This window comes from Malus sylvestris, chromosome 1 (genome assembly GCF_916048215.2).
Source record: "Malus sylvestris chromosome 1, drMalSylv7.2, whole genome shotgun sequence".
Classification (NCBI taxonomy): domain Eukaryota; kingdom Viridiplantae; phylum Streptophyta; class Magnoliopsida; order Rosales; family Rosaceae; genus Malus; species Malus sylvestris.
The window spans coordinates 22,120,955-22,193,043 of NC_062260.1; the positions used below are offsets into that span (position 1 = coordinate 22,120,955).

Consider the following 72,089-nt stretch of genomic DNA (forward strand, 5'->3'; position numbering starts at 1 on the left):
AGCAACGTCGAGAGAATTCCATCCATATAAGCTCAAAGATTAATGACCCAAGGATTTCTGAGAGACTCGGTCCCCTGCCACGGCCCAAGCCGGCCACCAATTTGGGGAAGGGGCAACAAGTCCCAGAGAGACATGAGGGTACAGGGGACTCAGAGGTGTTCCGACAGACATACCCTGGAAGCCAGTACAGCGAGTCCAGGGAAAAATCACATGCCCTTGATCAAACCTTCCTAATTCCAAGAGGAGATGGAGATTTACGAAAGAAAGCTCCAGTGACACATAACTCCGCTCAGGACCCCCTTGTCCTACAACTTCTTGAGGAAGTAAACAAGTTGAAGGCTGAACGTCAAGCTGAAATACCTGACTGGAACCAACCCAGGCCTGGCCCTCTTACAAGGAGGATCCTCAACACCCCCCTTCAAGCAAAGACAAAGCAAAAGCTTGGCTTGCAACTTTATACTGGAAAAGAGGACCCGATTGAGCACCTTAACCTCTTTGAGTCCACCATGGCATATCGGATGCACACCGACGAAGAGCGATGTCTTCTCTTCCCCTCCACCCTCTCTGGTGGAGCTCTAAATTGGTATTGTCGTCTTACACCTGAGACGGTAGACTCATTTGAGGAATTGAGGAAACTATTTGTTTCCCAACACATTTTCCAAACCGATCGCTTGCACTCTGCAGATGACTTGTACACTATCCGCCAGAAGCCAGACGAGTCATTACGTATGTATGCTGGCCGCTTCAGCCATGAATACTCCCGGTGTGCCGAGGCAGATGACAAGACTGCCCTCAAAGCCTTCACGGCAGGCCTACGTGATTGTTTCTTTAAATACATGATCAATGCCAATACTTGGAAGACTTACTCTGAGGTGATGGCGCAGGCTTATAACCATGCCTCCGCCGAGGCAAAGACATATCAGGAGAAACCCCCTACAACCATCCTTTATCAACAAGTGGGAGGTGGAAGCCAGACTCACCTAAATGAGAAGACCTCGACTTCCCAAACAGCAGTGGCACCTCCCCATGCCTTGCATAATGCTTCACCGAATCAACAGACATATCAATTTCAAGGCAAGAGGAAGGATTTCCATCCTCACCACTCTCATTTCAGTAAAAAGAGTAAGGGACACTATCCCGATAACCAAGGGTATCGCCACAATAACGCTCGCCCCCAGGCAGTCAATGCAGTGGGTCAAACCCGCGTCAAGATACCCCCTACCCCAAGGTATGAGACATACACGCCCTTGAATGCCACATGCGCGGCCATTTACCCCAGCATAGCTCACCTGATACCAAAACCAAAGCCGAGGCACCCAGATTACACGCCCCCGAATAACGCGGGCACGTTTTGTTGCTACCATGAGCATAACGGCCATGATAGCGAGAAATGTATCATCCTCCGTGATCGTATTGAAGCTTTGGCATGAGAAGGAAAAATTGATCAATTCCTTCTTCACCCTCAAAGGGATAACCGTAACCAACGCCAGGTGAATGTCATATATTCCATAAGCGGCGGCACACCCATATCTGAATCTTCCAATAGGGCCATGAAAAACAGTGAACGAAGTCTGAGGCCTGGTCACCAAGTGTTTCACGTGGAAGACATCAGGGGAGGGAAGTATAAAAAACCTAACTGGGATCCGATATGTTTCTACCCTGAGGAAGAAAGAGGCATCATCTACCCTCATAACGACCCATTGATCGTGGAGGCTCACATAGCCAACTTTGATGTTCGACGAATCCTCGTAGACACAGGGGCTTCGGTCAATATCATGTTTGCCGAAGCTTTCAGGGCGCTCAGTGTAGCTGAACACTTGCTCGATCGCTCGATTTCTCCTCTGATAAGCTTCTCCGGTGATATCGTGCAACCCTTAGGGAGCATACATTTACCCTTTACTATTGGTACAGGCCCTTACACGGCTACCATTACCACTAACTTCCTAGTGGTTGACTGCCCAACGACATACAATGTCATCTTTGGGCGCACAGGCATCAATGATCTCAAGGCTATGGTATCCACGCATATGCTGTTGATGAAATTTCCAACCCCCCATGGCAACGGCTACATCAGAGGAGATCAGCTTAGTGCACGATCATGTTACAACACTTCAGTTAAGCAACAACACTTGCCCGGACCCAAGGAAACCCTGTCTGTACATGACCAAGTCACAAAGACCAGCCTAGATGAAGCGAACTTGGATCTTCCTGATAGCAACAATCAACCCGATGATCCTCGAGATGACTCTTTCACCCAGCAAGCCCAACCTGCTGAAGAGTTGGAGAAGGTACCTATCTCAAGAGATTATCCAGATCGCATGGTGAAGATTGGCACCACATTGTCACCACCCCTTCGGTTAGCATTGATATCTTTTTTGAAAGAGAACACTGAAGTCTTCGCCTGGTCATACGAGGACATGCCAGGCATCTCTCCCGATGTCATCTGTCATCGTTTGAGTATTGACCCCAAGATCAAGCCGGTGAGACAGAAGCGAAGATCTTATGACGCTGAACGATACGAGGCAATGAAAGCAGAAGTTGAAAAACTCAAAGGCATAGGCTTTGTCCGCAAAGTCAATTACCTGACATGGGTAGCAAATGTGGTCCTTGTTAAGAAAAATCCGACCAAAGAAAGTCTTTTGCTTCAAAAGGTCTTGTGGAGAATGTGTGTTGACTACACCGACCTAAACAAAGGGTGTCCGAAAGATAGCTTCCCTCTTCCTCTTATTGACAGACTTATAGACTCTACGGCCGGGTGTGAACTCCTGAGCTTCATGGATGCTTACTCAGGATACAACCAAATCCTCATGAACCCTTCGGATCAAGAACACACAGCCTTCACTACCGACAGAGGACTATACTGCTATAAAGTCATGCCTTTCGGCCTAAAGAATGCAGGAGCGACTTATCAGAGACTAGTCAACTCAATGTTCGCCGAGCAGATTGGGAAGAGCATGGAAGTTTACGTTGATGATATGTTAGTCAAGAGCAAACATGCTGACCAACACATCACCAACCTATCTGAAACTTTCACTATTTTGAAGAGGTATCGAATGAGGTTAAACCCCAACAAATGTGCCTTCGGCGTAGGCTCTGGCAAATTCTTAGGTTTCATGATTAGCCAACGAGGCATTGAAGCTAATCCCGAGAAGATCAAAGCAATCATCGACATGAAGGAACCGGTAACTTCAAAGGACATCCAGAGCCTTACTGGCAAGGTGGCAGCCTTAACCAGGTTCATTTCTAAGGCCACAGACAAATGTGCTCCCTTTTTTAAAGCACTTAAGGGAAGTAGGAAGTACATTACATGGACTGATGAATGTGCCGAGGCATTCAAAAACCTCAAGGAGTACATGAGTAAAGCCCCTCTACTCTCCAAGCCCGAGGTAGGAGACATTCTCATTATCTACCTATCGGTATCAGCTTCAGCCGTAAGTTCCGTTCTCATTCGAAAGGATGGGAATATTGAGCGACCTGTCTACTACGCTAGCAAAGCCCTACAAGATGCGGAGACACGATACTCCAACATTGAGAAATTAGCTCTAGCATTGGTCATGTCTGCTCAGAAACTTCGCCCTTATTTCCAAGCACACGCCATCATTGTGCTTACCAATCACCCTCTTCGACAGATACTCCAGAGTCCTGACACGTCTGGGCGAATGATCAAATGGGCGATAGCATTGGGTGAGTTTGACATCTCCTACCAACCAAAACCAGCCGAAAAAGGTCAAGCAGTAGCAGATTTCATTGCCGACTTCACATATCCGGTTGACATTGCTTCTACACCTGAAGCAGTGGCTTCATTACCCCCGGAAGCTCAGAAGGTAGAATCAACGACCTCAGCATGGAGTCTGTATGTTGATGGCTCATCCAACCAACAGGGCTGTGGAGCGGGACTAGTCTTGACTACGCCCGACAAAGTAGCAATGGAGTATGCTCTTCGTTTCAAATTCAAGGCATCAAACAATGAGGCCGAGTATGAAGCCCTTCTGGCAGGATTACGTTTGGCCAAACACCTCGGGGTTAAACAAATTGATATTTTCAGTGACTCCCAATTAGTGGTCAACCAGGTTACCAACAACTTTGATGCTAAGGACAGCTCCATGGCAGCATATCTTGCGCAAACACAACTTTTGCTCAAGCACTTCCACTACCAGATCACCCAAGTTCCTCGAGCGGCAAACAGTCATGCAGACGCCCTGGCTCGCCTCGCCTCAGCTGTGGAAGACAAGATTGGAAGAAAAATTCATGTCGAACTGTTGGCAACACCAAGCACCATGGCCGCAGAAGTATGCAACTTACAACAGGGGGATAGTTGGATCACCCCGATCTATAATTTCCTTGCTCATGGCACCCTCCCAAATGATAAAGTCCAGGCTAAGCAAATTCGATACAAGTCTACCCGCTACCTGATCATCAATGATCAACTCTATAAGCGAGGTTTTAGCCTGCCATACTTAAGGTGTCTTACGCCTGCCGAGGCGGAAATCGTCCTTCGGGAAATACATGAGGGAGTCTGTGGAGATCATGCTGGATCTCGGTCCCTAGCACACAAGACTTTTCGCCAAGGATATTACTGGCCAACACTCCACCAGGATGCCATCAAAGTATCCCGCTCATGTGACAAATGTCAACGATATGCAACTATTCCTCATTCCCCTCCAGAGCCTCTTACTCCTATGATCAGCCCTTGGCCCTTCGCCCAGTGGGGACTTGATTTGATCGGCCCAATGCCGGCAGGGAAGGGCAAAGTCTGTTACGCAGTCGTTGCAGTGGACTACTTCACAAAGTGGGCCGAAGTAGAACCCTTGGCAACCATTACTGAGGCAAAGATAGAAGACTTCGTGTGGAAGAACATCCTTTGTAGATTCGGCATTCCCAATGCGATAGTCACTGACAATGGGCGACAGTTTGACAACAAGAAGTTCAGGTTGTTCTGCTCTAAGTTCAACATCAGCTTATGCTTTGCCTCTCCAGCTCATCCCCAGTCTAATGGACAAGTTGAGGCCATCAACAAAATAATCAAGCGCATTTTGAAAACCAGCTTGGACAAAGCTAAAGGCTGTTGGCCAGAATTTGTACCCCAAGTTCTTTGGTCATATCGCACTTCATATCGGACTTCAACAGGAGAAACTCCATTCTCACTTGCCTTTGGCACAGAGGCGGTTGTCCCTGTTGAGCTCGAGCAAGCAACATTCCGAGTCCAGAACTACATTCAAAGTGAAAATGACAAACAACTCACCCTCAACTTGGATTTAGTTGAGGAACACAGAAACCAAGCTCACTTGAGGAATGTCGCCTACAAGCAGCGCATCTCCAACTATTATGACTCTAGGGTCAAGCTTCGTTCTTTCAAAATAGGAGACTGGGTCTTAAAGAAAAGATTACTCTGCGACAGAGTCCCGAGTGAAGGCACACTTAGTCCAAACTGGGATGGACCGTATGAAGTCATTGGCATCAGTCGCCCTGGCTCTTACACACTTAGAAGCTCCGATGGCAAGACCCTTGGCCATCCATGGAACGCTGATCACTTGAAGTACTACTACAAATAGACTCACGATGTACAAGTGTTGAGCTATAGCCGTTCGGCATCCTATGTAATGAAGGCCATTTGGCAATGAATTCAATAAAGAGGTAATTTAGCCAACTCAGCCCTCACTCTTTTACATTCCTAGCAAGGGAACACTCAAGTGTTGAAACCTCAAAGCAGATATATCCAACACGAAACAAAATCTAAGTATGTGTCGACAAGACTATACAAAGAAAGGAACAACCAAACAATGGCTTATATCCAAACAATAGATCTATTCATACATAGCCAAACATGCATTAATAATAGTGCAAACACTCATAAACACCTAAAATCCAAAACTCTCAAGCTTATAACATGGGCACATGTTATACACACATCAGACTACTACATCCAGAATACATGCAGATAGTAAAGACACTGCTATTCATTCTCATCTGAAGCCGAACCCCTGGCAGTATCACTCCGCGTCCTACCATCATCCTCTGCATCCCCAAGATCCTCTTCACCATGCTGAGTCTGTGCATCAGCACTACCTTCATTATCAGACTCATCTTCGCTGCTAGGATCAACAGCAAGGACAAATGTCTCGCCCTTTCGATGATGCTCATCTATATCTTCGTGGTATTTTCGAAGAATGCTCCCATCATCATAACGATCAAGGACGGCCATCCATTTCCTTTTTTCAAAGCGAGCTTCTTGAGCACAGTAGGGTTTAATAGCAAGATGAAAGGTCGAAGAACTTAAGTATTCTTGCACAGTAGCCTCCCTTTCATTTGGAATGCTCTTCTCCAGTTCAGAAATCTCAACTAAGGCACCATCCAATTCTCCCCTAACCTTGGATACTTCCAAGGTAGCCACCTCCAACTGTTTTTTAGTTGCCTCAAACAATTTCTTAAGCCTTAGGTTCTCACCATTTCGCCTTTTCAAGCTCTCCATGGTTTCGTCCTTCAGTTGGAGAGCCTGAGTCAAAAGTCCCTTATTCCTTCGGGCCTCGTCCACAAGCTGCTTATTCTCCTTCAGTTTTGCCTTGTACCGCTCAACCTCTTGCAGTCTGTCGTGATACTCGGCCATGACCTGCATGGCAAGACGATCATCACTACCTAAATAATGATAATAAAGAGGAAAAAGTAAGGAAATGACAAAGTAACACTCACATATGAAGACAGCTTCAACATTCGGTCGCAATCCGATTCATCCTTAGCTAAGGGCTCTCCGAGCTCATCGAAGGCGAATCGACGCCCTGCCAAGCAATTGTTGATATCCCCAAAATCCTTTGGCCGCGTGGCAACCCTCAAGTCCTTCCACGGGACACTGCCAGCTCTTTCCTTGCCTTTCCCCTCATGGCGGGAACCAGGATCACTTTCCTGGACAGTGTGCTCCATAGTAAGAGGATGAGGCAACAGTCGGCTCCCTTCTCCTGCAACTACGGCAGCAGCATTATCAACGGCCTCGACTCCAGTCTTCCTAAAGGCAGGCCCCTTAAGGACCCCATCTTGGGACTTAGGTCTAACGGATGGTTCCCCTCGGAACTTATGAATTTTCTTATGCGGTAGGATGTCTTCCGAAGGAACTAACACTGGTGCTTTCCTTTTATGGGTGCTAGTCCCTGTTTTCTTGCTTACCTTCTCCACTGCATAAGGAAAATCAAAATAAGAAATACAACTTTCCAAATAAAGTAAGGAATTGAGCTAAGTTTACATGAAGGATACAACTTACTCGATCGTCCCTGGCTCTCGGAAACTAAGGGTTGGAAACCGTACCGACGAAATAAGGGTCGTAGCTTGCTTAAGTGTCTATCCTCTTTGGGCACCCTCAACACCTTCTCTATGTCAGATAGCTCATGCCCAAACAGTTGGATGGTGCCCCGCGTCACTACATGAAGCAAAGTGTTAGAAGCAAGAAAAGACCACAACAAATAGCAAATAGTACGAACGGTTGATAAGTTACAACCTACAGTCTGGAAGTGAGTAAGCACACGTCGCTCAGGCGTGACACCCTTATCATACTCCCAATCATTATACAGAAAGCACCAACGGTTTTTCCATGTGTAGTATGCCTTTTTCTTACCATACACAATACGCTCTCTCTCACTCCGACATGCACACTCGGCATAACCAGTGCATGATTTTGCTGGGCGCATCTTGTAACAGTAACGCCACTGATGGAAGGAAGGCTCACACAACCCACACTCCATCCAAATGATATAAAATCCAATCAAAGTATCCCAGAAACCAGGATTGAGTTGCCCAGGTGCATATCCGATCAAAGATAACATCTTTTGCAACCACGGATGTAAAGGTAGTCTCACCCCTAAAGTCAGTAATATCTGGGTGTAGAACATAACATGACCCTGGGGAGGCTCAGAAGGCCATTCTTCATCATGTACCAAACGTATCCCTACACTACGAGGGATATTACATGACTGCCTTAGCGCCTCAACCTGCTTCTCATTATCTAACAAGTTATTCTTTAGATGGTCTGCTGTGAACTCAGAGCGAACTATGGGTATGGCATCAAAAACAACCCCCTCACCCAACGCCATGGAGGAAGAACTAGCAATAGCTAAAGTTTGACGGTTGGGAAGATCATCCAATGTTTCTCTAGTACCGGACTCTAACAAAGACCCTGAAGACTCCGACATTGCAGACTCAGACTTAGAGCTAAATCTAGAAGAGCCCTCATCACTAGAACTTCCAGGCTCTGACATCTACAATAAGAAGAAACAAATTCTATCACTACATGCATGATCAAAACATAAGGAAGTTCCTATATTACCCACATGAAGATGGTGCAAAGCGATGCCGGAACCCTTCTCAATCAGAAAGCAATCCGTCTTCCACAGTCACTACAAAACAAGCAAATGAAGACCGTGTCAAGCGCCAAAAAAAAAAAAAAAAAAAAAAAAAAAAAAAAAAACAGCTTCATCCAAAAAGCTTCACCCGAAAAGCTTCACCTCCAAAGCTTCACCCACAAAGCTTCACCCAAAAAAGCTTCACCCGAAAAGCTTCACCTCCAAAGCTTCACCCACAAAGCTTCACCTCAAAAGCTTCACCCACAAAGCTTCACCCAAAAAAGCTTCACCCGAAAAGCTTCACCTCCAAAGCTTCACAAGGGCCCAAAGCTTCACTTAAAAAAGCTTCACCTACAAAGCTTCACCTAAAAAAGCTTCACCTAGAAAGCTTCATCTACATACTTTCACCATCAAAGCTTCACCATCAAAGCTTCACCTAGAAAACTTCATCTACAAAGCTTCATCTACAAAGCTTCACCATCAAAGCTTCACCTAGAAAGCTTCAACACCAAAGCTTCACCTACAAAGCTTCAACACAAAACCTTGCTCCAAATAAACAAATTTTGTTCACAAAACCTAAACATTTTTTGTTTTACACCCACAAGGGCCCAAAATCTTCCTTCTTATTTATTCACTTATATATGTTCCCAAACATATTATGATAGATCAAATAATAATTCAAAGTCCAAAATTTAGTTATGGACAAAAATACAAGCAATTCACCAGTACTGAAGTTGCTACAAAAACTGGAATCTTCCCCAGCCTAGAAATCCAACAAAGCTTCGCCTCCTTTTCTCTATCAAATTTTTGCAGCTGCTGCTTCTCTCCAATGGAGCTGAATTTTGGACACCCTCTAGTTCTTGAGCAGATGAACAACTTTCAAGAAGGAACCATTTCTGTTTGAGCCACGGAAATTAAAGTGTTGAAGCTCCAAGCATGACAGTCGGATTCTTGCAGATTTCGAAGCTGCTGTGATGTTTCGAAGATCTGGAAATATTTAACCATTAGTTCATTCTGAATTTTTGATATGTTATGAAAGAGACGATGAGGAACAACTTCAATGAAGAAAGCATGCTGATCTGAACAATAGAAAATGGAGTTTCGAAGCTCACAACAAATCTGACGGGTTGACAGAAAAATAATAACCAGTCATTCATCATACCTGAATTTCTTGAGTTATACAGCTCCGAGGGATCTCAATTTTGGATATGTTGTAGTTCACAAGTTAAGGAACAACTTCGCTGAAGAAAGTTTGTTGATCTAAGCAAGAGAAAATGGAGTTTTTGAAGCTCACAACAGGTCTGACGTGTTGACAGACAAATGATGAACAATCACTCGTCGTACCTGAATTTCTAGAGTTGTACTGATCTGATGGCTCTCAAATTTGGATATGTTGTAGTTAAGGAATTAAAGAACAACTTTCATGAAGCCAACTTTGTGATTCGAGCTACAGATGATGGTCTTATATTGAAAACCAATTCAGGGTGTTAGGGGAAATGAAAAACAATTCCACCAAAGAAACATCATTATGATGTTTCATCATTATGGTGTTTTCATCATTATGATGCTTTCATCATTATGATGCTTTCATCATTGTGATGCTTCCATCATTGTGATGCTTCCATTATGATTGTAATGCACCAACGGTTACACCCTTTATCATAGCAGTATGTGTGTGTATCTCCCTATAGTCATCATGTGCAAGACTATCGTAGTCAGATGGCTTTCCATAAAACAGCTACCAACCGTTACACCTTCTGCAATTCCACTTATTCGGGCCTAGCAACCTTCATAAACAAAATATATGAAGAAAAAGTCCGGGGCTACCACTTAGAAAACAAAAGAATGAAGTTTTGGTACTTACGACATGGACTATTAGCAAGACACCTCATTCGTCAACTCCCTCGACTAGAGACTTGGGGGACTCCCACCATATGCTACTACGCCTTGGTACTCAAAAGTTCGTGACTACTCAGTGACTTGGATTTTTCAAGTCTCCAACCGAGAAGTTTTCCTCACTCGGGAAATTAAGGGAACACTACCTCAAACTACATGCTTCACTCACAAAGCTTCAACAATACAGGTTTCAACAAAAGCAAAAATTCAAAGAACTTTATGAAGAAGGCTTTGGTGTATTTAACACAATATGTTGAAATGAAGCAAAGCTTATTTATTAATATTTTCGATAAGCCACAAATATGTACATATACATGAGTCAAAATAAACAAACAAAAGGGAGCCTTCACAAAGGTTGCTTAGGGGAAGTCTCAGCAGTCGGTAGAGCCCCAGAAAGAGAAAGCACCGGAGGGTGGTTATCCGGAGCCTCAGTACTTGACAAAACCCCAGAAGGAGGAGGCATTGGAGGTTCATCATTTGAAGCTTCATTACCAGGTACAACCCTAGAGGACGAAGGCAATAAATGCCTTTGGAACAAACCCACAAACCGCTGATGATCAAGTAAAACCTTACCATCAGATTCCTTCATCTGGTCAAGTTTCCTCTTCATGTTTGTAGCATAGTCATGGGCGAGCCGGTGCAACTGCTTATTCTCATGCTTGAGCCCTCTAATCTCCTGTTTGAGACTCATCACTTCAGCAGCTAATGATTCAACTTGGCGGGTTCTAGCAAATAGGCGTTGGGCCATATTAGACACAGAACCTGCACACTGAACACTAAGAGCCAGAGAGTCCTTAACAGCCAACTCATCAGACCGTTTGGAAAGTAGTCTGTTATCTTTGGGAGTGAGAAGGTTCCTGGCCACCACTGCAGCGGTCATATCATTCTTCATCACAGAATCCCCAACGGTAAGAGGACCAGTAGGGGATATGAAGGATGGGCGCCATATGTTGTCTGGAGAAGGCGTGGCTGTCTCTTCTCCAAGGTTCAAGTCAAAACGACGGTCGGAGGGTCCAGACATTTTCAAATGTGTTGAAGAAGGAAGAGGTCAGACAAATCAAGATCTTAGAAGTGCAAGAAATGAGCTTCTACTGGTAGAGATTCAAGTGTGCTGTGGAACTTAATGCCAGCCTCTATAAAAATCTGCACTCGACGGAGCTTCAGAAATCGAAGAGGCGTTTGCTTTCTCAAAAGCTGGGCTGCTCAGAGACCACGAGGGCCGATCTCAGAAATCGAAGAGGCGTTTGCTTTCTCAAAAGCTGGGCTGCTCAGAGACCACGAGGGCCGATCTCAGAAATCGAAGAAGCACCTGCTTTTTCAGCCTCGTCAGCATCTGTCACATGCACACTCAGCTTTGCGGAAATTACGGGCAATCTGTCGAAGATTTCTGGTGAAGTAGAAAGCACGTGAATCTTACTGTTCAATCACCGCTCTCCATATGCACCATCAACTCCTCGGGTACCACATATAACTTTGTCAAAGATCTCTGACAAAGTTTAGGCACGAGAATTTCGAAGTTCCAGCTACCCTACTATTACCCATAAGGGTAAAGGAACAGCACCACTGCTTGACAACTGGAAAGTCCCTATGTGTGTCGACCTCCGTGTTTTGCGGCAAGACAGGTTGGCAAGAACATCCAACCTTTACTCACATTCGAGAAAAGACTCCCAACATAATTACTTTCTCAAAAACCGGAGTAGCACCGCTTTCCGAATCTCGAGAGTCAGATCCTCGACGGGATTGTTCGAAAACCGAAGAGGCACAACTCTCAGAACTTCGAGAGCCAGATTTCCTTAGATAAAGCTTGTCTGTAATCTTCACACGTAATATCAGCTTTCCAGATACCACATACCACTTTTTCAAAGTGCTCTGACAAAATTAAAACACGTGAAGCTGGCAGCTCCCACTACATTGCTGTGACCAAGAAGGGTAAAGGAATAGCATTACTACTTGTTATTGGGAAATCCCTATATACATTGACCTCCCTCCTCAACGGACAGGCAAACCTGCAAAAATGCTCAACCCTTTCTCGCATTCGAAAAGGCACCCTCAACATAACCTCTCGAAATACTCAGCTTTATTTCCCCCCGATAATACCTCAGCAAATAAGCCACACCAAGAACAAGAGTATCTCATATCATCAGGGTCGAAAGCAAGAGTATCCCATATCATGCTTTCTCCCTGTCTTTGTCTTTGTCCTTGTCCACACCTGCAGGACAAGGAGAAAGAGAGCAGTCAGTCGGAACCTGAAATCAAACTTCCAATTTGGAACTGACTGCCTGGAGCCTTTGCCTGGTCGCTTACTTAGCATTGCTCTCGAGTACTCATCCTCAACTGCTGTCAAGGTCATGAATTCCACCGGCAAATACCTCATGACAGTTGATCAGATATTGGCTCTTTACACTGAAGCTGCCAAGCGTGAATGAGTCACTATGAAGGAATGTTCTGAAGGACCATTTAAATGCAAAGGTTGCACACCACTTCTGCCTTGCAAAAGATTGAAGCAGAAGGTTCAACGGTGGGCTGAAACAGATCACTACAGCACGACACCTTTCCATACCACATTCATTATTCCGTCAACAGCAATAGTATCCCATATCATCAAGGTCGAACGTACTCTAGATTTGATGGACTTGTTTTGACCCTCAAATTTTTGAGTCGGCCTTATACTCTGAAGGGCACCAGAAAACCCTCCAGCACAGTTCAAGAATAAGCCTGTGGAAAGTTACTTCTTCAAAAGCAAAAGTATCTCATATCATCTCTTATCCATTTGCTTCTCCTTATCCTGGCAGTTGAATGAGAGACAAGGAGAATGAGAACAATCAACCGGAAGCCGAAGTCAAACCTCTGCTCCTGGGTTGCTTACTTGGAAGTTTGACTGCTTACCTTGTCTGTCACCTCTTTCGGCAGATCTCCTAGCTCGGCGACTTGGGGGACTCCTACTATAGGGTTTGTATCGCACTTGACCAAGCCCGAAACTACAAGTAAGCTTCAAGTGAAATTGATACATTACCTTGTGCGTCAACATCAGCTAAATACACCATTCCCGGATGGAGGAAAGGTACTTCCAGAGAAGGGCAGATGAAGATCAGACCACACTTCGGTACTTAGAAGTTTCGTGATTACTCAAGGGATTGGATCTTGCAAGTCCCCAACCGAGGAGTTTCCCTCACTCGGGAACTTAGGGGAGCACTGTTTGTACCATACTTGACCAATCCCGAAACTACCGAGCACCGGCCAACGCTATACTGTCAAGGACCTAGAAGAGTTCCCCTCCGACCAGGAGGCCAATCACTACTCGACACGTGTCAAGATTAGAAGCCAATCAGAACGCAGCACGTATCGACATCAAGAACCAATCACAACATGACACATGTCAATGTGACAAAGCTACAAGTTTTTCTATAAATAGGGGTCATTCCCCCACAATATTGCCTAATGCCATTTGTGTTAAATCATTCACAAGAACTCACTAAATTGAGAGCTTGATCCCTTGTACTTGTGTAAGCCCTTCACTACTAATAAGAACTCCTCTACTCCGTGGACGTAGCCAATCTGGGTGAACCACGTACATCCTGTGTTTGCTTCTCTGTCTCTATTCATTTACGTACTTATCCTCACTAGTGACCGAAGCAACCAAGCGAAGGTTACAAAACCTGACACTTTCTGTTGTTCCAAGACCTCCGGTTTTGTGCATCAACAATGTTAATGTAGGTGAAATGTTCTGTAAGAGGAGATCTTGGACCTGCCTGTAATTCGGCTAGGATGATTGATCGTTATATTCTGGGTTTTGATCATCTATATTTGAAACCTGTTTACAGGAACCTGAAGGTAGCTTAGCCTTGCGTACTTATTATATACTCTTCATGTGAGTGACTAGTGCCATATGAGAAATTATGATTTACAGGAATGCAATGTCTCTGCTGATGGTCGAGTTCCAGAGAGTTCACCTTCATGGTGTCATACTCCTTTTGATCCTGAAGGTATTTTAAGGTGGCCTATCTAACTCTATTCTACCATATTCACAGTTTTACTTAGTGGTTAGTGCTAACTTCAGAACAATTCAAAGGCGAAGCTTTTGTCAAGCCAAGGAAAATTATCCAATTCATCGTATACACATAAGTAGTGGGTCATGACTAAATGATCAGTATATATACCAGCCTTCAGGGACATCGTGAACATTTACTCAATAGAATGACTTGGCTGTGCAACCAATATACTTAAATAAGGTAGCATCACCAATATGTTCAGCTGGGAGGATGTTTTTGAATTCATGCAAGTAATAAAATTATACACTTGTCATATAGTGTTTTAGACCACTTACATTAATCTCTTCTAATCATTGCTTTCTATTTTGATTGAACCTGCAGTTGGTGCTACCTCCAAATTCTTAAAAACCCTTTGATATATTGTAACCTATAGTTTCACTCGTCCATGTCAACATCTTGTTTCATTTACGGCCACTCCATATACTGCTGGATAGAGTCCATGATAATAGTTCTCAATTCATATCAAAAGCATAACTGCAAATCTTCTTAAATGATTGAAATAACAAAGACAATGGTAGATGTGGGAAGTATGTCCCAATTATTGACTTTGTCACATGTATAATCAGTACCTATCTCATGGGAATGGTGCACTGGCCAATCAGAACTTGGATAAGCTGTGAAGCTTGGGTGAATGACAATAATACAAGTATGTGATATTAGATAAAAAGAAGGACCATCGACCACAGTTTATAAACCTCAAATATAAGTTTGTAATTATAAAAACATAGTCAAGTCTCTAAAAACTCCAAAGGAGTCACCCAGACATCCAACGACTTTTCCATTTCAAACCACAAAGATTCTCAAAAACCTTTGTTCATAAATACATTAAAAACTAGAGGGACGCCAGTTCGGCCGAAGCCTATATAAGTAACCAAACAGGAAGTGGCCCCCTATCGCGGATTAACCAAGCAGAGCCACCCCTGAGAAAGTAACCAATTAGGCAGTGACCCCCTAATGCGAATTAACCAAACAGAGTCACTCCCACAGCTATTAGGAAGTGATCACCCAACGCGAATTAACCAAGCATAAGCACTCTTAAGCATACATGGCCATAAGGATCGCCCAACGCGGATTAACCAAGCACGATCCATAAATAGTACGGTCCCCCAACGCGGATTAACCAAGCAAGACCACTAGTGACCCCCCAACGCGGATTAACCAAGTAGGGTCAAGATAACCAAGTAGGTAGTAACCCCCCAATGCGGATTAACCAAGCAGAGTCACACCTATAGAACTGTTAGGTAGTGATCACCCAATGTGGATTACCAAGCGTGATCACCCCTAAATATAAATGGCCATAAGGATCGCCCAACGCGGATTAACCAAGCGCGATCCATAAATAATATGGTCCCTCAAAGCGGATGAACCAAGCAGGACCATCCTTGTACCACTGCTACATGGTGCATTGTTATCACCACACATCATAAATCAACCCCCATGATTTGCATAGTAAACACATATGTTTCGTCCCACGTATCAACTAGCTTTGTTAACACACCCTCCAAAGTTTCTAGGAAATCCCGAACCTAATCTAATTTATAAAAGCATGAACAAATGATAACACACACCAATAATGGATATTACTAAGCAACAAGCAACTAATTACAAATTATAAACATGCCTAGCATAGACTTAATCTTGGTACAACTTATAATACAAATAACAACATTGATACAAGGCAATGGTAATTTAAAAGAAACTGGGCGATGAATAGAGTAAGGTAAAAACAACACTCATCTCTCCACAAAAGCTGCAGAAACAATTGCTTTCATCAACCAAGTTAACGCTCACTTTTGAATGCTCAAAACTGAACCAAAGGGTACAAAATTAAGGGAGTTTTGAAGCTCGTTTCGTGTACTTTAAAACCACTGAAGATTTGTAGGAAACAGAGCTCTAGATTGAAACTTATGCCAGGTATGAAATGGGGACCCAAAACTGGAAATGCAGAACTTGCTGCTATCTGGCAGCTCTGTGACTCAACTTTGGACATGATTTTTAACAATCAAAACTCAACGGAAATAAGTGAAATCAGATAGATTTAATCATGGGCATGCCTAGTCTCCAAATACATAATATTGGACCAAAAAGAATTCACAAGGACCGGGAAATCAAGAGCTATAGTAAGCTACTAGTAATAGTTTTTCCCTGCAGAAAAAAAAATAAGTTTTCTGCAATTTTAGAACCCAAACTCATTTTATTCAAATTACAATTTCAGAACACTTCCAAACAATCCATAAATCATGGTTCTAACCTCTAATCTATATTATACTCAACTATTAGAAAGAATTGACCTTTGAACCCAAACTCAAGGAAATGATATTTGATCAACACACTAAAAAAAAATTGAAAGTAACGAGAATTTCAATTACTGCTTTAGCCTTGAGATGTTCAAAACCTTGTACATGTACACATAACTAAAATCCAGGAAACAGCCAAAGTCTTACATATATTTTTCATCAAAGTAAATAATACAAATTAAAGCATATAAATACAGATATATGCACACATGTCAATTCGTCAAAAGCATATATGAATATTTATCCTTTCCAATATATATGAGAAGTTATAATATCAAATGGGTTTCAAACAACAACAGCAGTCAAGTATATCATTACAAGAAAGAATATTAATTGGCTAGCCACACATCATACTATAATTCAACGAAGACTGATTTATTTATAATGAAATCTAAATATTTGGCAACAGAAGAGGATTGAAAACTTACCTATGAAGATCGACATGAGTGGACACTAATCCAGAAAAATTCACTACACTGGGTGTTTATAAGAATCGATAATCGGGAGACCAACAGGACCAGTGATTCGAACAAAATTTAAGCGTAATTCCTACCGAGAGCCAATGAGCTAAACAGACGAGGATAAATAATTATATATATACTAGCAGTTGGAATATTCTATGCTTGAGAACAAAAGTGGTCAATCATCACCCATCACGCATCATAAGTTCATTGGCAGAAGTTCTAATAACTAAGCATTCATGCATTCATGCATTCATGCTTCATGGTATTTCTCCTAATCATAATCCTTGGTCCGCGTTATTAGCCTAAGCTCTGATAATATAGGAATTTATACATCTTCCATAAAGGAGCCGAATGAAACCAAAGTTTCACGTTCAGTTTTGAATTAGAGACGTTAAAAATGATGAATCAACGTCGACTATAACCCCTAGCCTTCCAAGCTAACGATGCGGGTTCGATTCCCGCTACCCGCTTTTACTTTATTTTTTTATTAAATTAATAAGAAATAAGAAAAAAATAATAAGAAATAAGAAAAAAATAGAATTAAATATTTTGAGATTTTTATTATTTTAGAAAAAATTTTATGAATATAATTAATGTAATGCATCATTGACTTGAATACGGAATTCCCGGAATTGGTTCAACTATTTTTCCGAACAAGAAATAGGAAAATTGGAATGAAAAGCGTTCATTGTCTAATGGATAGGACAGAGGTCTTCTAAACCTTTGGTATAGGTTCAATTCCTATTGGACGCAATTGATTTCCATATGTATACATATTTTTTCGACCGGAAGACCAAGAGCTAACTATCGAGACTTTGGGTTATCCGGACACATACTTCGTGAAATGGTTCATGCATGTTTGTTGCCGGGGGCAACAAGATCAAGTTGGTAAGGATTAAAATATCCATTTTCTATTAATTTCTCTGATACCATTAAAGTTGTCACGCCCCGATCCCGACATACGTGTAGGATCGACATGTAACGCCACCAAATACCCGTATCTCTAACTTACCTCGCCTCCGGGCTATGAACAAAGCACAACTCAAGTCCCAATTTCCTAGTAATTTTTCATATGCTTTATGGCTGCATCCAACTTCCTCGTTAGACTGCCCACGTATCCTGAATAGGGATCAAGCCATTCGTAGTTCACATTCGTTTAATTAGAAAATGAATTTTTAGAATAAAGCAAAAATCTGACTCTATGCAATTCAAATGACTAACCTTTAATCACACATACTTTACAGATTCTTACATCCACTGAATCAATTCACCTCTCCCAGACCCTGCGTAAAGCGGGAGCCTTGTGCACTGGGTACGACCTTTTATAAAAGGTTATACAAGTGCAGAGCTTAAAACACATCAAATTTATAACCAAAGCAATATATATTTATGTACGATGAGGTTTCTGTTTGATTGAAGCATGTATGTCAATCTTTAATATATTGTACAATTATACCCAGAAGTTTCTTGGGAAAAACTTACAACAATGGAAGAATCATCAACTGCTGTAAACAACCCCAATAAAAAGTGAGAACCCAGAGCTAGTTTTCATCTCACATCACCCAAATAACAAGGAGAAAGCATGGGAGACCAAGTGAGTAAAATTCTTGGAAGTATTGTTCTCTATCGTTGAAGTGCTAGATATCTATTTCTATATTTTGACACAGGTTAGTATTTTATAGAGATGAAACGATGCAACTCAAACCTGAAGCTTGGGGGCGTTCCCGCTGATCTCAACATCCACAACAACAAGAATTCCCCCTTCCCAATGTCTTCCTCCCCTCCCTGGCTCTTTTTTTTTTTTTTTTTTTTTTTTTTTTTTTTGCCCTTTCCTAGCCCGTCTCTCCCCCTTCTGCCTTCTCCTGATCTTTGTGCCCGCATATTTCTTTTCTTCCTCTCTCCTTCTGTGCCATCCGGCAGCTTCTAGAGTTCTTTTTTTTTTTGTCCTTCTTTTGGTCCCTCAGGCTTTTATCTAATTGGTTACCATTTCCACAGTGGAAGTTTTAAATAAATTTAAAAATCTATAGTTTAGTAACACAACTTCAAATGTCCGTAATTATACGGTTAAAATCCGAACTCGCAAAAGGCTTTCGCTTATCCGTTTGTGGTTTTGAGATCTATTCGAAAACATTAATTGTGACCCCAAATGGTCAACAAATTTAAAAATTAATTACGAAAATTCAAACCCGATAACTATTCGTTTTAATTCCACAAATTAACAGGATTAAAATTAACTAATAAAGATAACATGAACGTGAAATACAAATTTAAATTGCAAGATACGTAATGAATAGTGAAATTCCGATGACGGGATTTCACAATTTTTGGGTAGAAATGTTTGATTCCAGAAGGAGGCTTCCTCTGGGAATTCAATTACCACCTCCATGTAGGTAATTGAATTCCGGAAGATTAAGGAATTCGATTCCGGATTTTAAGTGTGACCCATTTACTTTTTCATTCCCTACATGTTAGTAAACGCCGAAATGCTTCGGGAGGAATGGGATTCTGTTTCTTTCCATTCCATTCCCATTTGGTATATACACCCTAAGTTCAATTAATTGACTCGACTCAAATTGAATATGGATCATTTTTGTGAGGATTCCGTAGATTTGTGAATCGTACATTATGTGATCAGAAATTATTTTAAATATTAACACAAATAGTACCTGACAAAAACTAACCGCACGATGTACGATAAATAGACACGATTTACGGATCTCTAGGATTCTCATTGTGATGACCCGTCTCTAATTTTCTATGTCATTTCCTTCCCGAGTATGTAAAATGACGATTATTCCCTTGTTGGCAAAGTGAAACTTGACGTAGACGTTGTTATTCAGCTTTTAATTGAATAGTTTGTTACTATTCATCCAAAGAAAAATCAGATGGATTACTATTCATATTCATATGAAGAAAAACGGATGGGTTACTATTCATGCATAGTATTTTCACTATTCATTTGAGGAAAATTTGTAAAATGAATAGTGTTGCTACAGTAATCTTTCCAACTTTAAAAATCATTCATTCTCACCCACCATGCCTATCGATTAATCATTCTCCTTATTTTATTTTACTCATTAAGACATTATCTCTCTCAGCTTCTCATTATCACTCTCTCTCTCGTCGTGTCTCCTTCTTCCCTCTGCAATACAGACACCATCAAAACACTCATAGCATCCTTAGAAACATGAATCCAACCTAGGGTTTTTGAAAATCAGAGTCCAACTGCAAGTCCTATATCCTCCATTGAAGCCGCGACTTTCCTGGCCAATTTCTCGTCTATTCCAGCCAAGGTGAGGTCTCTAACCACCATATTTGGATTTCTCTCGTTGAGTAGATGACTTTTCATATATAGATCGTCGATTTTGGTTAAGAATTGACAAAGTTATGGACGTCTAAAGTTTTCCATTTTATCGGCGAGTTCTTCAGTTTTCCCGCGGACTAGTCACATTTCAGGCCATTTTCCGACCATTTCCAGCAACCATTGGGCTTCCAAATAGGTGTAGTATTGTTCTACACTTTCCTAGCTTCATTTTGATATATTATGGGCAAAATTTGGTTAAGAAATGAACCCGTTATGACCATTTGATATATATTAATATGACTTATTTTTAGCTATGTCTTTCAGAACCTGTTTTTAATCTCACTTTACTCCTTATAACTCAAAAATTGTCACTTTACTCCTTAAAAATCAAAGTTCGCTTCACTTTGCCCTTTTGAACTCGATTTTGATCCCATTTACCTCTTGAAACTTGAAAGTCGTCTCTATAAAAATCAAAATTCACTCCACATTGCCTTAGATCTATTAATTTCTTATGTCAGTTTGATATGAGTGTGACAAGCTAATCAATTTCTTTTTAATTTTTTTCATCTCTTTAATTTCTTTCAAAATTAATATTATCTAATTGTTGAATGTTAATGCATAATGGAGATTTATAATCAAATTTATTGGACTTGTGGCATTGTCTTATTAGGTGTTGGGTCCCACATATATTTTTGGAGGCGACATATAAGTTTCAGGTAGAAGAGATAGTTCATAATTCAAAGTGAAAAGAATTTTGAGTTAAGGAGTAAAATAATAATTTTTGAGTTACAGAGGGCAAAATGAGATCAAAATAAAGTTTTAGGGGGCATAGCCAAAATAAGCCTCTTAATATTAACAATGGACAATTTCATGCTGCTCAAAGCCCTGCAGCTAGAGGTGGGCAAACGGGTACAGGAACCGTGGGTGGGGGTCGGTAATTCATGTTCGGGGCGAGTCTAAAATTTCTAAACACAAAACGGGACGAGTTGGGTATATGAAATTATCGGGGCAGGACATGTCTTAAAATAGGAAGGAACGGGCCCCCAGCCTGGCTCGTTTCTTTTCCTCATCACTAGTCTTCTCGATCTCTCCTCCCTAACTCATTTCATTTCACTCATACCTCGATACCTTCTCCTAACTTGCTCCTAGCCTCTCACTGTCCCAGCTCCGTACCTTGCCACCATCATCGTAAGAACTTCATCTCTCCTAATTCGCTCATATCTTTCTCGCTCTGTCCGTTGCCATCATCATATGCCTCGATCTCTCCTGACTCACTCTTTGGAAATCACTCTCTCTCTCTCTGACGAACTCAAAGGGACAAACGAAGTTGAACAACTCAAAACGACGTCTCCTCTATCTAACCCATATTTCCAGTGCACGACTATGCTCATAGTGCTCTTCAGTTTTAAGGTATTACGTTTTAGGGATTTAGGATTGAAAATTAAACTAGGGTTTTCTAGATTTAGGGATTTTGTTGGATTCTTGAACCTTGACCTCTGTTATGTTCCAATTTCAAATCTTTTATTGAATTGAATTTGAATCGACTGAGTTTGAAATTTTTGTTGAATTAAATTGAATTTGAGTAGGAGAAAAGGTAGATCTAAGTTGGGCAGCGTCGAATCTCATTGTGGGTGGCGATTTGGAATTGGGTTTGGTGGGTTTGGGTCTAATGGTGAGGTGGGCATGGGCGAAGACGACGTTGAGTGGCGGTGGTTCAGGCGGTGCTATTGAGTTGCAGAATAATACGAAGGAAGGGGTGTGGGCATGGGTGGATATCACAATCTCAATTGAATTTTTTCTGGTTTTGTTTGTGATTAATTGGTTGTTTGTGATAGTTAGTGATGGATCTTGACATGCCAATTTGATTGTATCAAATTCAAACCGATTGAATTGTATCCTAGAAAAAAAATAACACAAATGAACCGTGGACCTGGTCCATTTCAGCTGGGCTGGGTTAGGTCTGATTCCTATATTAGAAAATGTTGTCCCCGGCCCGGCCTGGCCCATTTCTTTTAAGCTCGGGTCCAGTCCAGTCCCTTCGAAATTGGGCCTAGCCCGGTCCGTGCCCACCCCTACCTGCAGCTGTACAACCAGTACCAACAATACAAATAATACAATTAGTACCTGCTAGGCTGCTACAAATCCATTTGGAACGCTCCCTCTAGTGCCCTAGATGTCAATTGGTTGTGGTGGAACAATTCCATATGGAATTTCGAGCATGGTTGTTGTTAGATTTGGCATTCATGTCGTGTTTTCTATGTTTATGTAGTTTTTATGTCATACTTGATATCTTAATGGGTTATATTGTGTAACACCTGTTAAAATAAACAGGTAATAAGACTCGACCCAAACTCGTCCCGTAAATATTAACGGGTAATATGACTTACTCGTTATCCGTTATAAAAAATATATTTGAAACCAACAATAATCAAATGAAAAACATAATACTAAATTAGTATATGCATACCATATTATCACATAAATATTATTTTCAAAACATAAAAACACATTTGTCTTTCAAGTATCACATATATATTAATTAATGTAGAAATGTGAAAAAAATTAAAAAAAATATATATAAACGCCCGTAATGACAAGTTTTACAACTTTTGTGAAGGGTTCAACTTCAAAATTGCCACTATAATCACAGAAACTATAGATCGAAATTTAACCGTTAAGTGTTGTTCACATTTACGCTCGATTATTCCCACCAAATTTTATTTTTTCAGATTTTCTGTTTGAAAACATGATCTTTTAGAGGATGCATGAAGATGCAGTTCAGATAGTTGATATGACGTTTAGAGTTTTAACATTAGTGAAAATATTGCTCGAAAGTATATAAAGTCTCTAGAAACTATATAACATCGATTTATTTTCAATTAACCGTAAATATCTGAATGTGATATCAATGATCCGAACCGTTCATTTTTTTACCTCTGCTAAAAGATAATTGTGGAGCTGGAAATAATCAAGAAAATTATATAGGTGACACGTGAACTTTTGGGTTAAAAGGATAAAATTACCCTCGAGGCATACTGGGATTCCCACGTGCATACAATGGATAATAACGGCTCAATCAAGGAAGAGTCAAAGATGATCAAAATGGTATTTATTCAAATCTCTCTCATCAATCCTCATCAAATCCTTATTCAAAAGGTAACTCATAAAACTTCCTATTTAATTTGGGATTAATTATCATGTTAATTGTAAAATATTATTTCACATAATATCTTGCAATTATTCTCCAATTACACCATATATGGTCGGCCACTATTCTCCAAATAGGGCTAGCCACTTCTGTATAAATATCTCTATAATACTAAAAAACTAAGTCATTTGCTATCCACAAACTCTAAAATCGTGAGAACCCGTTTTTGGTTAGGTTTCTGTGGAGTTTTAAGATCAGAAAATAAGATCCTTCTCCACTTCCATCAGCCGGCCTTTTTTTTTTTTTTTCTACAAACATCATTATGACCTTTTTATCTTTTCAATTGTTACCTTCCACTATTTTTAAACTTTCTCACACCTCCCTAACTCTCTATTTTTCCCCACTTTCTTCCCTCATGCCGTGTCCGTCTCTCTTTCTTCAGTGCTCAATGTTTATTTTTTTTTATTAAAAGTTTTGGACCACCTTACATCCACTCACAAATTTTAGTATATTTTACTCTATCTTCCCACCCCCCTCCCCTAACATTTTTTTTTTATTTTATATTTTCTGCTAACTCTCTCCCCCTCTATTTACATTTCTCTCACTTCTCTCCTTCCCTCAACTCTCTCCTTTCCTCGGCATGCAGAGAGCTCCGAGAGCCCCAAAAACAAGGAGCTGCTCCTCCATTTGGCTAGTAAGCATCCAGGAACATCCGTTAAAATTAGGGGTTTGATGACTTGGTTGTCTTGTCAAATTTCGGATTATCAAGGTGAGTGATTTATGTAATGTGTTGCAAATTATACTTAATTGCAAATATCTTTATTTCAAGTCAAGTATGTTGGATTTGTGGAAATGCTTTTAGAATTATTAATAGGGAATTTTAACGAAAAGCTTCCGGTACTGTTTACTTTAACGAAAAACCACATTTTTACACTAAAAAGTCAATCCGGTACTATTCACTTTACCCTTTATTTTGTCCTTATCATTAAAACTCAAAGTTTTCAAGCCATTTTCATTAGTTTTCCTTTATTAATATAGTGATATGTGGATATTTGGAATTGTTCATGGAGCATGAGAACTTTAGTGTTGCATTAATCCGAGAATAAATGTAAACTGCACACGGAGACATTAGGGCAGAATAGTCAATAGGAGTCATGTGGTGAGTTACTATTTATGAATGATATAATGAACACGAAAATGGATGATGTGATATGGCACTACGTGCATAATGATTTGATATTATTATTGTATTTTCTATAGTGACTAAAATGACATTGTTTGACTGTCATATTACATATTCTACTCACTTAGAGACTTGTTGCTCACCCTTCACCTTTTTATTTGGCAGATGAGTTATTTGACAAGACAGGTACTAGACGAGCTGAGATTGTGTTAGATAAGGAATTTAAGAGTTTTTCTTATTTTTGTACTTTGTAAGGATTTGTAATAATTACTTGTATAAGAGAACCTTTGTTTTACGTTTATGGTTTTAGTTTTACTTTTATTCGCGCGCCAGGCGTGGGGTTCCGTTGACTCTGGGTTCGGGACGTGACAAAAATACAATCTTTTCAGAATTTTAAGTTTGGCATAGGAGATTCTTCAGCCAAAGCCCCCCCATTCATCAAGGGCGCGTGAGACTTTAGGCCTTAATCTTAGGTTTTATTATTTTGCAAGTACATTTTTGTCAAAAGAGAAGATGACAAAAATTCGCATCCACAATAATGTTTAAAAAAAATCTAAAAAATGAATTTTGGTGAGAAGAATAAAGCGTAAATGACAATCGACGGTTAAAAATAAAAATCTAAGGTTTATGGATTATGGTGTCGAATTTCAGAGTTGATCCCTTCAAGAAAGTTATAAAACTTGTTATTACGAGTGATAGTACTTCTACAATAATTATTATTAATTTTGCACTCAAATAAAAAATACTATTCATGAGCGTTTCTAAATCTAAACTATGATGTAATGTAACCATCGTTGCGCGTGGAGGATGCAATTATGAATGTTTATATATTCTTTCACATTTTCACACTTATACATTAATTATTATGAATTTGTTAATGTGTTTGGTATTTTTCAATTACTTTGATATTTTTGTTTTTTAATGTGCTTTATAATGTTTTATTCTCAATTTTAAGAGACTAAAACATTAATGAGTATGACTGTATGAGAGAGTGAAAATCTTTGTTAAGTCGTTGACTTTAAAATTGAAAGTCTGTCTTTTTGCCTATACTAATACTATATTAGTCGATTTGAATTTTGGACAACTGTTCAAGTAAAATTTATCTCATTAATGATAATAAGAAACTATCATAATGAAAATAAATAAATAAATAAAACTTAATTTTTTTAAACTTATATAGAATAATAATAAATTAATAATACAATAAAACATATTTAATATACAATATATACATTATGGCTAGAGTTTTTATCATGAATAGCCAAAATTTAGACTCTAATTTCACAAATGTCAATTTTTATAGTATCTTTCAAATAAATCAGAAAACCACCTTGAACAAACCTAAGTACCCTGATAATAAAATCGAATTACAACCATAAGCTAAAACTTGTTTGATCTTACGTGTTTGTTAAAAAATGGAGACATTTCAAAAGAAGAAAAAAAAAGATGGAGACTTCAGATGTCACGCCCCGATTCCAATATTCATCTAGGATGGACGTGTGACGATCAAGTGCAGGGGGTGCGAGCAGATACAAACAAGATATACAAATGAATACTAGTATTGAAATGAACAATATTGACAACTTGGTAGGGTCTTTGTCATAAATATATAATTGTACAACAAAGGTAACGCCTGTAGGTTCCCAATTACGTTCAGCTTGCACTTACGCGTTTGTAAAGACACGTATTATCCGTGTAACGACCCATCCCAAAAAATTATGATTTTTATAATTTTAAAATGTGAAAGTACAAAAATGCCCTTCAAGGTAAATACGTTGACATTGTTTAACCGCCTTGTCGTGTCATGTAAGATTCGTTTTCTTGGGATATCCTCATAGTACTCGTCGCAACAAACATGTTGGCGCAAATGGAATCGAATTTGAAGTTATAATAAAAGAGTTATTAACGAACTAAGGGCAAAATGGTCATTTGACCATAAATTTGGAAGCCTCCAAATTTTGCTTGAGCAGTTAGATGATGCCACGTGCGTGGCTGTGATGGAAAGAAGATGAGAGAAAAGAGGGGGTGTTGCCCAATCAGGAATGAGGAGAGGAGAGAGTAACCAATCAAAAGAGAGAACAATGAGGGAAAGGAAGAAAGGGAGAACCGGCCGACCCGACGATTTCCATGGTTTTTGATGTCTTTCACAGCTGTTTCCCGTAGAATTAAAGCCACTCATCACTTAAGAAACACTCCACGACCATCCCTCTACCAATTCCACCCTAAAATTGAAAGAATTAGGCTCAGATTCTTGATGAACCACACTAGTGGGTGTGGTGGTTCCACGACGGCGATCCATCAATCCCGAAGCTAACTCCGTCAACCACCACGATTAATAGATTCCCTCAACCTTAGGAGCAAGGCCTAAGCATTGGTTGAGGCATCGGAGTTCGTTTAGGCATCGAATCGAGAACACCCATTTCTAGGGTTTCTAACGGATCGAGGCGTTTTTAGGCCACTTCTCGACTGAATTGGACTTCGGCCCAGGTATGGAAATTGTTCCTCTCATTGAGATTTTCATTCCTATAAAATTTGGTGATTTTTGAAGTTAGTCAGAATTTGTAGGTTCCGTTCGCCGAAAACCGCCGTGTGTGGCGGCGATGTGTGGGGGGAAACTCAAGGTCTCTTTAGGTCTTTCGACGTGCCGAATTCGAATTCGCCATCCATTTTCTCAAATTTTATCATTTAGGTATAGTTTTACTAAATGATCTCAAATTGTGGTTAGGTGCATCGGTGGGAAGTGACTTCATCCTCGCTAGTTCAAGCACTTCCCGGGCAACAAAATATTTGTGAGTGGACCCCTTCTTAACTTGCATGGTTTTATAAAATATTAGGTTTGCATGCATTGCATATTTCATGAAATGAGCTTGTTTTCTAATATGTTTTATGGATTTCTATATTCATGCTTTTTGAAGAACTTATGATTTATTTAAATGCTTTTACGAGATATTTAGAACTTATCGAAATTACGTTTTACAAAAGATTATGAATGATTGGATTTTCGAGGGATTTATGAATATGACTTATTTTATGGATTTATGAGTATGTGCTATCATGGATTGATGAGATAAGGTTTTGAGCTTAGAGCTCCGGATTTTGGTATGAGATTTTTGAGATATGTTTTCGGTACGTATCTAGCGAGTTATCATACAACACATCTACACAACACGGGTATGTAGATGTCTACGGCCATAGGACATAGTTGAGGATATGTGATGTATATTTCTTCTCCGACGTAACTCGGAGTTGTACAACTTCACCTTCGGGTGATGGGGCCTACCATGTTTCTTCACTAGTGTAACCCAGTGTTGTACAGCTTCACCTTTGGGTGATGGACATGTATTGCCTTTGGGTGGATGATGAGTTGATGATATTTATGCCATACCCCTAGCTTCACTGCCGAAAGTAGTGTCGGTGTGTGATGTATATATTTTCTTCTCCGGCGTAACCCGGAGTCGTACATCTTCACCTACAGATGATGGGGCCTACCATGTTTCCTCACTGGCGTAACTCAGTGTCATACAGCTTCACCTTTGGTGATGGACAGGTACTGCCTTCGGGTGACTATGATACCCTTAGAGAGTAAAATATTGATGAGATTTACGGATTTGCCTTCGGGCGGTGATAACACAATTACTGAGCATCGTTTTACATGTACATGTTTTACGAACGCATTTCATGGCATGCTCGAGTTTTTAGAAAGTCCTATTATGAGTATTATATGTGTTTTCAAAACAAAGGGTTAGTATGTTTAGAAAAAAATAGTTTTCGTATTATCAGTATTATTATAAACTTTGGTCCACTCACCTTTTCAGTTTTACGCCCGCTCAAGAGTTAGAATCGAGGCATACGATCCCTGTGTCAAGGCATTTCTGCTTAGGCATCTTCGAGCCTCCTCTGTGTAGGTTCCATTCCTCGGTTCGTACCTTTCCATAATAATTCTTTCGTATTATTCTTGATTAGTTGTATGCTTTGAACACGATTCTGCATTTGTGTATCTTTTTCTAATTACATGTTTTAGTTATATGCGTGTTTAAAATGGCTTCGTCACCCTCGGGTGTCAGCCAGCACATGCCTACCCTAATATTTGGGGATATCGGGGTTGGGGCGTGTCAATTCGAATATGCCAAGAAGTGTGGCAAAACATGGAAAGATCATATGCGTCCAAGTAAAACTCCGCGTAGCCCAACAAGAACATTTTCATCCTTTTTCAAATTTCAAAAAAAAAAATCTACACCGTAAATATAAACGCGTAGAAGTACTACAATACGGAATGCAGTATTTAAATAGTGAAATTAGAAGACGAGATTTCACAGCAAAGGCTCCGCCTCTACAAGTTCTCAACCGTAAATGCTTGAGTGAATTGGATAGCAATTAAAAATAGGATTAACGTCTATAATTTCTTTGATTTCATATTATTGGCGTCAGTTTTTTGCAATTAGGTTTTAACTTACTGTCACGCCCCAATCCAAACATACGTCTAGGATTGACATGTGACGTCACTAAGTATCCTTATATCTAACATGCCCCGCCTCCAGAATATGTACCAAGCATGCTCAAGCCTTAAATTGAGTAGTGATTTTTTGTATACTTTATGGTTGCATCTAACCTCCTCATTAGACTACCTATGTATCCTCAACATGGATCAAGTCATTTGTAGTTCACCATTCATTACACTTCGACGTTTATCACAGTACGTTCAAATCGAAAAACATAACATTCCTCAATCAATTATTAGACCTTAACAAGCATGAATTACTATATTCATGGCTACATAACAAACCCACATGACATTCAAGGTTTCCATTCCAACCATAATATAAATCACTATGTTTTCAACATGATACCTCCATACACATCATGTAACATATCCAATAACCAACGAAGCACAATATTGTTCTCAAGCCACATTGATCAACTAAAATAATCATAATATTAACAATGATATCCAACGTCATTCCAAAATCCCGTCAATTAATCCATTCATAAATCAAAGATGCATGATCTTAGCATTTAACTACGTTAATCAATCAATACGATAACATATCATTTCACGTATTTAATTAAAAAACTCTATATAATTCCCTACTTGGATTATGAGTAACAACATGGCAAATCTAATTTATATTCACAAGGTCTAATGTGGATAATTCTCATTCACTCGAATATAGGGTTCTAGACTAACATTTTGGAAATGTGCAAGAGTAAAGATTTCGGACCACTCAACGGAACCAAAATATCAATCGGTTTCTTGTAATCTACCCAGACCTGTCGAATGTAAAATCAGTGCCTACATCATGGAAATGCCGCACTGGGCAAATCAGAACTTGGATAAGCTGCGAAGCTCGGGTGAGTAACAATAATACAAGTATGGGGTATTCAATAAAAACAGACCATCAATCACAATCTATAAACATCAAGTATGGAATTATGCTTTATGAAATCATAATCAAGCCGCTGAAAACTCCGAATGAGTCACCCAGACATCCAATGACTTTTCTAATTCAAACCACAATATTCTTAAAAACCATTGTTCATACGTACATTAAAAACTAGGGCTAGAAGGATGCAGTTCGGCCGAAGCCTACATAAGTAACCAAACAGGAAGTGGCCCCCCAAAGCGGATTAACCAAGCAGAGCTACCCCTAAGAAAATAACCAAGTAAGCAGTGACCCCTCAATGCGAATTGACCAAGTAGAGTCACTCCTATAGCTGTTAGGAAGTAATCACCCAATGCGGATTAACCAAGCATGATCACTCCTAAGCATACATGGCCATAAGGATCACCCAACGTGGATTAACCAAGCGGGATCCATATATAGTATGGATTAACCAAGCATACATGGCCATAAGGATCACCCAACGCGGATTAACCAAGCAGAACCACTAATGACCCCCCAATGCGGATTAACCAAGCAAGGTCAAGATAATCAGGTAGGTAGTGACCCCCCAACGCGGATTAACCAAGCACAGTCACACCTATAGAACTGTTAGGCAGTGATCACCCAACGCAGATTAACCAAGCATGATCAACCCTAAGTATAAATGGCCATACAAATCGCCCAACGTGGATTAACCAAACGCAATCCATATATGGTATGGTCCCCCAATGCGGATTAACCAAGCAAGATCACTAGTGACCCCCCCCCCCCCCCCCAAAATATGGATTAACCAAGTAGGGTCATAATCCCCTACTAGCCCTCAAATTACAAAACATTTCAATATGCAATTTGAATCACTTTTTCACAAATATTACCAATTCATGAATCAAATCACATTTAATAAAAATAGATCGATGGCCAATTATAAAATAATCACATTTTAACAGAAAACACATTTATAAAACCATGTCATATCCACAAAGGATATAATATAAAGAATTGGGTAATCACCATATCACATATATTAAAGTTACTTACCGAGACAAGTCCGCAAAGCTTCACTGAGTCTCTAGTAATACTAATTTTAGTAATTCAAATGGTTCAAGACCTGTTGACCAAAAGTCGACGGTGGGGACCACACCCTAGCAATTTAATCCGAAAGATACGCACATCATAATCTAGATCCGTAACTTCCTAAGGTACACATTATGCTCAAAGAACAACATTCTAAAATCTCATCGCGATCCGACGGTCGAATCTCTGTCAATTGCTAGAATTAGGTGGCGGTTAACAATTAATTTTAATAACTTAGAAATCTAATTCGGGAAGATCCGTACGTTGGATTCCCTATCCGTCAATTCCAGTTATCCTCAAATATTATGTTCTATAATCTATTAGGGTTTGGTGATGATCCAACGGTCGAATTGGTGATTCATATTTTGATGAAGTAATGTATCGTAATGAAACTAACTTCAAACAATCAAATTACGTCATATGGTTATCAATTATGGAATCAGGGCATCTAATTCAACTTAGGAAGACATCATCGGCCCACTGGCTTCGCGCCGCTATGGGTGGCGGTCGACCGCCCCGGCTGGTCGGAAAATTTAACTATTTAAAAAAAATACCAAATTTTACAGACAATTAGATCTCAGTGAGGGAAGAAATTTTCATACCTGTGGTCAAGTCCAATTCGGCCGGGAAGTGTCCCAATTTCATCCAAACCCACCGGAAACCCTAGAAATGGGTGTTCCTCGACTCATCACTAAAACGAACTCCGACGCCTCATCCAATGCTTGGGCCTTGCTCCAGGGGTTGAGGGGAGTCTATTGGTGGTGTTGATAGACGGTAATCATTGTCAGAATTACCGTAAAATGAGAAAACTCGTCGGAAAACCGTGGACTTTGTGGCTTCGGTTTGTAAAATTGGGTTAGATATTGAGAAATATAATACCACAAAGATGTTGGGTTCGCCGAGGGCTTTCCATAGACACCAAAATCAACTCAATCGGATGTTAGACGGAAGAGATACAACCAGATCAAGGAACCGGGTTGGAGTTTGAAATCTGGTCAAGGTTGCTTGGGTGTTTCCTCCCCTCTCTCCTTTCCCTCATTCTTCCCCCTTCTGATTGGTTCCCTTAACTCACATAAATATGATTGACCTCTTTCTTGGGAGTTTAAAATAAATTTAAAATCTATAGTTTAGTAACACAATTTCAAAAGTTCGTATCTATACCGTTATAATCCGGACTCGCAAATGGCTTTCGCTTATGCGCTCGTAGTTTCAAGATCTATTTGAATAGCTTAGTTGTGACCTCGAAAGGTCAACGAATTTTAAATAATTACTTTCCAAATTTCAAACTTCGTAACTAATTTAATTAAAATCTTAATCCAAAATAATTAATATAATTTCTCGAAAAATAATATAAAATCTTAATAATACAAATAGGTAAATTATAATAGTGAAATCCAAGAACGAGATTTCACTTACGATCTTCAAATCGTCTCCAGATCTATTACTTCTAGATCCTCGGGGTCAAAACATCATGGTCGTCGATAATAAACAGTGTGGCCCCAGAAATCACCTGGGAGAGGGAGCGGTTGGAATCGCCTGAAATTGCCGAAGTTCGGCTTTAGATACAACTCGAATCAGGTAGGGAGTTCCATTCCACTGAGGGTTCCTCGTTTTCAAGTCGTAGTTTATATGGAGTTCCTAAACGAAAAGGACATGGGAAGCAAGGGCGTTTGCAGCAGAATGGGTGGGCTAATCTTATCGGGAAGCAAGGGTGTTTGCAGCAGCTTTCAAAGGAGAAAAGAGAGGGTTCATTTGATGGTAGATCCATTGATGATTGTAGAGGATTTCAAAACTGTAGGGTTCTTAATGATTGCAGAGGAAAAGGGAAGGAGAAAACATGTTGAAGTGAGAGATTGATTTTTACACTCGATTTATTACTGACGATCAGGATGTTTTGATCATGGGGATTCGATATAATTTATTCGGAGAGGATCCTTATCTAATGGGAGAATTAAGCTACAACCTCATATTAGTAAAGTAATCTTAGAAATGCCAGATAAATTAGAAGATAAAAAATTATTACAAACTTTTTTAAGAAAACTAAACTATGTAAGTCCTTTTACTCAAAATCTGTTAAGAGAAATATCAAATTCAATCATGAAGATATAGCCCTCGTTAAAAGAATCAAAGAAAAAAAAATATATAAAACCATACAAGATCTTTCCTTACCATGAGACAATGATTACTTAATAATTCAAACAGATGCCTCGGAAATGGGTTGGGGAGTTTTCTATTGGCAAAGGATGCTCCAAACTCACCAGTTAACATGGAAGGACTCTGTGGAGTAGGTTTGGTACAGTTACTGTATCAAAATCCTCGTACCAATTACTGTACCAAACTTTCGATTTGGTAACATCTATTACTATTACCTTACCAAACTTTCGGTATACCGAAGTTCGGTATTGCCAAAAATTCAGTTGGCATGATATGACAATGGTAATGTTGAGAGTTGTCCCACATCGATAAGGAACAAGATTTGTTATGTGCTTATATGGTTTTTGACTACTCCCCATATTGCCAATTGATTTTATGGTGGAATCTCAATTTCATCATGGTATCAGAGCGGGTTGTCCTTGTGTGAAGCCAAACGACCACACACGCTCCACGTCACCCAGTTGTTGTCCACGTGTAGGCTTGAAAATCCGCCACACGTGCGGGGGCGTGTTGAGAGTTGTCCTACATCGGTGAGGGACAAGGTTTGCTATGTCCTTATATGGTTTTTGACTACTCCCCATATTGCCCATTGGTTTTATGGTGGAATCTCAATTTCATCAGGTAATTGCCATTTTATTTTGGGACAAAATCTGTTTTTGTTTTTTTAACCCAATCAAGGGCAAAACTTTTTTTGGGTACCTTTATCTCATACATTGTAGCTTAAATTCATCTATTATTCATTGTTCACAATTCACACACACAATAATTCAAATGATGCATCAAGATTCATGATGAAAATTAAGCTTACAATCCAAATAGAAGTTATGAACCAAAACAAATAGAAGTTAACAATCCAAATAGAATTAAAGTTTCAAACAAAATGAAAATTGGAACTAAACTTCAAAAAGTAGAATTCATTGATCAGTTATTCAAGCTTGAGATGTCGAAACTTTTGGAGGAGGCATTGAACTTGTAGAAGATTGAGCTTGTGTCAAACCTACATTACAAACAAACAAAACATATTAATTAGTAGTAAGAAGAATTAAGGTTGAAAACCATTTAATAACAAATTTACTAAAAAAATCAAAGCATATCTTTCTTGTTTCCTCTTCTTCCATTTCCTTGTAAAATTGAAGCATATCTTCTATTGGTTTCTTATAGAAGTTGACTTCATCTGCTCTAAGCCAACCACTAGTACACACTAGTGCCTCTACTATTTTAGGAGTTAAGGATGCCCTAAAAGGGTCCCCAACCCTCCTCCCTAGGCTAAATGCATTTTCACTAGCAACGGTAGACGTGGGGGTTACAAAGATATTATACATATACTAAAACCCAATCTCGAGTGGCACTGTTTTTCACTGTTCATGAACAGTGAAAAGACAGTAATGCCCTTCGCTGCTGCTGGCTTTCTCAACTTTAATTTTCTGTATTGCACAGTGAAATGACAATTTTACCCGTGTTGTGCATGTGTTGATCATCGCATAATGGGAAGTAGGATGCAAAAGCATAAGACAGCATTCTCTCTCTCCCTGTTTCTCAAAGGTTCCTTAGTGCTCCATTTTTCGATAGCCTTCCTCAGCGTTTTTGTCCTCGCGCTCCACGCGTCTCTTCTCCTCTGCTTTCGCGTTGTTTGGATTGTTCTTCGCTATCGTGTTCTGCCATTTTTTAACCCTTGGTGGCTTTTCTTTTGTTAATCTTTGTGTTCGCAGGTGTGGAGCCATTTTGCAAGGGAAAAATTCATCGGTCGGTCAAGGTTATTTAGCTTGGTGGGTTGGGTTGTACGGATCTTCAGCTTGGTGAATGTAATTTCTCCTGGTGAGTTGTTTTGGTTTTTTTACTGTAGGTTTTTGGTTTTATTTTGTCTGATTTTAGATTTTACCAGTGGGTTTCTTATTGAGAGATGTGTTTTCAAAATTTTGGGCTTTTGTTGTTGTCGTCAGTTTTTGGGTATGAGATTTCGATTCTGTTTCGTGTGTGGTTTAGTCATCTAGGAAAAGAACCAGGTTTCATGTATGGGTGTTCGCCAATCAAACAGAATTCAAATATAGACCACACTCATCCAATGAAATTTGATTGGAGGTTGGTTGAGTGTGGTCTATATTGTATGGATCCTTTGTATTTGAAGCAAGATTTTGATAAAATTTGAGTATTTTTTGCAAGTGACTACTTTTGTGTGTTCCAGCACTCCATGCATATTTTTTAGTAACGTACCAACAATTAGGTTTCCATAATCTTAATGATTTGCAAAGATGTGTTCCAATTAGTCTGTGAACTTCACTATTGTATAATATTTCAATTAGTTTAATATATTTTTTAACTAATTTTAGTATCAGATTGTTTTGGGTATTTGAGTAAGATTGTGAAAGAAAAGGAGATTGTGGAACTTTCATGATTGAGGTTTGTGATTCTATGTATTAGTTAAATTCTAAATTTTTAATTAAGTTCACTCATATATTCACATTCCTTTGTGCTTTTGTTTTCCCCAATTTTCTCCCATGTAGCCTGTACTCATGCAGTTCCAACTTTTCTACAAGCTCGATACTGTGAAATGAACCTTTCTGATCAATAAAAATGTATAATTTTTTCCCACTTTTGTGTATAGTTTGTGCTTTTTGTTGCTTAAGTAACATGAGAATATGTTTCTATTACCAACTATGGATTACAATCGACTATCATTTTTACATGTTTGTGCCTATCCATGTGACTTTTTCAGTTGATTTAACATGTTGTTATATATTATCTTCTTTCTTAGGTTCTTCAAGCATTTAGCTTCTTAGAATATCATTTTTCATATGGTTCCCTTAACATGCTCTGCCTCAATTTTACAGAGCTCTTACATTAGTTTTTTCTTGCCCCTTTTTAACTATTGACATGATTTCATCATGTTGGAAAAACCCTTTTTGGAACACATGTCGAGGGTCAACTAAAACTTAACAGATTTATATATGTATTATTAGCTAACTCTTAATTATGATGCCGTTAAAAAAAATTAAGGATAAGTTGAAGGGTTTGAAAGAAACTAAAGTCGAATTAATTTGAACCAACCATTCACTGCAAAATGATATATTTTTAGGTGTATTCACAATAAAAAGTACTATAATGACTGGTATATGTGGTTTATATTTTCTATATTTTTTCTTATAATCTCTTATACCTTGATCTAATTACTTTCTTGAATTTGATCTGTTTTTGTAGAAACTTGGTTCTAAGGCAAGTTGGAAATGCACAAAAGTTTGATTGCATCCTATAGAATTACCAGAGGTGGTCATCTCCATTTCATGCAAAATCAGACTTCTTTCTACACACAAAAACAGTAGGTAAACACACATTACCCTTATTTTGTTCATGATATAATTCTACTGTCTATAAATTTACTTCAATTTTTTTTTCCTCGCCAGAGATGCTTCCTTAATGATCAACATAGCAGAGAACAACTTTTAGTATTGCACTAAACAACATTCCCTGTTAATGTTCTTGGACAGAAAACAATGTGTTTTTTCATATCCAAAGAACTTCGTAATATTTTTAATAGACAAAATAGGTTTCTCTTTTGATATTTAAATTTGTTTCATTCATGATAAAATTGTGTATAATTTTCATTCACATTGGTAACTCAGTTTTTCATTCAAACATTATTTATGAAAATTGAAATTGCTTAATCTTTCATATAGTTTTCAATCCTGCAGCAACGAATGTGTACAAATTACCTATCCTCCAGTATATGTTTCCATCATGAGATCACCCAAAAGACAAAAACCACCTTCATTGTCAGTTCATTTCCATACAAGTTATCTTGGATTGTTACAACATTTAGCCCATGCTTAATATGAAGGACTAGACTACACTTGAAGGATTAAAAAGGGCTATCCATAAGGGGTTGATGTCTAAAGCGTATCCCTAATCTTATCCCCACTAATACGTTTAAAAATTGTAAGCATGACATATTGAAATTTATGTATATAAACTTTTTTTTTATAAGAACAGATGTAATTTAGAATCATACATGTGTCAACATCGTGGTAGTATATTATTGAACGACACTAAAGATTAATTATGAACTTAGACTATATGCCGGAAAAAAGTTGCTCATTACTTACATATAATTTATTTTGTTTGTTCAGGGAAGAGCATGGTGTCATGTGCTTTGGGTGGGAGTTTGTACCGTAGGAGAAGCTGTCGTACATTCTTGAAGCAGAACATCGTGCGGAGAACATTAAGAGGATTGGTATGTATTTGTTTACCTCTTTTTAGATTAAATAAACCCTTTGTAGATTAACTATGGCTTTCGGCTCCATTATATATTTGTGAAACTAATCTCTGCAGTTTTTCAATTCATCTAGCGTATTTGTTATTTTGAATGACACTAAAATTATTTATGGGTTATAGGAACCATGGGTTAAGAAAATGGGTCCAAATTCAGAGTTGCGGTCTTCTTCCCTCAAAATAAGAAGAAAACACTTCCTCAGCACCATATTTTGGCACCTCAGGTATATTTGTGTTCTAAAGCCTTCATGTCTTGAGTACTTATGGCTTTGTACAGTGCAAACTTTAGCTTATCGATCCAATTGGCTAGAATAGTATACTCAACCAATTTCATATCCTCTTGGCCAAAGGAGAGTATAATACTTGCCACTGAGAAAAATACTTCATATAATAGCAATGTGTTGGTGTGTGGCATGCTCAAATTAGGGATATTTTTCTGTTATAAGAAAGCCATAGTGAGTCACATTTTTGTTTTTTTGCATTTGGTTAATGTTTCAATCGTAAACGTGATTACGCAATGAAAGCTGAGGACACACAAATGATACATTAAGTTTGGAATTTGTAAGTTACAAGGTCATGGAAAGTAAGGTTTTGTAATTGTCTAATGACATGGTCAAAAAGTTGTCCACCTTATGTTACAATGGTCATCAACGAACACTGTAGTCTCATTTCGTGGGAGAAATTTCAAGGTAAGATGTTAAATGTTTGAAATAAGCCTAATGTTGAAATTTATTTCATTGTTTCGTTTTTTTGTATTAAAAAAATATTTATTGTTAAAATTTTCTTGGTGCTTTGTTTTATAAAAGATTCAGCATGGGGATTATTTAGCTTTCATTGATTGGCATCGGTTTTTAAGTTTTGTCTCTGCTTTTGTTTGTAGGATCAACCTGGGAAAGAACAGAACAAAGCAGAGCACAAGCATTATCAATTTATTTGCAGAAGTATTGCAGGCTTGCAGCTATCTGCACGACTCCAATAAGCCACACCAAGCTTACAACAGGTTTGCACACCTGTAAAGCTCCCTCTTCCTCTTTCTCTCCCTCCATTTTTTTTTCTTACAAGTTTCGTGTTAACATCAATTTGTACATCGATGAAATAGGAACATCTAGATTTTGAACAACTGTTTATATATATGTAGAGTTGTCAATAACTATTATATACATTTTATAAATACTTTGTACATATTTTGTATAAATACTTTTTACATATTTACATAATGGTTACAACACATTTAGTTCCTCATTGTAACACATACGCTTATCATCAAGTTGACATTCCCGCGGCATCGCGCGGGCTAAATTTCTAGCCTTAGCTATTTGTGAAAGAATTAGGAACTCTTTTGTGTTTGATTTCCACCATTTCAAGAGATCAAAGTCAGCAACAACAATGCTAATATAAATAGGTTTTATTTTCAAATGAATATTATAAATATGTGTTATATAATTATCTATTATATAATTTATGAATTATATATTATATTGTAATTTTGGTACGGTACAGTAATACCGTGGTAATGGTATCCACTACCAATACCGTACCATGAAATTTCGATATGATACAATACTGTATCATTACCAATTGGCACAAAATTGGTATGACACGGTTGACAATTTGGCAAAAAAATCCATCCCTATGTGGATATGCTAGTGGAAAGTTTAAAAGAAAAATCTCGTGGAATGACTAGTTTAGATTATGGAATTTGAGGGTGACAATCTCAAATAATAGGGGTTTTAATTTTGAGGGTATTTACGTCAGTTGGATAGATTTTTGGCTATAGTTGAAAAGATAATGTAAAAGCTAACATTTATGAATTTAGAGGTTAAGTTTTGACTATAAATAATAAAAACTTCTATGTTATTGTATTCTATAGTAAGTTTTTAGTAGCTTAACTTTAAAATCATCAAAATAATTTTTTCAACTGATCGAAACGGGTTACCCATAGGTTATTTGCGTGTAAACCCGTCATTAACGGGTTCTTAATAGGTAGTTCGAGAACAACCATTAGTTATTGTGTCGACTCGAAACACGTTATTTTCGTGTCATTATTGTGTTGTGTTGTGCTAATAGGTCGTATAAGAAATTGTCAGGTCTACCTACTGGAGACAAACCTGCTCCAGCGTGTGTTAGAGTATCACATTTGTTGACCTCTTGACAGGTTACACAAAGGCGGGTGGTCAGGTTACTTGCAAGAAAGTATAATCCTAAGAATGATGATCCAAGGATCCCTTTCTTTATTAATTAGAAGAAGGAGCAGATGGTTTGTAGCAATTTAAATCTTGTTAGAAAGATTGATATGTTCCCATCGAGTGATCGAGTGACCTGGTTTTCACAGATGATGTTATGTAAAAGTATTCAGAAATAAAGAGATGAATTTGTACTGGTTTTATATGTTCTAATGTTTCATGACATTAAGCGTGCAAGCTCTTCTCATGTTTTTTATGTTCTATTTTATTTATTTATATACTAGCACGTGCAGAAAGTATTTTTTGAATCACGGCGTGCTATGCTTGACTTACACGTTTTAAATGTATTTATATGTGTAAATTGACAAAAGGAAAGTCAAATATTTGAAGTAAATAAATAATCTTAGATCATGCTAGAAGAAACCCCTCATAAACCAATTAAAGCAGTTGAATTCACATAATAAAATCAGTCTCTATAGAATTTACAATAAGAATAGAGAAAATAATATTTAATGAACAATTGATTGAATCACATTATTGCTAGCCCATTGTGAGGTTAAGCTCACCCCTTCCTCCTTAGTGTAAATAATATCGTTTGTTAAAAAGAAAAATAATCATTTGACAACTAATTTAATCACATTATTATCTACGTGCAAAAGACCTTTTTTATAACCTACATTACACGTCTCTTAAAATGTTTTGAACATGTTTAAAAATAGAGAAAATAATATTTAATGAACAACTGATTGAATCACATTATTGCTGGCCCATTGTGAGGCTAAGCCCACCCCCCTGTCACGTCCCGACCCAAGAATAAACACTATTCACGAGTTAGGGTGTGAGCCATATCTTACTATAGAAATAAATTCTACAACCAAGATATGATGGAAAATTAAATTAAATTAGAACGATTACACAATACATCATATAACAAATCTTACATAATAATAGATTGAGTTTACCACATATAATTTATTGAATACGCAGCGGAAATAAAATATTAATATACAAAATTAATTCATAACAAAAGTACCAACTAAAATAATAATTGAAATGAGTAGCTCTTACAAATACATAAAATGTATGCAATGAGATGCATAAATGTACTCACCCCCTTCTAATCCTGTCAACCCATACCTAAGGCACCCAAACCTGCACGTCCCATACCATGCTTATACCACTTGGCTCCGAATACCTTAGAATATGAGTTAACTCCCGTTCATCCCTTAAACACAATTTTTTGTAATTAAATTCTCAGTTTCCACTTTATTATATAGGCACTTCCCCCGACGCCCAATTGTATATTCAAGCCTTTCCCGCGATGTCTGACATATACAAGATTTCATTATTTTATAATCAACCGGTTGTATACTCAAGCTCTTCCCCCGACGCCTAACGTATACAAGGTTCATTATTTTATATTCAAGGCAAACTTCAGCCCTTGAATATCCTCACATCTCAAACACAACTTAACTCTTTTTCCTACTTTACAAGAATGCTTATGTATATGCCATGTAACAAGGATATTAATAATCATATGCTCTAAAATATCTGCAACACTAATCAAATTGATAGTGACAAGAGTAATATAATCATAATATTAACAACAAAGTAATAATCTTTAATGTAAATGATAAGCAATATGTTACCAATGCCTCCTTGAGTCGATCCTTCTTTACCATTAAGTTTCTATTAAAAACTCAGTATTTTATTAATAAATGGTTTACTCAACTCAAATTTATTGTAATTAGACAAAGGAACACGGAGATTTAAGTGGTTCACCAATTTGGCTACGTCCACTACGGTTGTGTTTGTATTTCACTAGGTAATGAGGATTTACAAATACATGATAATGACTTAAAAGCCTTGACAAAAATATGTAAGAAAAGTGATATGAGAAGGACGGTTTTGCTCCCTTTTCTTCCCCCCTTCTTTGCTCTCTCCTCCTCCTTCCTTTATATGTGTTTCTTCCCTTGAATTCCTCCCCTTTGAAGCTCTATACGTATATATTAACCTTGTTTGCTTCTTTTCTTTATGATTCATGGCACATGTGTTCCAATAGCAAGACACCAATTGTTGTTCTCATCATTAGCCATGATATGTGGTCCAATAGAAAAACAACAAATGTTAAGCTAATCATTAGCCCTAATATGTGTTCAAATAGAAACACACCAAATGTGAAGTTAATCATTGACAATAGGACGTGTTCAAATGGCAAAGAGACATGTGTTTAAGTTAATCATGAACTAATGAATATCATGCAAGATGGATGCAAGCATCAAAGGCCACGTAAAATGTTCTAACCACAATAAGTTGTCATCTTCCTCTATTTAGAGTGGTGAATATTATCCTAATGATTAAGATTCCTGTAGGTTGATGAGTAAGCACTTCTAATACCTCAAGGTGTTGCCACCTACATGCAAATAGACTAACATACACATGCTATAGACTCCACCTCTTCACCCTAATTATTAGCTTCTATTAATTACCAACTTCCACCTCATTCTTTGGAGAAAAATCAAGCTAACTCTACTAGAAAATTCCCACCTCTCGGAGGAGCTTAACTCTCCAACCCTTTTACACTTCACTAATTAAAGATAAAAAAGTCTAACAAGGGTAACTTAATTGCTATTGGCACGAAAAGGGTAAGTAGAAACCCTAACAATCAAACTAATGCATATATATACATACATATAAGATACACAGTTACTGGACAAAGTTACAAAATTATGATGATGATGCCAAAAAAATAGAAACCTCTCTAGTTGGAGACATTTCAGTATTAAAGTACTTGTTAGGCACAAAAATATATTTTTGTAGTGAAAGAATCCCTACTAACTTACATGTCGAAAATACAAATTCTTGTACTTGTAATATATAAAAGGAAATTCAAAAATAAAATCATCATATTTGAAATAGATATAAGTACTTGCACACATATTTATAAAACCATTTTTTTAATACGGGATATTACACCCTCCCCCTTAGTGTAAATAATATCGTTTGTTAAAAAAAAACAATTGATGAGTCAATATTATATTATATATTTCACCCTATTCTTAGTATAATTTGATAATTATTTTGGTAGAATTTTGATATTTTGCTTTATATTTTCAACATAGGACATTTGACTTCTTTTGAAGAAAAAGGTGACCAAACGGACGAATTTTGGAGTGATTCAAATTGGAGGACATTTGTGTGTTCCTTAGCTTGTTCATGTCAAAATATCAGCAATTTCTTCCAAGCGGTTATTTCCTGGAGATTAAATGAAGGAGCAGTGCGTGTTGCTGGAAAGTGAAGTTTCTGGGCTTAAACTGCGTTTTTGGAGCCCAAGATGACTTCGGATGGGTTCGTGGCATTCCAGAGAAGTGTTCAGAATAGTCAAAGCTTTAAATCCAGCTATTTTGGGCCAGTTTTGGAGCTGATATGGGTCCAAAACGTGGCTGTGCAGATTTTTGGGCGAATTTACCAAGTCAATTTAGGATTATGTTTCTTATTTTATTTTAATTTATTTAGTTTCCTAGTCTTATTCTATACCTTTTATTAGGTGAATTTTATTTAGAGTAGTACAAATAAGCTTTTTGGTAGACCTATGGTTTTTTAGAGAGAACGCATTCAATTTTTGGAGAGAAGATTTGGGACAAAGTTTAGAGTGCTTAAACTGTCTTTATGTCTTAATGATTCACGACTATTAGGATGTTTAGATAAGTAATTAGATGCAATTTGGTCGGAATACCACCGAGGAATTGAGTATTGCTTCTTGTGATTAATAGTTGTAATTTCACCTAGGATGAATACCACGTCTTAGGGGTTGCATGGTTTTTCAAAGAGTTTTCACAAAACGTAATGAGTCATGCATGTTTATATTTGATCTGAATACCACAGATAGATTGCATGTTTGATATACGTTCTAGCTTGAATACCACGAGTAGAATATGCATTAGAAAAACCTAACTTTCAAAGTTGCATGAATAATTCATAAGTAATTAGTAAATCTACGTAGGATTGTTAAGAGGATGGCGAAACCCTAGTACCTTCTTACTTTGAATTCTAAAAATTGTTTTTTTTTTCCTTCTTTAAAAATTGCAGATTTTAGTTAACCTTTTTAATTAAATTCGTTTTTCTTAATTTAGGTCATTAAATCATCATTTTCTAAAACTTTATTCTAAATAATTAGTTGAGATTTGATTTTGCATTAATTTATTTAAATTAATCCCTGCGGATAACGACTTTGCTTGAGCCAATTATACTACAATAACCTTATTTCTCTTGCAAGTTATACAACAATAACCTTGTTTCTCTTGCAAGTATTTTAGTTGTTTTTAACCCTTTTTTCGCAGGTGGTAAAAATCCTATCAATAATCATTTGATAACTAATTTAATCACATTATTATCAGCATGCGAAAGATTTTTTTTTATAACTGGCATTACACTTCTCTTAAGATGTTTTGAACGGCTTGATGACACCAAAATCACTATTCACAACATCTGATTGAATCAAATTATTGCTAGCCTATTGTTAGGTACTAATTTAAAAATAAAATAATAATTTATCACCGGCACTACGCGCCTCTTAAGATGTTTTGAACACAATATTCATGATTTTTAATTTTTTTTATTATATCTTCTTTCCCCTTCACGTGGGCACATCAACTTTTACTCATCCTTCTATTTTTTTATTCTTCTCTCTCTACTCATATTTATATTATATTTTATGATGACCAAATTACCCCTGCATTATTTGATATATTATATTGGGCTGCTTTTGAATTTTTTTGGTTGAGGGGCAATTTTGTTCTAATTTTTTTGTTGAAGCTGTGACCCCAAATTAGGGCTCTGGCATTATATATAAGAGATTTTATACCATTGAAATTGAGGGAAGTTGCAATCTAACACAGAACCTCAAATGAGAATTGAATACAAAACCTCATCGTCTACGTCAAGCAAAATATAATCAATGATGTGAAGACTTGTATAAACACAATGAATTTCAAAGATGAAAGAGGAAGATATAATGCAGGTCAAAGAAACATCATTTACCGAAATATTTACAAGGTACAATCCAACAAGGTGTCACAAAAATCAAGTTTACATACATCAACACAGAAATACTAACACAACTATAATCATACAAAAGAAAAGGAAACAAGCAAAATAAAAAAAAGAGAAAAAGAGGGGATTGTCACTCCTACATAGGAAAAACTTGAGCGTAGCTGGGAATTTTCCGCCCTGCCTCTATCTCTGACTTGATGTGGGAGATAGATAAATCCTCCATTACACGCTATAATCCCCGCTAGCTTGGGTACCTGTCGCTACCACATCTACGACTACCAGATATTCAGGGAGGTGAGCGAGAACCGCTTCAAAATCAATCCGCATCATCACAAGATCAAGCACTTGCCTTCTCAAAACCTGATGATGTGGGATAAGAATGCACATAATCCTCAAACTCACCACCCTTCTTCCCATCATAAGCCCCAGGAGACGCCACTGCGTCCGGCAGCGCTGCCACACCCTCCAAGTACCTCACCACCTGCCTCATTGTGGGCCGTGCCTTGGGGGTATTATTTGAGCACATCAGCCCTAGCTTCAGCACCACCACAGCCTCCAGATCATCAAACTCAGCCCCCAATCTGGGGTCCACAACTTCAAGAATTGCACCAGCCTTCCACTTCTCCCAAACCCAATCAACCAATATCAGCTCCTCCGGCAGGGCTTTTCGTTCAATGGGTCTCCTCCCACACACCAGCTCCAGCAGGAGAGCACCAAGAGCAAACACATCCGAGCTCGGAGTCGGTTTTCCGATCCGAGTCAACTCGGGAGCTAGGTAACCCAGTGTCCCAACAACCCTAGTTGTTGTAGGGTTTGCTCCATGCTCATACAATTTAGCAAGACCGAAATCTCCGAGCCTTCCATTCATCTCAGAATCCAAAAGCACGTTTCCTGCTTTTATGTCCCTATGAATCACAGTCTGCTCCCAACTTTCATGTAAATACAATAAGCCAGAAGCTACATTTTGAGCTATCTTGAACCTCTGTTCCCAGCTCAAAATTGCTTTTGACTTCTCAAATAAGTACTTATCTAAGCTCCCATTAGGCATAAAATCATACACAAGCAATAAATCTCCACGCCGGCGACACCACCCCAACAACTGCACTAAATTCCTGTGCCTGAGACGGCCAATGGTAGCAATTTCCGACACGAATTCCTGCAGACCCTGCCTCGACTCGTTCGAAATTCGCTTAACCGCCACTTGGGTTTCTGAATTCGGCAATGTCCCTCTGTAAACCTTACCAGATCCGCCAAACCCGATCACCTCTTTATCCCTGAACCCTCTGGTGGCCTGCTTGAGCTCGCTGTATCTGAATATATGGGGCCCAGTGTCGAGCTCCCACGGCTCGATCACCTCAGCGTTCTTGATCCTCTGAACAATGTAGAACCCCAATCCGACGGCCAAAATAATAAAAACAAGAACGGAAACAGAAACGCCAATGATCAACGCTGACGATTGCTTCTTTATCGGGCGGGGAAGTTTAGGCAAAGCTTCTAAATTCAGAGACTTGGCTTCTCCGTTCATCTTAAAGCTCCAACCGGAGACGTAGTGGGAGCTGGCGAGCAACCCGGTCGAAGCAGAGAACCCAATGTACATAAAATCTTCCAAAATTGGAGAAAGATCGACATCGAATGTTAAAATCGGGGATCTGGGTTTGATCGAATCGGGCGAAAGCATGACAGTGACTTGATTTTTCACCGAATCGTAATCGACCCAGGCCTGGATCGGCAGCCCACTCTTGAGATTGAGGTCCTCTTTCGTCGAATTTTCACCAGTGAAAAACGCGGCCGGGGTCGATTTGTTGGAGGCCAGGCTGTTGATATCGATTCCGACATGGTTGTCGTTGATGTCCCCGAATTCCAAGCTCTGGACGGTGTCGAATTCGACGGCGAAGATGTGGTTGGAGAAGTTGCCGACGACGGTGGCGTTGAGGATGCCGAGGTACTGGCTGGGGAGGGATCCCGGGAGCGATTTCGACGGCGAGATTATGAAGGCAAGGCCGTGGCCGCCGAGCTTTGGGTACTCAGGGACGATGGTGAAGACGAAGGAGGTGGAGAAGGAAAAGGCTTTGCCGTCGGTGGAGTTTTTGAATCGAACTGGGGCGGAGTAGAAGGCGTGGCCGAGGACTCTGAGAGTGTCGTTTGTGAGCTTTAGCATGCCGTTGGGCTCGATTGACGCGACGCCATTTAAGCTCAAGTTGCTGCTGTTGGCGACACCATTGAAGCCGTTGAAGTAGAGCTCTTGGTCGAGCTGGGTTTTTGCTGGGTTTGGGAGAAAGAGGAGGAAAACCCAGCAAAGTATGAATCTTTGGAATGCCATAGGAAGTAAAGCTCGAGTCTTTGCTGGGTTTTTGTTAAGCAGATGGCACTGGAGTTTTCAGTGTCCATTTTTTACCAATAATAACAGTATTTAGATAGGACAGTTTTTCGTTTTGCTCGTGACGGCAAATGTGGAGGGGTCAATTGGGTTTGCTTGCGGAATAAAGAGTCGGTTGGTCTGCAGTTTTTCGTTTTGTTCGTGGCACATATTAACGGCAATTGTGGGCGGGTCATTGGTTCGCGCCACTTGCGTGAAGTCGAGGACGGGGATTTGAAATTTGTGTTGGAGGACCTAATGGTGAGTTGCCACCTAACATCGTCAATCATAATACAAAATGGTTTTAATTATTATGAATTTGTTAATGTGTTTGGTATTTTTCAATTACTTTGATATTTTTGTTTTTTAATGTGTTTTATAATATTTTAATCTCACTTTTAAAAGGATACAATATTTATAAGTACAATTGTATAAGAGATAATGAAAATCGTTGTTAAATGTTGACTCTAAAATTGAAAGTTTGTCTTTTTGCCTATACAAATACTATACTACTTGATTTGAATTTTGGACAACTATACAAGTAAAATTTATTCCAGCAATGATAATAAGAAACTCTCATAATAGAAATAAATAAAACTTAATTTTTTACTTATATATAGAATAATAATAAATTAATAATACAATAATATATATTTAATACACAATATATACACTACTGCTAGAGTTTTTATCATTTATGGCCAAAATTTTATACTCTAATTTCACAAATGTCAATTTTTATAATATTAGAAAACCACCTGTAACAAACCTAAGTATCCTCATAATAAAACCAAATTACAACCATAATCTAAAACCTGTTTGATCTTTTGCGTTTGTTCAAAAATGGAGAACTCAGATGTTATGCCCTAATCCCGACATTCGTCAGGATCGACGCATGACGACCAGGTGTAGGGGGTGCGAGGAGATATAAAAATGAGACACTAATGAATAGTGATACTAAAATGAAAAGAGGGATTGACTTTTTATACACGATTTGTTACTAACGGCTAGGATGTTTTGATCCTGGGGATCCGATATAACTTATCCGTACAGGATCATTATCCATAACTTTTTGAAAACGTTATAATCCCTCACCATAAAATAAGTATTGTTTCACAAATATACATACTACGTGTAGTAAGAAAATACCTACTGTAGCCTGCTAAATCACAAGATTGCCACACGTCGCAATGTTGCATAAATGAACATATAACAACCAATATCACATAATCTCGCATAAGCAAACATATCATATCGGGTGCTCATCGACACATGCTGACACACGAGTTCATGTAGAGGTATTCTGACATGAATAGGACTAGGCGTAACAATGATATACGCTCTAATACTACAATCACATGAAGACTGGCGCTATGCGAGCACATACGAGTTTGAGTTACCTATTGCAACATGCACGACAGGACTGGCACCTACAATGGATCCAAAGTGAGTGTACGGTGCAATGTGCACATACACGTGAAAGATTGGCCCTGACCCGGGTGAGTACCAACACCGGTGCAGCAAATGATGAGCAAATAACATAATTATAATTTATAATCATGCCACAACCATTCAACAATTCTAGTCAATATCATACTATTCATGACCATAAATATAATTAAGGCATCCTCTTATAGTAAGCTTATATTTGCACCCCATAGGATTATTTCATCATTTCCCAACAATAAGGCATTTCTTATAAACGTAAGTTTAATCATCAGGGCTGGCGCTGAGGGGGTGCAAGTGGTGCTACCGCACAAAGCCCCTGATTTTTCAATTTTGCATGCATATACGTATATATAGTAGTAAGTGTAAAATATTACAAACTTGAGTCTTAACGCAAGTGGAATTATTGCTTCTTTACATCAGCCTAGGAGATGAGTTCATCTTCATCATTTTTTCAGTTTATATTTTTATTAAATGCATAAGTTTCCACAAAATAATATAAAAATTCCACATAATAACATGAAAATTCGAACCCTAACCCTCTAAATAGTTAAGGAAAAACAATACCCCACATTTCTACTTGTTGATTTGTTAAATTTGTTTGTGCTATTAGAATTTATAGAAGCTCAATTGAAAACTAAAATTATTATTTTGAACAAAAAAATAAAAAAAATTAAATTCTTAGTACATTTTAGGGCCTCCAATTCACTTTCGCATAAGGCCCCTGAAATCTCAGGGCCGGCTCTGTTAATCATGGCAATCACGTTGAGAATTTACTATTAATTGTATATATGGAAACTAACCAATAGATATATACATAAACATACATACATACATATATATATATATATATATCAAATAAAAGACCCACTCACAGATCATGTCGTTGAGTCGAGCCCGCCTTGTAGCATCGAGAGTCTTTGCGAAGCGTTTCGCCTAGAAATGAAACCATTTAGGTAAATATAACGTACTAATGTAATTACACATTTTCGTACAAAGTACGGCTAATAAAGGAACTATCTTAAAAAGGTCGAATTTCAAAAAACGGATGGCGGATTTGAAATCGGGGCGTCTAAATGCGCGAAGGAGGGTCCCCGACAAATTTTGTAAAAAGTCAACGATCAACCCTAAAAGTCAACCGAGAAGCCCCCGGTGGTCAATTACGTTAAAACTTTATAATTTCACTAAATGAATGTAAAAAATGCACTCGGGACTTTGAAATTAGCCAAGGAGGATTTTCCGAAAAATTCCGAAAAATGTCAACACCAGGAATATTCCAAAGAATATTCCAAGAATATTCTGAAATGTTTCAGGCCCATTTTGGAATTGGGCCGGTTGGCCAAAGTTTTGGACCAAAAGAATATGGGCCGGGATTTTTGGGCTTAAGGCCCCCCCCCCTCCTTTTTTTTTCTTCTTTTTTTTCATTTTTTTTCTTTGTTCTTCTCCGGCCAACCGCCGAAGTCTGGGGACACTTGGCCAGGAAATTTTCCAGGCTTCACCTCGCTTAGAAACTCAACTAAAACTAGCAGTGTAATATACCAATTTGAAGCTCAAAAGGAGAGGAAAAGAAATATACCAACAGGGGATCCTTCCATGGCCGATATTGGCCGGAAAACGGCACGAAGCCACCTGGTTTCTCGCCGGAAATTGGTCAACTTTCCCCCGCCTTGATTCCTGCTTCAAAATGTCACCAAAACATCTCAAAATTACCCTAATATACTCTAAAACGTGGTCCAAGAAGGTTTAGGTTAGTTTCGAGGCTCACCTTCACCGGAGTTCTCCATTTCATTTAGTCTCCGATGCGAGGTCTGGAGGTTGTTCGAGTTTGGGTCCTGGGCTCGGAAATAGAGAGATGGGACAAGCTGGGGGTGATGGTGACGTGGCTCGCCGGCGAGGTGCGAGAGGCTATGGTTAAAATAATAAATTATTATTATTAAAATAATAATTTAAAAACAAAATAATCTTAAAATAATGATATAATAATTATGAAAAATATATAAAATAATAAATAACTATTTTTTTTACAAAAGTACTTTTTAGATTTGTAGTTACATAAATTTTTTATTGTAATTCCGATTTCGATTCTGCTTACTTATATACGTTCGTACCGTCTTGTACACGTCACGAATTGATGGTCAATAAAAGTTAACATTCTCGTCTCTAGAGCATTTTTATCAATCCACTTATTTAAAATTAATAAAATTATAAAAATAGGGACGGAATATCATGTTAGTAGCTTATATAAGAAAACTGGTAGTACAGGAAATATCAAATTCAATCATGAAGATATTGACCTCGTCAAAAGAATCAAAGAAAAAATAAAAACATACCAGATCTTTCCTTACTATTAGACAATGATTACTTAATAATTCAAACAGATGACTTGGGAATAGTTTAAAGAAAAATCTACATGGGTTTTAATTTTGAGGGTATTTATGTTAATTTGATCAGATTTTTTGGCTAATTTAGGGGTTAAATTTTGACTATAAATGATAAAAACTTCTATGCTATTGTATTTCATAGTAAGTTTTTTGTTAATACCTTAACTTTATAATCATCAAAATAATTTTTTTAACGGATCGAAATGGGTTATCCACAGGTTACTCGCGTGTAAACCCGTCATTAACGAGTTCTAAATAGGCGGCCCGATAACAACTATTAGTTGCCGTGTTGACTCAAAACCCGTTATTTTCATGTCATTTTTGTTTTGTGTTAACAAATCGTGTAAGAAATTATCAAGTTTAGTTGTAGACAAACCCGCTCCTGCGCATGTTAGAGTATCACATTTGTTGATCTCTCGACAGCTGACTCAGGCGGGTGGTCAGGTTACCTGCAAGAAACTATAATCCTAAGAACGATGATCCAAGGATCCCTTTCTTTATTAATTAGAAGGAGCAGATAGTTTGTAGCAATTTAAATCTTGTTGGAAAGATTGATATGTTCCCATCCAGTGACCTGGATTTCACAGATGATTTTATGTAAAAGTATTCAAAAATAAAGAGATGAATTTGTACTGGTTTTATATGTTCTAATGTTTCATGACATTAAGCGTGCAAGCTCTTCTCATGTTTTTTATGTTCTATTTTTATTTATTTATATATTTTATACCACTGAAATTGAGAGAAGTTACAATTTAACACAGAACCTCAAATGAGAATCGAATACAGAACCTGCGTAAAACGGGAACTTTGTGCACTAGGTACGACCTATATATTTTATACCACTGAAATTGAGGGAAGTTACAATTTAACACAGAACCTCAAATAAGAATCGAATACAGAACCTCGTCATCGACGTTAGGTAAGAAATAATCAATGATGTGAAGACTTGTATAAACACAATGAATTTCAAAGGTTAAAGAGGAAGATATAAATGCAGGTCAAAGAAACATCATTTACAGGAATATATTTACAAGTTACAAGCCAACAAGGTGCGTCACAAAAATCAAGTTTACATACATCAACGCAGAAATACTAACACAACTATAATCATACAAAAGAAAAACAAACAAGCAAAATACAAAAGGGAAAAAGAGGGGTCTGTCACTCCTACATGGGAAAAACTTGAGCGTAGCTGGGAATTTTCCGCCCTGCTTCTATCTCTAACTTGATGTGAGAGATAAAAAACAGGGCGGATAAATCCTCAATTACACGCTAGAATCCCCGCTAGCTTGGGTACCTGTCACTACCACATCTATGACTACCAGATACCAAGGGAGGTGAGCCAGAACCGCCTTCAAAATCAACATCCGCATCATCACAAGACCAATCACTTGCCTTCACAAAACCTGATGATGTGGGATAAGAATGCACATAATCCTCAAACTCAACACCCTTCTTCCCATCATAAGCCCCGGGAGACGCCACTGCGTCCGGCAGCGCTGCCTCACCCTCCAAGTACCTCACCACCTGCCTCATTGTGGGCCTTGCCTTGGGGGAATTATTTGAGCACATCAGCCCTAGCTTCAGCACCACAACAGCCTCCAGATCATCAAACTCATCCTCCAATCTGGGGTCCACAACTTCAAGAATTGCACCAGCCTTCCACTTCTCCCAAACCCAATCAACCAACATCAGCTCCTCCGGCAGGGCTTTTGGCTCAATGGGTCTCCTCCCACACACCAGCTCCAGCAGGAGAGCACCAAGAGCAAACACATCCGAGCTCGGAGTTGGTTTTCCGGTCCGAGTAAACTCGGGAGCGAGGTAACCCAGTGTCCCAACAACCCTAGTTGTTGTAGGGTTTGCTCCATGCTCATACAATTTAGCAAGACCGAAATCTCCAAGCCTTCCATTCATCTCAGAATCCAAAAGCACGTTTCCTGCTTTTACGTCCCTATGAATCACAGTCTGCTCCCAACCTTCGTGCAAATACAATAAGCCAGAAGCTACATTTTGAGCTATCTTGAACCTCTGTTCCCAGCTCAAAATTGCTTTTGGCTTCTCAAATAAATATTTATCCAAGCTCCCATTAGGCATAAAATCATACACAAGCAACAAATCTCCGCGCCGGCGACACCACCCCAACAACTGCACTAAATTCCTGTGCCTGAGACGGCCAATGGTGGCGATTTCCGACACGAATTCCTGCAGACCCTGCCTCGACTCGTGCGAAATTCGCTTAACCGCCACTTGGGTTTCTGAATTCGGCAGTGTCCCTTTGTAAACCTTACCAAATCCACCAAACCCGATCAACTCTTTATCCCTGAACCCTCTGGTGGCCTGCTTCAGCTCATTGTATCTGAATCTATGAGGCCCAATGTCGAGCTCCCACGGCTCGATCACCTCGGCGTTCTTGATCCTGTGAACAATGTAGAAGCCCAATCCGGCGGCCAAGATAAAGAAAACAAGAACAGAAAGAGAAACGCCAAAGATCAACGCTGATGAATGCTTCTTTTTCGGGCCGGGAAGTTTAGGCAGAGCTTCTAAATCCAGAGATTTGGCTTCTCCGTTCATCTTAAAGCTCCAACCGGAGACGTAGTGGGAGCTGGCGAGCAACCCGGTCGAAGCAGAGAATCCAACGTACATAAAATCTTCCAAAATTGGAGAAAGATCGACATCGAATGTTAAAATAGGGGATCTGGGTTTGATCGAATCGGGTGAAAGCATGACAGTGACTTGATTTTTCACCGAATCGTAGTCGACCCAGGCCTGGATCGGCAGCCCACTCTTGAGCTTGAGGTTCTCCTTCGTCGAATTTCCACCGCTGAAAAACCCGGCTGGGGTCGATTTGTTGGAAGCCAGGCTGTTGATATCGATTCCGACATGGTTGTCGTTGATGTCCCCGAATTCGAAGTCCTGGACTGTGTCGAATTCGACGGCAAAGATGTGGTTGGAGAAGTTGCCGACGACGGTGGCGTTGAGGATGCCGAGGTACTGGCTGGGGAGGGATCCCGGGAGCGATTTCGACGGCGAGATAATGAAGGCAAGGCCGTGGCCGCCGAGCTTTGGGTACTCCGGGACGATGGTGAAGACGAAGGAGGTGGAGAAGGAAAAGGCTTTGCCGTCGGTGGAGTTTTTGAATCGGACTGGGGCGGAGTAGAAGGCGTGGCCGAGGACTCTGGGAGTGTTGTCTGTGAGCTTGAGCATGCCGTTGACCATGATTGCTGCGACGCCGTTTAAGCTCATGTTGCTGCTGTAGGCGACGTCATGGAAGTCGTGGAAGTAGAGCTCTTGGTCGAGCTGGGGTTTTGCTGGGTTTGGCAGGAAGAGGAGGAAAACCCAGTAAAGAATGAACATTTGGTATGCCATAGGAAGTAGGTTTAGTCTTTGGCAATGGAGTTCAGCATATTAACTGCGCTGGCAGTTAAGTAGTTTCTGGAAGTTCTTGGTTTCGAATATTTTCAAAAATAAATTTATACCATATTATTAAGAGTTTATTATCAGGTTTAATCTAACTATTTTTTTTATATAATATCGTTCTTAAAAAAAAAAAACCACTTCAAAATCTCTAAAAAAATAATAATAACAAAAAACTTCAGAAGACTTAAATGCCTTCAACTTATGTGAGCTCGGCATCAAGAGTGTTTCAAGTTCAACACATACTCTTACTGTTAAGTAGTTTAACAAGACGAGTATCATACAAGTCGATGAAAATCCAAGGAGTAAGAGTTAATTGGACAAAGACTTAATCATCACCACCTACCAAAACAAAAAACAACGTCTTCCGATGTCTTTCCCAGTCAAAGAGCAACAATGTTGTCACGTGCCAGAATCAAATAGATAGAAAAATTGAAAAGTTGTTGGATGACTAAACTAGACCACCGCAGACTAAAACTCCAAACGCTATTGAAATACGGAATTCACTTGGCTGCTGAACAATTCAGCAGCCACTCCTGCTCATACCAAATTTCGTATGAACAAGTGTTCAAACTTAGACACGTGTTTAACAACCACTTCTACTTCTACCCAATTCTGTGTGAACACGCGTTCACGTGTTGATTAAAAATCAAAACTTGGACACGTATCCGTACGAGATTGAGTATAAGCAGGAGCAGCTGCTGAATTGTTCAGCAGCCACAAAGTCTTGTTCTTGAAATACCATCACCTGTTCTAGTGCTTGTTCTCAAAGTCACCATGCCTATGTCCTCGTTGCTGGCCAATGGAACATGTCCTCAGCAACAGGCCCTGACATCGAACACAAGCAACCTCATAATCGTTTCATAGCAAACCATTTTTAAAATACATATTACAAATAAATTTAACACACAAAGTTCAAGCAACCAAATGCATGCCTTCTTCAGCAACTAGAAACTTATTACTTCCACACTTGAGTACATATTAGAAAGAAAAACAAAACCTTTTTGAAAAAAGTGTGTATCTTTGAATCAAGCAACAACACAATAAAAGATCAAATATTATCAACCATGACAAATTCGCTACCGGGTGCAAATTCCCTCCCCATAACATTATGAACTCTAATCACTGACACCACTATTCGTAATTTCAGTTAGCACATTACTATTCTGAACATTCATAAGTTTTCAACTTTGTCCTATCACAAAATTTTACATATCCAAAATGTCTTCCAACTAGGGATGGGCAATGGTTATGTGGGCGGGTAACCGCGGTTATTTTACCCATAACCGTTTATGTTCATACCCGCATAACCGTTTACCCGTTAGGTAATTACATAAATGGTTATACCCATAACCATAACCGTTTATAAACGGTTATCCATACCCATAACCGTGTACCCATTTACCCATAACCATTTACCCATTTAACCATAACCATAACCATTTACCCGTTTACCCATGTTTTTCGCCCGTTTATCCGTTTTTTACCCATTTACCCTTTTTTTTCTCCTGTCTACATTATTTTTTTAACGATAGTTAATCAAAAAATGAAAAGCACTTCCAACTGCTTTTCCAAGAAGCATTTTCAATAAAAATTTCGACTTTTGTTCTTTATTTTTTGAGTTTCTGATCAATCGACTTTTGCTCTTTAATAAAAGCACTTCTATGTAATTGACCCAAAAAAAAGCACTTCTATGTAGTGTTTTCTATTTTCATTTCCCAGACTGGCCTAAAAGTGTTTTCCATTTTCATTTTTCTAGGCAATCAAACAGATGATAAGAATTAAGAACCAAAATGCTTGCGACGGCGAGGCTGGCGACGGTGTCCCCGCGGACAATCCGGTGCGAGATGGCGAATTTTCCGATCGAATTGTCCCTCCATAGGACGGCGATTCATTGCTCCGCTAATAACTTACAATCATGCAACGAGTGATGCCGATTATTTTCAACTAATCAGGACAGTGACCTGAAAAAGGAAAAGTAAAACAACCAACCTGAGCAAAAACATTCCAGAAACGAAACAACTACACCCAATTGAAAGCCTCAAAATTTGAACTTGTTTAGCATAAAGTACCCAAACAATCTAATCCTGAAGAGCTTATATCAAGCAAATTGCCCCCCATTTGGGAGCAAAAATCAGTTTGAAAACGATGAAATTCGCAATACGACTGCGAGTATGCAATAATCGTTGACGGGTTTTTTACATCATTCGAAGTTGAAGGCTGTCCGATAAGTGAATTTATTTTTGTTTTTTATGTTAAATTTTTCGTGTCCCAAATGATGAAAGCTCCAATCAAACGCAACAAAATGAAATCAACGATTACAAGAAACAAAACCAAATCAACAATTAAGGGATAATTAATTAATAATCATAAATGATGGGTTCTATTCAAAAGTAATAGAACATGCAACTAAAGGTGGAAACTTGGACCAAACCAGAGGCTCCAAATCAATCCAACGACTGCTATATCATTCACATATAACCAGAAAAAGAGAAAATGATAGAAACCAATCATCCAAAAAATGAAAAACTAACCTGACAATTATAAAATTATGGAGAAAGATATCAAATTTACCAGTGGATTGAAGAAATGGGAAATGCCCTTTATAGAATGATTGATTCTTCAGAGAAATAACCAGCAACAAAGATGTAAAACCCGTACAGCAAGTGAACCAGGTTGCTCACAAAAAGAGAGCGACGGAGAGAGAGAGAGTGACGGAGAGAGAGAGCGACGGAGAGAGAGAGTGAGTCGAAAGGCGGAGAAAGAGAGTAACAGAGTTGTAACTGAGGGTTTTTAATTTTTTTTTTAATTTTACATATATTAAATTAAATGGGTAAATGGATACCCGTTATAACCATGAATATTAACCATAACCGATGGATACCCGTTATAACCACGGATAATACCCATAACCGCCCATTTAAATTTCATGGATAAACGGTTATACCCATAACCGTTTATTTGTTTAAACGGTTACCCATAACTATAACCATCAACTTTAAATGGATGGGTAACCGCGGTTACCCATACCCATGAGTATTTTACCCATCCCTACTTCCAACCCCGTGATGAAAAAAAGATCCTTTATTTCATCGACACAACAAAACTTCCGAATAGCTCAAGTCAATTACGGCACACTACAACACTTAAAATTCACGAGCTTTCAAAAATTGTTCAGTCACAAAATTGCATTGGAAGACAACCAAATAAAAAAATGCCTACCAAAGATCCAATATTTCATTCCCTTAATAACACAAACACTGTAGCAGGTTCATGCAATCCAAAAAATAATTTTCACAAAACCCTTCAATTTTATGCTTTTTTTTACTTTTAGAATTTTGGATCTTGATTATTTCCACATTTCAATAACAGTTTTTCGTTTTGTTGATGACGTATTTTTAAAGGCAAATGTGGGCGGGTCAATTGGGTTTGCGGAATAAAACAGCCGGCGGGCCAACAGTTTTTATTTGGACAAGAATTGTCTGCCCTTCATTTTCGGTCCCTTTCTATTCCTATTTGTGTGGTCACAGTTAAGTTACGTCAACATTTTATATTACTATTTATTTTTATCTTATTATATCTATAAAAAAATAATATAAAATATTAACGTGGCTTAACTGTTATCACACAAAACAGGAAAGCACAGAAAAAGCACTGAAAGTGAAGTGCAGACAGTCCTTGTCCTTTTTATTTTTCGACGGGTCATTGGGTTCGCGCTACGTGTGGTTGTCTTTCCTTCTATTCTCAACATCCTTCCTTGTCTCCTCTCACTGCTTTTTATCTTACCACCTAACCTCGTCAATCATCGTAGAATATGGTTTGAAGGACTGGATTGAATTTGTTATGGAGGACCCAATGGTGAGCTACCACCTCACCTCGTCAATCATCGTAGAAAATGGTTTGAATTAAATTAAAGGAAAACTAATGAAAAGGACTTGAAAACTTTGAGTTTTAATGATAAGGACAAAATAAATGGTAAAGTGAATAGTACCAGGATTGACTTTTTAGTGTAAAAATGTGGTTTTTCGTTAAAGTGAACAGTACCATGTGCTTTTCGTTAAAGTTCCCTTAAATTAATTGACTTCGAGTCAAATTTGTTGGAAAAGTCGCATCAGAAAATGTGAAAGTAATAAGAGATCAAATTTTTAATTAAATTTGTAAATTAAATAATGTATCATAAATAATAAATATGAAGTTTTAACGAAAAGTATGCAGCACTATTTATTATAACGAAAAATCATATTTTTACACTAAAATGTCAAACCTGATAATATTCACTTTATCTTTTATTTTGTCCTTATCATTAAAACTCAAAGTTTTCAAATCATTTTAAATTAGTTTTCCTTAATAAATAAGTATATTAATTAACACTTAAATACTAATTCAATCGTCTCCAATCGCATCATTTATCTTACAAAATGATTAGAGTTGCATTTTTTAAAACCGTTCAGTTATTGGTGAAATGATAATTCTCTTTGTACTTCGTAGAGTAAACCCTAGGTAAGACCTTAACAATCATTTTCACACAAAAACACAAAGAAATATATCATGAATTAGAGGTGTCGCCACTCACGTCTCATTTCAAATTTATTTATATCTTAATATGATTTATATTTAGTTACGTTTCTTAGAATTTGATTTTAATCTTACTTTACTCCTTGTAACTAAAAAAATTGTCACTTTACTCCTTAAAAATCAAAGTTTGCTTCACTTTGCCCTTTTGAACTTGATTTTGATCCCATCTACCCTCTGAAACTTGAAAGTCGTCTCTATAAAATCAAATTTTGCTCTACATTGCCTTCGATCTATTAATTTCTTATGTAGGTTTGATATAAGTGCGCCAGACTAATCAATTTCTTTTTTATTTTTTTATCTCTTTAATTTCTTTTAAATTTAATATTATTTTATTGTTGAATGTTAATGCATAATAGAGATTTATAATTAAATTTATTGGACTTGTGGCATCATCTTGGGTCCCACATATGGTTTAGAAGGTGATATATAAATTTCAGAGAAAAAAGATAGTTCAAAAGTCAAAGTGAATTTTTTTTTGAGATTAAGAAGTAAAATAGTGATTTTTGAATTACATGCAACAAAATAAGATCAAAATAAAATTTTAGGGGGCATTAGCCAAAATAAGCCTCTTAATATTAACAATGGACAATTTCCTGCTGCTCAAAGCCCTGCAATTGTACAACCAGTACCAGCAATACAAATAGTACAACTAGTACCTGCTAGGCTGCTACAAATCTATTTGGAATGCTCCCTCTAGTGCCTCAGATGTCAATTGGTTGCAGTGGAACAATTCCATATAGAATTTCGAGCATGCCAGCTGTTAGATTTGGCATTCATGTCGTATTTTTAGTGTTCATGTAGTTTTTGTATCATACTTGATATCTTAATGAGTTATATCGTGTAACACCTGTTCAAATAAACATGTAATATGATCCAATCCGAACTTGTCTTGTTAATATTAACGGGTAATATGACTGACTCGTTATCCATTGTAAAAAATATATTTGAAACCAACAAATAATCAAATGAAAAACATAATACTAAATTAGTATATACATACCACATTATCACATAAATATTACTTCAAAATATAAAAACACATTTGTTTTTCAAGTATCACATATATATTAATTAATGTAGAAATGTGAAAAATATTGAAAAATATATATAAACGCTCTTAATGACAAGTTTTACAACTTTCATGAAGGGCTCAACTTTGAAATTGCCACTATAATCACACAAATTATAGATCGAAATTTAATCGTTAATTGTCGTTTACATTTACGCTCGATTATTCTCACCAAATTTTATTTTTTCAGATTTTCTGTTTGAAAACATGATCTTTTAGAGGATGCATATAATGACCCGTTTCGAATTTTACGGATTTTGGAACTAAAGTAAATTGGTAATTTCACGTATGAGAGATATTTTTGTCATGTTTGCTTTTTGGACTCGTTTGGTGTGCCAGTGGGCCCACCCCTGAACTCCGTCAAGCCTGTAGGATTAGTGAAGAATTATAATGATAATGTTGCAGGTAGAGAAAACAATGATTTAGATGGTACAAATAATGTTTCTGAGGATGACATGGCTTTGGTTCTCTCAAAATCTCAGAGAGAAGATTACAGAAAAAAATGGGAATCTAGTTATCATACCTATGAGCATGAGACTATTCAAACTCATGCTAAGGTTGCTGCTATGGCTCTTCATAATCCATGAAAACCATTTATTGGAATATTCGAGGCTTAGCAAATCGCCCCACTAGACGAGCTTTACGGAGCCTTGTCAGAAAACATTCTCCTGATTTTCTTTGTTTTGCAGAACCTATAACTTCCACAATGAAAATTCGTCCATTTTTTTGGAAATCTATTGGTATGCATTTTCTGGGAATAAATGATAAAGGTTAGAGATTGCCTAATATTTGGGTTTTTCACACAGCTAATGTTTTATCTCATACGACTTTATCTACTTCAAGTCAACATATTACTATTCAATTTTTAATAGCTTGCACTGCCCACTATATTACTTTTGTTTATGCTGCTACAATAGTGGTGGAACATCGACCACTTTGGCTTTCTATTGCTCAAGTTTGTGCCGGCTTTTCAGGTCCTTCACTTATTTTGGGTGATTTTAATGCGGTTCTTGGCGCGCATGAGAAAATGGGGGGTATTTTGCCTCGTCGAATAGCATGTGAGGAGTTTCAAGCTATGGTGGATACATGTGGTTTGGTTCCAATTGATGTTAAGGGCTCCCCTTTCACTTGGACTAATGGACGTGGCATATCATCTCATATGGAAATGTTATTAGATCGGTGCTTTTGTTCTACTGCATGGCTAGATGCCTGACCTATCACCAATTGCTCCACGTTGGTTCGTCATTCTTCGGATCATAATCCTCTTCTAGTTTTTTTTTCAAAAGTTTGCAACACAAGGTCCTACTCATTTTCGCTTTCATCACATGTGGTTAGATCATCCTGATTTTATTAATTTGGTTAAAAATTCATGGCAGTCTATTCAAGTTTATGATTGTCCTATGTTTATTCTTCAACAAAAGCTTAAGTAGCTAAAGCCTATATATTCTAAGACATTGGAATGTTGATGTTTTTGGAAATGTAAATGTTGCCGTGGACAATGCTAGAGAGGCTTTAGAAAAAAAATTCATTTAGAAATCTCCACATAGGGTTTTACTGATGAACGTCATAGGGCTGAATTACAAGCTTATTCTACTTTGTCTCATGCACTGCTAGTTCAAGAAAAGTTTTGGCAAGATAAAACATGATCTAAATGGTTGCGAGATGGAGACCGTAATACGAGTTATTTTCATACTTTGGCAAAAATTCGCAGGACTTATAATTTTATTTCTTCTTTGCGTATTGATTCGGAATTGGTTGAGGATGTTGAGATTATGCGCAATCATGTGGTGGAGCATTTTTTTAATGCTTTTCATGATGATGGTCTTGATATTGACACAGGTTTGGTTACTCGTCTTATTCCTCCTTTGGTTACCATACCTGAAAATGATACTTTATTGGTTATTCCCACATGGTAGGAGATTAAACAAGCTATATTTTCTATGAATCCAGATAGTGCTCCAAGTCCAGACGGTTTTGGTGGTTTTTTTTTTTCCATGTTTGATGGGATTTCATTGGATTTGAGGTTTCTTTGGCTGTCCAAGATTTCTTCAAGAAGGTTTTATATTTTACCCAATTTGAATTCTAGTTTTGTGGCTCTAATTCCTGAAGTCCAAGAGGCAGATTCTATCTCTCAATTTTGACCGATAGCCATGGCTAATTTTATATTCAAAGTCATTACAAAGATTCTTGCAGATAGGCTTGCTCTTGTGGCTACTCGAATTATTTTGCCGAATCAATACGCATTTCTTAAGGGCAGGCATATTTTAGATTGCATTTTGTTGGCCTCGGAGTCTGTTAATTTATTGGACAATAAGTGTTTTGGGGTAATGTCGCTATTGAGTTTGATGTTACTAAAGCTTTAGATACTCTTAATTGGGACTTTCTAGATCGGGTGATTAGAGCTTTTGGTTTCCATGACACTTTTGTTCAATGGGTTCGTGTAATCCTTTCCTCAACCCGACTATCTATATTATTCAATGGTTCACCTGTTGGATTTTTCGGATGTAGTAAGGGTGTTCTGTTGGATTTTTCGGATGTAATAGGGGTGTTCGTCAAGGGGATCCTCTATCCCCTCTCCTTTTTTGTCTTGTTGAAGAGGTTTTTAGTCGAGGTCTAGTGGATGGTCGAGTTACTTTGGTCAAGTCAGTTGTGGCAAACATGTTGTCTCATACTTTCTCGGTTTATTCTTGGCCACCTACGATATTAAATCAGGTTCGTAGTTGAACTTGAAATTTCATTTGGACATGATGTGCTGATTCTTGTGGATTTTCTATTGTGGCATGGAAAAAAGGTTGTGTTCCTTTAAATGAAAGAGGTCTTGGCATTTGTAAATTTTCAGCTTTAAATAAGGCCTTTTTGTTGAAAAAGTTTTGGGATATTTTGGTTACCTCATCTATGGCTTCACGGTTGTTTCAAGGTCAGTTTTTTAATTGTCTTGGACAGCTGTGTTCTACATACAAGAGTTCCTCCATTTGGCCTTGTTTACGCCCTCTTTTTTCAGATATTTTTCATGGATCAAAATGGGTGATAGGTAATGGTCAAAATATTAATTTTTGGCATGCGAGATGGTTAGATTTTCCAATAGTTGATAGGCTTCTTATTCCACCAGATTTATGCAAGGCTTTTCGAGCTAAAGTTTCTAATTTTATTGTGAATGGTTGTTGGATTCCCCCACCTACTTTACATTCATGGCTAGCGCCCATTTGGGATATTTCTTCTATTGGGCTTCCTTCAAAGTATGGGATTGATGACAAAATGGTTTGGTTGTCTGCTTCAAATGGTGACATTTCTTTATTTTTGGCTTATGATTTTAAGCGTAATAAACAACCAGTGGTTTAATGGGATCGATGGGTTTGGCAATCTTGCTTTTGCCCTCGTAATTCGGTTACATTGTGGAAGTATTTATATGGTAAGATGTTAACTGATGATCTCTTGTAGCAAAGAGGTTTTGCTATAGCATCTATGTGCTCTCTTTGTTGTGAAGGTATGGAAACTGCTTCACATATTTTCCTTGAGTGCTCTTTTGCACGTCAAATTTGGTCTATTGTTTTGGAATTATTCAGAGTTCAATATTTATTTCAAGATATTTTTAGCTTTTTCCATTATCCTTTACAACAAGGTTTTGGTACCTAAGTGCAACTGCTTTGGTGGGGTATGATTGGAGTTGGTTTTTATTCTATTTGGCATGCTCGCAACGCTGTTCGTTTTCATGAGGAGGTTGTTTCCATTGATTATGTTGTAAGGTCTATTAAATGTCAACTCCTTGAAATTGATTCTTTCAATACCGGCTGTATGAAGAATTATGTGAAAGAGCTTTGCATTCTTCATTATATTGGTGTTTGTGGACGTCCTGCTAAGGCTCCAAAAATCATTGAGGTGTCGTGGCGCCCGCCTTCTCAGTCTTGGATCAAAGTGAATACTGATGGTGCTGCAAGAGGTTCCCCTGGTGTGGCTGCATTTAGTGGTATCTTTCGAGATTTTACAAGTAATTATCTTGGTTGTTTTATGGGTTTAATAGGCTTGACTTCTTTTTTGGATGCCGAACTACGCGTTATTATTCATGATGTATCTTTAGCTTGGGATAAAGGTTGGCATTCATTATGGATTGAATGTGACTCCTCACTGTTTGTTCATCTTCTTTCTTCATCCTCACCTTCCTTGACATCTATCCCTTGGAGGCTTTTGGTCAGTTGGCATAACTGTCAAGTTTTACTATCCTCCATGCAGGTTCAGATTTATCATATTTTTAGAGAGGGTAATCAAGTTGCTGATTGTTTGGCCAATTATGCTGTTGATCACCCCGGTGTCCATTGGTGGGATTCATGCCCTCCTTGTGCTGCAACTGCTTATTCTCACAACCTTTCTAAGCTTCCTTGTTATAGGTTTTGTTGATAGATGTTTTGAATTGTTGTTATGAATTCTTTAATGGTTTGGGTTTGGCCTCATGTCCCCCCCTAACATATTACATTTTTCTTGTTTATCAATAAATTCTCCTCAAAGTTTCTTCCCATGATAGCAATGCTGAAGTGGGATGGACTTTGCAGCCAAATTTTAAAAAAATATAAAAAAAAGATAGAGAAGTAGCCGAGAAAGTTTGAGAGTAAGAGCCTCACAAGGAGGAGAGATTTTTCAGTGTGATTGGGACACGTGGTGGTACACCACATGTCACTATACAAATGGTGGAATATGTGTGCTAAAAAGTTAATAACTTAAAAAATAAAATTTCCCACTATTCTTATTAAAACGCATGGTGTACCACTTGTATTCCAGTCATAACTAAAAATTTCTCCACGAAGAGAGAAATGAGAGAATATAGGGAAAACGAGAGAGAGAGAGTGGGACCAAAAACTTTTCCTCCACCATAGTGTACGAATCATTAACCTTTGGAATTTCAGAGCGACTTGAAGAGATAAAGAAGGAGGACTAGCCTCTTGAACTTGAGAAACAACTTGAATTGAGTCATTAGCATTACATCTCTCAGAGAGCACAAGAGAACAGTTTAATTGAATACCTATAAGGGGAGTATCCATCGGAGTATCAGAAACATGGTCACAAGTTGTATCATTATCATCAACTAAACCTTCCACAAAATGTGAAGGAGAAGCATCATCCAAACCTCTCGCACTAGAGAGGGAGTTCGTACTAACCAAACCAGCCTTAGCCAATTGACTAACCACATGATCATGAGAAGCTGGAGTTTCTGAAACGTATGCAGAGGTTGTCCCATTATTTTCTAAACCATCCACAACATGTATGGGTGAAACATCACCATCATCCAAACCTCGCACACTCGAGTTGGACACATTATTAACACGAACTTTACCTTCCGGTTAATTGCCGATATCAGTTTAATGTTATCCTGATTGTTCTCATTGCGCTTCACTATTCATGATCTTGCACCTTCCTTCTCAACCACATGCCCACACTTATCCCTTGCAGCAACACAACAAGTAGCAGGCAGATGCCTAATATTTCCACAAACAGAGCAAAAATCAGGAAGTTTTTCATATATTATTTCCACAAATAAAACCTCTCCACTATCACGTTTAACCATAAGTGAAGTGGGAGGCTTTTTAGAAAGTTCAATATCCACTAATATTCTAGCATACAAACCAAAATTCACAGAAGTTGTCGCCCTGTCCAATTGGATTGGTACTCCAACTCCCCGAGCAATTTCCATTAAGGTTTGAAGTTCCCAATATTCCAATCCCAAATCATATAGACGAATCCAAACTTGTGCATGGGTCGACTTCTGTTTGGAGGGTGAGAAATTTGGAGACCATTGAGAAATTCTAAATAATCCAGGATTAAGATTGAGTGTACTAACTGCCCAAACTTGTCTCATGTCCTCGACGTGGTCAAAACGCAGAGAGAAAAAACCTTTCCCCAAAGGGATTAAACGCCAAGCCTTAAAACCCCATATGGTCTCAAGCTTATTTCTAAGAGCAACCATTTGAATTGGTGTAGAACCCTTGGGTAAAAGCACACGACCAATCAAAGATTGTTTACAACGATCCAAGCCCTTGGAAAAAGCATCTTCAGAAATCTTTACTGATACATAGCCACCATTTTCACATGGAATGGGGAGTTAAGATAAAGAAACCACGGGTTGTTTGAGCAATTGGGCAAACGATTGCTCGGAAGGAGCGGGTTTCTCAGTGGCAACATCTGGATCGTTGCCTTAAAAACTCCAAGGAACAATAGGCAAACGAGGACCAGAGTGGAGATTTGGTGCAGCCGTCATAGTGGCAGCCGCAAAACCCTAGCATAGCGCTATTTTTTCATCCACTTTCTCCTACTCGCTACTTCTCTATCTCATTCTCTACAAACAGAGAACGTACCACCACCACCACTCGCCGTTCTGGCGAGCTCCTTCGCCGCCACCACCACCCCCTTAAGACCTTCCTAGTCACGATCTCGAACCCAGACCAAGGCCGTAGAACTCCACAGTGGCAGAGTCCATTGTTCATTTCCTTCCCCCGATGAACTCCACCGATCTTCCATCATCGTCGACGAGGTTAGCCTTGGGACACCTTCTGTTTTCTTCATTTCGTTGTATAGGATCAGATTTATGCCACGAATGGTTGATGTGGTGACGTAGGGATGCAGATGTAACTCCGGGAAGGCTTTCCCAGTTTTCACGAGAGAACCCGAGACTTGCAGGCCGTTTTCCGACCAACTCCGGCCATGACACAGCTTCATATTGGTATGAACCTTGTTTGTACCATACTTGACCAATCCCGAAACTACTGAGCACCGGTCAACGTTATACCATCAAGGACCCATAAGAGTTTTCCTCCAACCAGGAGGCCAATCACAGCGCGACACGTGTCGACATCAGAAGCCAATTATATCGTGACACGTGTGAATATCAGAAGCCAATCACAACACGACACGTGTCAATGTCAGAATGAAACTAGAAACTCTCTTCTATAAATAGAGATCATTCTCTCACAATATTTCCTAATGTCATTTGTACTAAATCATTCACTGTACTCACAAAAGGAGAGCTTGAACCTATGTACTTGTGTAAACCCTTCACAATTAATGAGAACTTCTCTACTCCGTGGACATAGCTAATCTAGGTGAACCATGTACATCTAGTGTTTTGCTTCTCTGTCTCCATCAATTTACATACGTATCCACACTAATGACCGAAGCAATCTAGCGAAGGTTACAAACTTTACACTTTTTGTTGTACCAAAGTCCTCACTGATTTTGTGCATCAACAAACCTCTTTCTCATTCTTCCCTACGCTATATTGGACTTCGTGTGCAGCTCGGTGCTTAGATTTAATACTCGAAGATTTTGGTAATGTTGAGTGGATAAATACGGTCATTATTGAACAAGCAAGATCCATTACAAAGTTTGTGTACAATCGTAGTGCAATGTTGAATATGGTCAGAAGGTCTACTTTTGGCAATGATATAGTAGAACCAGGCGCCACTTGCTTCGCTACTAACTTGGCAACATTAAAACGCCTGGTTGATCTAAAACACTGCTTACAGGTCATGGTTACTTCGTAGGAGTGGATGGACTCCCTATATTCAAAGGAACCGGGGGACTGGAGATGTTGGACCTTATTAGTAATCAGTCATTTTGGTCCTCATGCATCTTGATTGTTCGTCGGACGGATACTCTCGTGCGAGTTTTGAGAATGGTTGGTAGTGAGAAGAGGCCTGCAATGGGATACGTGTATGCTGGAATGTATCGGGCAAAAGAAACAATTAAGAAAGAACTCGTTAAGAGGGAGGAGTACATGGTATACTGGATGAATATCATAGATCAACGATGGGAACAACTGTGGCATTCTCCTCTTCATGCTGCAGGCTTCTACCTTAACCCCAAAATATTTACAGTATCGAAGGAGATATGCATAGTGATATTGTCTCGGGTACGTTTGATTGCATCGAGAGATTGGTTCCTGATACAAATGTCCAAGATAAAATCGTCAAAGAGCTAAATTTGTACAAGAGTGCTGCTGGAGATTTTCGGAGGAAGATGGCAATTAGGGCTAGAGACACTCTGCTTCCTGGTAAGGGACTAATCTTTCAATTGTTTTGTTATTTCTAACTTCTGTGTCATGACTGAGCTAGCAATGCCTTAAGTACTAGCACATCCGAATAAGCCATTCGATATGCATTCGTGCATATGCTAAGTCAGATAAATATTGTTGTTCCAATTCAAGTGGTATTTAGTAATTTATAAGCATTTTTATGTATTAGATCAACTCCAGCCTTCGATTTTGTTTAATCCCGGTAAAGATGGAAGCTTTTTGATCTTTTGGGTGTATTTGGTGTAACTATGACGCTGAAATTACCTTTCTAGGAAGAAACGGAACATTTCATCGTTGTATTTTGTTTTTCGTATTTGAATCTCTTTCTCACACTTAATTTTATCCACAATGTACTTCTCTTAGCTGAATGGTGGTCAACATATGGAGGAGGTTGCCCAAATTTGACAAGCTTGGCTATCCGAATTCTCAGTCAAACTTGCAGTTCGATTGGCTACAGGCGAAATGAGATTCCTTTTGGGAAAGCACACAGCACAAGGAACTGCCTTGAGCGTCAACGTATCAGTGACCTCGTCTTTGTTCGTTATAACTTGCGACTGAAACAAATGTAAGCACAAAGCAATACTGTATGGAATTAGTAATAGCTGTTTAAATACAATGGGGAGAAATTCCTTTCCTTTTGCTAATAATAATTTTTGTTTTCGCGCAGGGTTGGTAAGAACATCGGACAAGATGTTATAGATCCCATATCATTTAAAAACATTAGCATGACCGAAGACTGGGTTACCGGGAAGGACATGTGCTTAGATGACAATGGGAGTTCCGACTGGATGGAACTCGATTCAAACTCTGCAAGCACAATGCTTCTAGGGCCATCAAATGATGATGCCAATGACTTGGGCTCTGGTAATTTTATACTCGGATGTGGATACATGCTAAAAACCAAATTGAGCTTTGTTCTTAATCACATTGTACACTGATTAACCTTGGTCGATATATGCAGGGTTTGACGATTATGAGATCTTCAGTAAAGCAAAAGACGGTGAAGAGGAAAATGTTGAATACAGCGTAGAAAATCGTTAGAGCCTTATCACGAGTCAGTTATCGACATCAAGGACCTGTGGTTCCGAATCATCGCCTTGTTCTTTGCAACCGAGCAGAGGAAGATGTAGGGAAGTAGATGTCCACAAAGGTAGTTTTCAATTTGGAGAGCAGTGCATTGCATTGTAGGTGATAATTAGAAGCAGATAGTTTGTAGCAATTAAAATGTTGTTAGAAAGATATAATTTTCCATTTTAGTCCTCATCCAGTGACTTGTTATCACAGATGAAATGTAAAAGTATTAGGAAATAGGGAGATGAAATTGTTCACTCTAATCTTGGGTAAATTTAAAAATTAGAGTAAAATATAGACTTGGTTCCTGAACTTGGACATTAGTTTAGAATTCGTCCTCGAATTTAAAATTCGTTAATTAGAGTTTTTGATTGTAACAACGACTTGGATTCTCAGTTTGGAGGAACTGCAAGTGGTGTATTTGGTCCGCAAACAGGGAGTTCTCAGTTTGGAGGAACTTCAACTGGTGGATTTGGCACGCAAACAGCAATTGGCGGGCAAACTGGGAGTTCTATCTTCAAAGGAACTTCAACTGGTGCATTTGGCCCGCAAACAAGCAGTAGAACGTCAACCGGTGTATTTGGCTCGCAAACAAGGAGTGGAACTTCAACTGGTGCATTTGGCTCGTTAACAAGGAGTGGAACTTCAACTGGAGCTTAATCAACAATATTTAGGAGCACAGCTGCATTTATGGACCAACAATGCGGGAGCAGTATGGTGGCTGTGCCATATATTGCAACTCGTGAATCTGATGATGGCGGGAAATTGGTGTCTATATCAGCAATGCCAGCACACAAGGAAAAAAGTCACAAAGAACTCCGCTGGGAGGCTTCTGAAAAATTGTTGTCGATATCAGCAATGCCAGGATATGAAGAAAAAAGTCACGAGCAAATCCGTTGGGAGTATTATCATCAATTGGGATATAAAGGCGCTTCTTCAGTTTTTGGACAAACCTCATCTCCATCGATCTCTAATCCGTCAAGCTTTGCTCCAGCTTCTACAAATACAACTTCCACATTCAATCTACCTCCATTGATCTCTAATCCGTCAAGCTTTCACAGATGATGAAATGTGAAAGTATTCAAAAATATAAAAAGATGAATTTGTTTACTTTTATCTTGGGTAAATATTTAATCTTAGACTAGTTTTATATGTTCTAATGTTTCAGGAAATTACGTGTGCAAGCTCTTCTCATACTTTTTATGTTCTATTTTATTTATTTGTATTCTTTTGTATTATCACTGAAATTGAGGGAAGTGGCAATCTAACACATAACCTCGAACGCGAATCGAATATAGAACCACGTCATCGACGTCAAGTAAGATATAATCAACAAGGTGTGTCACAAAAATCAAGTTTACATCAACATAGAAATACAAAAGAAAAAACAAACAGGCAAAATACAAAAGGGAATGAAAGGGGATTGTCACTCTATATCAGAAAAACTTGGGGGTAGCCAGAAATTTTCCACCTTGCCTGTATTTCTAACCTGACGTAAGAGGTAGAGACAGGCTAATAAATCCATCGTTATGCGCTAGAATCCCTGTTAGCTTGGGTACCTGCAACTACCACACTACCACCACCTCTACGACTATCAGATACCGAGGGGGTGAGCTAGACCCACCTTCAAATTCAACGGAAAATGATCATCTCTGGATCCCTTCAACCTAATCCAACTGACCGAGTGATCCGGACCATTGAAATTTAATCCTACGGCTACAAACAAGGAGGCCCATTAAAAGTTATAATAACTTTAGCCGTTAGATTAAATTTCAACGACCCGAATCCCCTGGTCATGTAGATTAGGTGGAAGCGATCCGGAGAGGATCCCTTTCGAAATTCAACATCCGCATCATCACAAGACCAAGCACTCACCTTTTTCAAAACATGATGATGTGGGATAAGCAAGGTTCTAAAAGACGCGAGCCGCTTGTAAACACGAAAATTCTATATCGAATTAAACGAGAACGTATGTACAATGTATATTTGTATTGATTTGAATTTGTAGGTGTTGACCTTAAAAACTACCAAGCCTACGTGGCGCGCAGGCTGAGTAACTAATGAGCTAACTACGTCATTCGATTGTATGCAGGCGTGCCAACTCGTCGGTCGAGCTCAATTGAGGAGTAAAATTTGTTGATGTTGCGTTGAGTGCACTGCTGACTTCTTGATCTTGCCGGCCGAGGAAGGAACACTTTCGGCCTTCGGGTTCTAGAGCCTGAAGACAAGGCTGCTAGTTCTGTGAAGTTCAATATCAAATTCGGCTTTCAATGTGCCGAATGTAGTAACTTGTAACACCTCACTTCGCCGAGAAGGCTAATGAGATGACATTTGCCAATAAGGATTCTAAAATCCTTCTCGACCGAGACTAGGATAGATAACTAATCGGCCTTGTCACAGTGTTGTTTATCCAAACTGAAGGTGCTTCATGGTCGGCTGATTATACGGCAACAATGCTGTTTATCCAAACTGAAGATGTGTTGGCAAAAAAGGAAAACAAAAATCTCAAGATGTTTGAGAGGTTTCGCGTAGAGCGATGGTTTGTGCATGGCAGTTTGTGTGTTGAGTTCGAGATCCCTTAGAATGCCGAATTGCCTCTGTATTTATAAAGACCATATACTTGCTTGGTGCAGCCTGGACGATAATCAAAGGATTCCAAATCGCACCCAAAGACTTCATAATGGAATATTCTGATGACCACATATAAATCTGAACGACAAATAGGGACTCTGCATGCTAACCCTATTTTATTTCAACTTTGACTTATCTTTATCCCATCAGAAGCCTTCTTATCTCATCATAGCCTAGCCTATCTAGGCTTCTTTCCTCACCATCAAAGCCTAGCCAAAAAGTAATCATTATCCCTGCCACATTTAAACTTATCCATGCATGCACCTTGATGGTTGTCACTTAAATCCAATCCCATCCACACATTCACACGATAGTTAT

At 38.5% G+C, this 72,089-nt stretch overlaps 3 protein-coding genes, 2 long non-coding RNA genes, 1 other non-coding gene and 1 pseudogene across 8 annotated transcripts; 4 read left to right on the forward strand and 3 right to left on the reverse strand.

Annotated features, from left to right (window-relative positions):
- Positions 1–5,598: 5,598 nt before the first annotated feature.
- Positions 5,599–8,173, reverse strand: LOC126622344 (uncharacterized). Its single transcript, XM_050291046.1, has 3 exons — positions 7,250–8,173; positions 6,688–7,163; positions 5,599–6,607 (listed from the first exon to the last, which is right to left on the reverse strand). Exons 1-3 carry the CDS (start codon positions 8,073–8,075, stop codon positions 5,954–5,956), a joined length of 1,956 nt encoding a protein of 651 aa, XP_050147003.1. The 5' UTR covers positions 8,076–8,173; the 3' UTR covers positions 5,599–5,953.
- A 9,538-nt stretch (positions 8,174–17,711) lies between these two features.
- TRNAR-UCU (transfer RNA arginine (anticodon UCU)) lies at positions 17,712–17,783 on the forward strand. The gene has a single exon. It is a non-coding gene; the product is annotated as a tRNA-Arg (tRNA).
- Positions 17,784–20,124: 2,341 nt separating this feature from the next.
- Positions 20,125–24,960, forward strand: LOC126622399 (uncharacterized). Of its 2 annotated transcripts, XR_007623441.1 has the most exons (3): positions 20,125–20,530; positions 24,129–24,251; positions 24,831–24,960. It is a non-coding gene; the product is annotated as an uncharacterized LOC126622399 (long non-coding RNA). The 2 variants fall into 2 exon arrangements; XR_007623440.1 differs by lacking the exon at positions 20,125–20,530 and having other exon boundaries at positions 23,582–24,251.
- A 9,858-nt stretch (positions 24,961–34,818) lies between these two features.
- Positions 34,819–38,502, forward strand: LOC126622409 (uncharacterized). Of its 2 annotated transcripts, XR_007623442.1 has the most exons (6): positions 34,819–35,089; positions 35,608–35,671; positions 35,776–35,847; positions 36,470–36,587; positions 37,396–37,499; positions 38,418–38,502. It is a non-coding gene; the product is annotated as an uncharacterized LOC126622409 (long non-coding RNA). The 2 variants fall into 2 exon arrangements; XR_007623443.1 differs by lacking the exons at positions 37,396–37,499; positions 38,418–38,502 and having other exon boundaries at positions 36,470–36,591.
- Positions 38,503–44,732: 6,230 nt separating this feature from the next.
- On the reverse strand, positions 44,733–47,259 carry LOC126622333 (L-type lectin-domain containing receptor kinase S.4-like). The gene has a single exon (XM_050291038.1). The coding sequence runs from the start codon at positions 47,090–47,092 to the stop codon at positions 45,110–45,112; it is 1,983 nt and encodes a 660-aa protein (XP_050146995.1). The 5' UTR covers positions 47,093–47,259; the 3' UTR covers positions 44,733–45,109.
- A 4,688-nt stretch (positions 47,260–51,947) lies between these two features.
- Positions 51,948–55,201, reverse strand: LOC126622308 (L-type lectin-domain containing receptor kinase S.4-like). The gene has a single exon (XM_050291006.1). The coding sequence runs from the start codon at positions 54,319–54,321 to the stop codon at positions 52,240–52,242; it is 2,082 nt and encodes a 693-aa protein (XP_050146963.1). The 5' UTR covers positions 54,322–55,201; the 3' UTR covers positions 51,948–52,239.
- A 12,065-nt stretch (positions 55,202–67,266) lies between these two features.
- Positions 67,267–70,312, forward strand: LOC126622384 (uncharacterized; annotated as a pseudogene).
- The last annotated feature ends 1,777 nt before the right edge of the window (positions 70,313–72,089 follow it).

Coding starts and splice junctions, on each gene's coding strand:
- LOC126622344 (XM_050291046.1), bottom strand. CDS start 8,075: ATGGCGTTGGGTGAGGGGGTTGTTTTTGATGCCATACCCATAGTTCGC. Junction 7,164..7,249: donor CGAGAGCCAGGGACGATCGA/GTAAGTTGTATC, acceptor TTCCTTATGCAG/TGGAGAAGGTAAGCAAGAAA. Junction 6,608..6,687: donor TGTTGAAGCTGTCTTCATAT/GTGAGTGTTACT, acceptor CTTGCCATGCAG/GTCATGGCCGAGTATCACGA.
- LOC126622333 (XM_050291038.1), bottom strand. CDS start 47,092: ATGGCATTCCAAAGATTCATACTTTGCTGGGTTTTCCTCCTCTTTCTC.
- LOC126622308 (XM_050291006.1), bottom strand. CDS start 54,321: ATGGCATACCAAATGTTCATTCTTTACTGGGTTTTCCTCCTCTTCCTG.